This window comes from Lithobates pipiens, unplaced genomic scaffold (assembly GCF_037356315.1).
Source record: "Lithobates pipiens isolate NorthernLeopardFrog02 unplaced genomic scaffold, aLitPip1_a1.2 Scaffold_22, whole genome shotgun sequence".
Taxonomy (NCBI): Eukaryota; Metazoa; Chordata; class Amphibia; order Anura; family Ranidae; genus Lithobates; species Lithobates pipiens.
Genome location: NW_027507784.1, coordinates 36,589,405 through 36,660,193, shown reverse-complemented (window position 1 = coordinate 36,660,193; position 70,789 = coordinate 36,589,405). Strand labels below are relative to the sequence as shown.

Below are 70,789 nucleotides of genomic sequence, written 5' to 3'. Positions count from 1 at the left end.
ATTGGTTCTGAGCATGCCTGTTTGCACTTTGTACAAAAGTCCTATGGTTTTCTGTACACACGATCAGACTTTGCTCCATCGGACTTTTGCTGCCAGAAAGTTTGTCCGTTCGCACAGCCAACAAAAGTCTGATGAAAACCAAAAAAGTTTGTCCGATGGAGCGTACACACAGTCGGATGTTGCTTCAAAACAGCTAATTTGCATGTTTGTTGTCAAAAAGTCTGACCGTGTGTATGGGCCTTATGAGGCTTTACACTGTGCAATACTCTGTAAAGCCTCATACACACGATAGGACTTTGTACAAACTTTCCCTTGGATTTTTGTACAAAGGGCGTTGGCCGTGAACTTGTATTGCATACACACAGCAGGACTTTTTCAGCCAACTTTCACCAAATCACATGGTTTTTCTGCTCTTTACCGCCACCTTTGGTCAACTTCTCTATTGTTGTCTGATCTTTTGCATTGGTTCTGAGCATGCCTGTTTGTACTTTGTACAAAAGTCCTATGGTTTTCTGTACACACGATCAGACTTTGCTCCATCGGACTTTTGTTGCCAGAAAGTTTGTCCGTTCGCACAGCCAACAAAAGTCCGATGAAAACCAAAAAAGTTTGTCCGATGGAGCGTACACACGGTCGGATGTTGCTCCAAAACAGCTAATTTGCATGTTTGTTGTCAAAAAGTCTGATCGTGTGTATGGGCCTTTACACTATGCAATACTCTGCAACACTGTGCAATACTCTGCCAATACTCTGTAACACTGTGCAATACTCTGCCAATACTCTGTAACACTGTGCAATACTCTGCAACACTGTGCAATACTCTGCAATACTCTGTAACACTGTGCAATACTCTGCCAATACTCTGCAACACTGTGCAATACTCTGCCAATACTCTGTAACACTGTGCAATACTCTGCAACACTGTGCAATACTCTGCAATACTCTGCAACACTGTGCAATACTCTGCCAATACTCTGTAACACTGTGCAATACTCTGCAACACTGTGCAATACTCTGCAATACTCTGTAACACTGTGCAATACTCTGCCAATACTCTGCAACACTGTGCAATACTCTGCAATACTCTGTAATACTGTGCAATACTCTGCAATACTCTGTAACACTGTGCAATACTCTGTAACACTGTGCAATACTCTGCCAATACTCTGCAACACTGTGCAATACTCTGCAATACTCTGTAACACTGTGCAATACTCTGCAACACTGTGCAATACTCTGCCAATACTCTGTAACACTGCAATACTCTGCAATACTCTACCAATACTCTACCAATACTCTACCAGTACTCGCCAATACTCATCAATACTCATCAATACTGCAATAAATTTTAACAGAAACAAAGAATTTTTTTAAAACAAATTTTCAGTCTTTTTTGATTTATAGAGCAAAAAATAAAAAACCCGGCGGTGATTAAATACCACCAAAAGAAAGCTCCATTTGTGTGAAAAAAACAAACATTTAATATGGGTACAGTGTCGTATGACTGAGTAATTGTCATTCAAAGTGTGAGAGCACCGAAAGCTAAAAATTGGTCTGGTTAGGAAGGGGGATTAAGTGCCCAGTGGTCAAGTGGTTAAGTAATCGTGGCAGGGGGTGTGTCCTATTCCCACTAAGAAAAAATGCAGCGCTTATATAATAGAAAGTGATGGTATTTTAGTGTATGACCAATAATACCATAATAAAGAAACATCTATGAATCATATAAATAATGTCCACCACATGAATGTGTAATAATACACACCAGGAATCCAGGGGTTGAATCAACAAAGTTCTGGTATCAGTGGACAGTGTCAGTAAGTTAACATCTCAGAAGCATCAGTGGAGTGGATGACATCAATGGAAACATACTGAAAAGGAAATCTTGTGAAAAGAGCCGCTGCAACGACATATTCGGCGACCCATCGCAGTTTTCTACGGAAGTGATGTTCCGTCGCCGCCATCTTGCTACACCCCACACTCCTCCACAGTAAGGATACACTAATGCCCCGTAAACACGGTCGGACATTCCGACAACAAAATCCGCCTGATTTTTTCCGACGGATTTTGGCCAAAACTTGTCTTGCATACACACGGTCGCACAAAGTTGTCGGAAAATCCGATCTTTCTGAACGGGGTGACGTCAAACACGTACGTCGGGACTATAAACGGGCCAGTAGCCAATAGCTTTTGTCTCTTAGTTTATTCCGAGCATGCGTGGCATTTTGACCGTCGGAATTGTCTACACACGATCGGAATTTATGCGATCGGATTTTGTTGTCAGGAAATTTCAGATCCTGCTCTCAAACTTTGTGCGTCGGAAAATGCGATGGAAAAAGTCTGATGGAGCCCACACACGATCGGATTTTCCGACAACAAGATCCGATCGCACATTTTCTGTCGGAAAATCCGACCGTGTGTACGGGGCACTAGACATGCCAGATCAAGTTGGAGCCACACTAGCCATAAATGTGAACAGTATTATAAGTATATATAAGCGCTGCATTTTTGTCTCCGGCTGTGCTGGGTGTGTCCTATACCTACATCATTTTGCTAATACATGTCCCTCATTCCCATTTAAAAAAGTTGGGAGGTGTGGATATAAGAGCCACACAATAATCACTACAGTAGTATTAGCCCTTGCACACACACGGTCGGCCATTCCGATGGAAAATGTCTGATCGGATCGCATAATCCGACCGTGTGTGGGCTCCATCGGAATATCCGACCGACAAAGTTTTAGAGCTGGGCTATAAAATTTTCCGACAACATGATCCGATTGGACTTTGTCCGATCATGTGTAGAGAATTCCGATCAGACAAAGTGCCACGCATGCTCAGATCAAATTCCTAGACCAAAGCTATTGGCTACTAGCCTGAACGTAGTCCCGTCCTAACGAAATAACGTCATCACGTTATGTACAATCGGATTTTCCGACAACTTTGTCCGACCGTGTGTATGCAACACCAGCTTCGGACAAAATCCGACGGATTTTGTTGTCGGAATGTCCAACCGTGTGTACAAGGGCTCACAGTTAGGCCGCGTACACACGCGGGGACTGTTCGCTGAAACTTTGTTCATCAAACAGTTGCCGCAACAGTCCGCTCAAAATTTGCATGAGTGGACTTGCCCACACACGGCACTTTTTGAGCGGACTGTTTCAGCGAACTGTTTGCCAAACAGTTCGCTCAACTTTTGAAATGAACGGACTCGCCCACGTAAGGCGGAGGCAAGTCCGCCCATTTCGAGCGCGTGTACAGGTAGGCGGGGCCCGCGAAGGAGACGTCGCGGGCACCGCCGCCTGGAATGGACTTAAAGGGACACCCAACGCCGAAAAAAATCGGTGTGGGGGTTCCCCCAAAGTCCACAACAGACCCTTGTCCGAGCACGCTACCCGGCCGGCCAGGAAAGGGGGGGGCGAGCGAGCGCGCCCCCCCCCCCCTGAGCCGTACCAGGCCGCGTGCCCTCAACATGGGGGGTGCCTTGGGGAAGGGGGGGCCGCGCGGCCCCCCCACCCCAAAGCACCTTGTCCCCATGTTGATGAGGACAAGGGCCTCTTCCCGACAACCCTGGCCGTTGGTTGTCGAGGTCTGCGGGCGGGGGGCTTATCGGAATCCGGGAGCCCCCTTTAAGAAGGGGGCCCCCGGATACCGGCCCCCCACCCTATGTGAATGAGTATGGGGTACAATGTACCCCTACCCATTCATCTGTGAAAAAAAGTACAAAAAAAAACACAACACAGGGTTAAAATATTTTATTGCACAGCTCCGGGGGTCTTCCGTCTTCGGGGGTCTTCTCCGCTAGCAAAAGAGCTACAAGAAGATAGCGGAGGAGACCGGCTTTCTTCCTCCCCGCCGCCGGCCTCTTCTTCCGACTTCGGGGGTCTTGTCCCCCTCTTCGGTTCTTCTGCCGGGCCACCGCGCCTTCTTATAGCTCTTTTGCAGGCGGTGGCCCGGTCTTCTGTCGCCGCTGTCGCCGTCGCCGCCTTCCGTTCTTCTTCTTCTTCTTCTTCTCCAGGAGATGTTGACACGTCGCTCTCTCCGGCCGGAATGCCAGAGCCGCGCTGTGCGGCCACTTATATAGTGCCAATGGGGCGGTGTCACATGGTATAAGTCACATGGGTTGGTCACATGGGTTGATGTCACATGGGGACTATGACATCGTAAGGGGGCGGGGTCACCATGTGACATCAACCCATGTGACCAACCCATGTGACATATACCATGTGACACCGCCCCATTGTCACTATATAAGTGGCAGCGCAGGGCGGCTCTGGCATTCCGGCCGGAGAGAGCGACGTGTCAACATCTCCTGGAGAAGAAGAAGAAGAAGAAGAAGAACGGAAGGCGGCGACGGCGACAGCGGCGACAGAAGACCGGGCCACCGCCTGCAAAAGAGCTACAAGAAGGCGCGGTGGCCCGGCAGAAGAACCAAAGAGGGGGACAAGACCCCCGAAGTCGGGAGAAGAGGCCGGCGGCGGGGAGGAAGAAAGCCGGACTCCTCCGCTAGCAAAAGAGCTACACGAAGATAGCGGAGGAGTCCGGCGAGAAGACCCCCGAAGACGGAAGACCCCCGGAGCTGTGCAATAAAATATTTTTTCTCGTGTGTTGTGTTTTTTTTTTGGGTACTTTTATTTTACAGGTGAATGGGTAGGGGTACATTGTACCCCATACTCATTCACATAGGGTGGGGGGCCGGTATCCGGGGGCCCCCTTCTTAAAGGGGGCTCCCGGATTCCGATAAGCCCCCCGCCCGCAGACCCCGACAACCAACGGCCAGGGTTGTCGGGAAGAGGACCTTGTCCTCATCAACATGGGGACAAGGTGCTTTGGGGTGGGGGGGCCGCGCGCCCCCCCCTTCCCCAAGGCACCCCCCATGTTGAGGGCACGTGGCCTGGTACAACTCAGGAGGGGGGGCGCTCGCTCGCCCCCCTTTCCTGGCCGGCCAGGTAGCGTGCTCGGACAAGGGTCTGTTGTGGACTTTGGGGGGACCCCACGCCGATTTTTTTCGGCGTTGGGGTTCCCCTTTAAGTCCATTCCAGGCGGCCTACCTTCACACGCGCTCGAAATGAGCAGACTTTCCTCCGAGCGGGAACAGTTTGCTCATTTCGAAAGTAGCCTACACACGGGCGGACTGTTCGCTCAAACAAAGTTTCAGCGGACAGTTTTTCGGAATTTCCGAAAGACTTTGTCCGTCAAACTGTCCGCTGAAACTGTCCGCTGAAAGCCCACACACGGGCGGACTGTCCACTGAAACACTGTTCAGCGGACAAAGTTGAGCGAACAGTCCGCCCGTGTGTACGCGGCCTTAATGTAAACCTTCACTTTGTAAAACAACCCATTTCATTTCAAATATAAATGAAAGGCAAAACATTTGTGTATAGATATAAAAACATTATAAATGCCCCCCCCCCTTTTTTTTTATATAAGTGATTGCATCATTTCTATTCTCACATGCATAAGAAACTCAGAGAGCTGGGGAAGGAGAAAAAGCAGCACACTGATCTTCCCAGTGAATGGCTGTGCGGGGGGCAGGACTAAACTGATTATTGGAGGGGAGCAGGTTGTGCTCTTCTGCATAGTGTGGTCAGATTTTCATAGGAAAGCAGGGGTATTGGCAGAATCAGCAGGGATTTCACACAAAGGAAGCAAACCAGTGGGGTTGATTTACTAAAGGCAAATAGACTGTGAAAGTGCAGTTGCTCCAGAGCTTATTAAATGAGCAGAAGCTCTGATGACTTCCCTTAGCCAATCATGTGCAAGCAAAAATGTTATTTTTTTTTTCCTTGCACGTGATTGGGTATTCTTTGCAAAGTGAAGCTTAACCTCATTTGCTAAGCTCTGGAGCAACCGTACTTGCAAAGTGCACAGTCTATTTGCCTTTAATAAATCATCCCCAAAGAGAGAAGGATACTTTTTTTTTTTTGTCAATATTATTTTGAATATTATTTTCCTGCTTTTAAAAGGACACATTCAATAATGTATTAAAGACTTGCCGACCGTCTCGTGCCGATACACGTGGGCAAAGTGCCACGTTCCCGCAAAAACAACCTTATGGGTACGTCTTCCCCTTTAAGAGCCACAGCAGGCGCGCCCGCAGCATGGCGGGGGGGAGGGGACCCAATGCACGTGGCCGGCGGGCGCGATTGCCGCCAGCCACCCGCGGTTGTGGGAACGAGAGCCAGAACGGGGATTTATGTGTAAACACACAAATCCTTGTTCTGACAGAGGAGAGGAGACACATCTGCTGTTTGTAGCAATGTGCGCTTATTGTGATATTTTTTTTTTTTTTTTACCAAAAATATGTAGAAGAATATATATCCGCCTAAACCAATGAAGAAATTTGTTTTTTAAAAACATTTTGGGAATGTTTATTATAGCAAAAAGTTTTTTTTTTTTTTCAAAATTGTCACTCTTTATGTTTTTGGTTGTAACATGACAAAGTGTGGAAAATTGCAAGGGGTATGAATACTTTTCAAGCACTGTATATATTTCCATAGGCGTTCTATTTTTTTCATTGTGTTAAATAAATCCCGTTGCCGGACTTTACACAATTGCGATGCTCTCAGCCTTGTAACACTCTTTATACTGTATACTCCTCCTAGAAAGCCGGGGTGAAGTGTTAGCCCTTGTACACACGGTCGGACATTCCGACAACATAATCCGTTGGATTTTTTCAGACGGATTTTGTCCGAAACTGGTGTCGCACACACACGGTCGGACAAAGTTGTCGGAAAATCCGATCGTTCAGACGTTATTTCATTATGACGGGACTACGTTCAGGCTAGTAGCCAATAGCTTTGGTCTTGTAATTTGATCTGAGCATGCGTGGCACTTTGTCCGATCGGAATTCTCTACACATGATCGGATAAGGTCCGATCGGATCATGTTGTCGGAAAGTTTTATAGCCCAGCTCTAAAACTTTGTCGGTCGGATATTCCGACGGAAACAGTCCGATGGAGCCCACACACGGTCGGATTATCCGACAATACAGTCCGATAGGACATTTTTCGTCGGAATGTCTGACTGTGTGTACAAGGGATAAGATGTTCTTTGACTCCTCGGGGACGGGAACCACGGAAATAAAGGTGAGATTCTCCTTTAACGTCTTCTATAGATGGTCTCATTCTTCAGCCTGGAATTCTCCTCCTGGATGACACAAAGACCAACAATCTAAACGAAGTTAAAAATAAATCCCCAGATGTGCGTGCGAAGGAAGCTGTACACCCCTGACTGGGGTTTATGAGGTTTCTGCTTGAAATCAGGAGACTTTGACATTGGAGATGAGGGCTGGGAGAGGAGATCGGGGTATTAAAAGTCAGGGCATTGTAGTCATGTGAAGCAGCATGCTGGGAATCGCCAACATATATCCATGTCTTTACTTTGTTATGTATATTACTATTTATGTATTGATGTGATGTGCGGTGACACCGAAGTGCATCCTGTTCTGAAGGCCACTCAGATCATTTCCCTCTGGACGGATTCCAGGAGAGGACGAAACATAGAAAGCTGGCAGCAGAAAAATACCAACCGGCCATCATGACCTACTTGTTTCTTGTGTGTGTTTGCATTTTCATTTCCCATATTTTTGTCTGAGGATAGACATGTGTTTATCTCAAGTATGTTGCCCCCTTTATGTGTGTCCCCCTCTTTCATCTTAAGTGTGGTCCCCCTCTCCCTTCTTAAGTGTGGTCCTCCTCTCCCTTCTTAAGTGTGCCCCTCTCCCCTTTCTTAAGTGTGGTCCCCCTCTCCCTTCTTAAATGTGCCGCCCTCTCCCTTCTTAAGTGTGGTCCCCCTCTCCCTTCTTAAGTGTGGTCCCCCTCTCCCTTCTTAAGTGTGGTCCTCCTCTCCCTTCTTAAGTGTGGTCCTCCTCTCCCTTCTTAAGTGTGGTCCTCCTCTCCCTTCTTAAGTGTGGTCCTCCTCTCCCTTCTTAAGTGTGGTCCTCCTCTCCCTTCTTAAGTGTGGTCCCCATCTACCTTCTTAAGTGTGGTCCTCCACTCCCTTCTTAAGTGTGGTCCCCATCTACCTTCTTTAGTGTGGTCCCCCTCTCCATTCTTAAGTGTGGTCCTCCTCTCCCTTTTTAAGTGTGCCACCCTCTCCCTTCTTAAGTGTGGTCCCCATCTCCTTTCTTAAGTGTGCTCCCTCTTTGTTAGTGTGGTCCTCCTCTCCCTTCTTAAGAGTGCTCCCTCTTTGTTGGTGTGGTCCCCCTCTCCCTTCTTAAGTGTGGCCCCCCTCTCCCTTCTTAAGTGTGGTCCTCCTCTCCCTTTTTAAGTGTGCCACCCTCTCCCTTCTTAAGTGTGGTCCCCATCTCCTTTCTTAAGTGTGCTCCCTCTTTGTTAGTGTGGTCCTCCTCTCCCTTCTTAAGAGTGCTCCCTCTTTGTTAGTGTGGTCCCCCTCTCCCTTCTTAAGTGTGGCCCCCCTCTCCCTTCTTAAGTGTGGTCCTCCTCTCCCTTCTTTAGTGTGGTCCCCATCTCCCTTCTTTAGTGTGGTCCCCATCTCCCTTCTTTAGTGTGGTCCCCATCTCCCTTCTTTAGTGTGGTCCCCCTCTCCCTTCTTAAGTGTGGTACTCCTCTCCCTTCTTAAGCGTGTCACCCTCTCCCTTCTTAAGTGTGGTCCCCATCTCCTTTCTTAAGTGTGCTCCCTCTTCTTTAGTGTGGTCCTCCTCTCCCTTCTTAAGTGTGGTCCTCCTCTCCCTTCTTAAGTGTGGTCCCCATCTCCTTTCTTAAGTGTGCTTCCTCTTCTTTAGTGTGGTCCCCCTCTCCCTTCTTAAGTGTGGTCCCCCTCCTCTCCCTTCTTAAGTGTGCTTCCCCTCCTACTTTTTAAGTGTCTCCCCCTTTCCCTTTTTAAGTGTGGTCCCCTTGTCCAGTACCAGTCCAGGGATTTGAAATCCCTGCAGCTTTCTCTCCTCCTGCGGTGACAGGACGGGCTACGTGGGTTCTGATTAGAACCAATTAGAATGCTCCTTACGAGGTATAATTAGGAGATTAAAGAGGAAGTAAACCCTGATGGGTTTACTTCCTCTTTTTTTCCCTGCAAAGGTAAAGCATAATGGACTACTATGCATCGCATAGTAGCTCATTATGTGTCACTTACCTGACACAGGAGCCAGCGAAGTCGCCGCTGATCCCTGTAGTCCGCCGCGTCCATCTTGCTGGTGGCGTCTCGCAGCTCCGACCAATGACAGCGGCGAAGCCGCGATGACGTCACTCCCGCGCATGCGCACGGGAGTCGCGCCTCGCAGCTCCGCCGCTGTCATACGGCGAGGCCGCGATGACGTCACTCCCGCGCATGCGCACGGGAGTCGACAAATTTGGCAAATCCATTCTTGGACTTGCCGCATTTAGTGCGCATGCGCGCCGCTGTCTACGGCGCATGCGCCGTAGACAGCGGTGCCCATTTTCGGGCAAATATCTCCTAAACCATATAGGTTTAGGAGATATTTCTTGGACCTACAGGTAAGCCTTAATCTAGGCTTACCTATAGGTCCAAGTTGTTTGGAAGGGTTTACTTCCCTTTTAAGTGGAGGGGATTTCTAAGCCCCTGCGGCTATACGAGGTCTCCTAGTGGGTGATCGCTGGGCTCCAGGTCAGCAGGACCGGGGGGGGGGGGTGATGAGGAGGGGGTCCAGTGAAAGTTCTCCTTACAGATTTTTCTGTAAAGGTGAACTTACCCTTTAAAGAAAGATTGACAACAATAATGCAAACTAAATGTAAAGCAGAGAAAGTCCGATGCCAGGCAAAGGGGAATCAAAAACCGTCTAGCGGCAGTGGCAGCCCGCCCATAGGGGGCGCCCGGGCGCCGCCCCCCCTCCCCCTAGGTGTAAAAAAAAAAAAAGTTAAAAATAAATAAAAAAAAAAAAAACGGGCCCTTTAAGACATTGAAAAAAAAAAAATGTAATTTAACAATTTAACATAGTGTACTGTGGCGCCGGTCACAGTGCACTATGAGAAGCGCCACGTCGATGCAATCACAAGATTGCATCCATGGCGCTTCATTTGCGGCGCACTGCAGAACGCCGACTAGCTTCCGCCCGTAAAATCATTGTCATTCTTAGACAGGCAGGTCACTTCCGGCTTTCGGCTGCTTCACGAAACCCGGAAGTGACGTCGGCAGCTCCGTTCCTCAGCCCGAGCGGAGCTGCAAGACAGTGAGGCAGGAGGTGAGTCACCGCATAAAGGCTTTCTAGTTTCTTTTTGAGAATGTTCATGCATTTAGCTGAATGAATGGAAAAAAAGCTTTCACAGCCAGAAAGGTTTCCCCAGGCCAGGCGACTTTTGCCGTGGCCAATCAGAGAATGAGCTCTGAAGGGGGAACTCCACGCCAAATTTCTGAAAAAAAATTTGACATGGGTTCCCCCTCCGAGAGCATACCAGGCCCCCAGATCCACACCAGACCCTTATCCGAGCACGCTACCCGGCCGGCCAGGAAAGGGGGTGGGGACGAGCGGGCGCCCCCCCCTCCTGAGCCGTACCAGGCCGCGTGCCCTCAACATGGGGGGGTGCCTTGGGGGAGGGGGGGCGTGCGGCCCCCCCACCCCAAAGCACCTTGTCCCCATGTTGATGAGGACAAGGGCCTCTTCCCGACAACCCTGGCCGTTGGTTGTCGGTGTCTGCGGGCGGGGGGCTTATCGGAATCCGGGAGCCCCCTTTAATACGGGGGCCCCAGATACCGGCCCCCACCCTATGTGAATGAGTATGGGGTACAATGTACCCCTACCCATTCACCTGTGAAAAAAAGTACAAAAAAAACACAACACAGGGTTAAAATATTTTATTGCACAGCTCCGGGGGTCTTTCGTCTTCGGGGGTCTTCTCGCCGGACTCCTCCGCTATCTTCTTGTAGCTCTTTTGCTAGCGGAGGAGCCCGGCTTTCTTCCTCGCCGCCGGCCTCTTCTTCCGACTTCGGGGGTCTTGTCCCCCTCTTCGGTTCTTCTGCCGGGCCACCGCGCCTTCTTATAGCTCTTTTACAGGCGGTGGCCCGGTCTTCTGTCGCCGCCGCCGCCGCCCGTTCTTCTTCTTCTTCTTCTTCTTCTTCTCCAGGAGATGTTGACTCGACGCTCTCTCCGGCCGGGAATGCCAGGGACGCGCTGCGCTGCCACTTATATAGGGACAATGGGGTGGTGTCACATGGGTTGATGTCACATGGGTTGGTCACATGGGTTGATGTCACATGGCGACAGTCCCAGCATCCTCCGGGACTGTGACATCGTAAGGGGGCGGGGTCACCATGTGACATCAACCCATGTGACCAACCCATGTGACATCAACCCATGTGACACCGCCCCATTGTCCCTATATAAGTGGCAGCGCAGCGCGTCCCTGGCATTCCGGCCGGAGAGATCGTCGAGTCAAAATCTCCTGGAGAAGAAGAAGAAGAAGAACGGGCGGCGGCGGCGGCGACAGAAGACCGGGCCACCGCCCCCATGTTGAGGGCGCGCGGCCTGGTACGCCTGGTACGCCCGCTCGTCCCCAACCCCTTTCCTGGCCGGCCGGGTAGCGTGCTCGAATAAGGGTCTGGTGTGGATCTGGGGGGGACCCCCACGCCGTTTTTTCGGCGTAGGGGGTTCCCCTTGGAATCCATACCAGACCTAAGGGCCTGGTATGCTCTCGGAGGGGGGAACCCACGCCAATTTTTTTTTCAGATTACATAAGGGGCGTGGTTTATGAGAAGTGGGAGGGGCCAAAATGATGGGCGGGGTCATGATGGGCGGGGTCTGGCGCCCCTTCCATCCAAAAACTTCACCAGCCACCACTGTCTAGCGGTATCATAAACAGTACATGGCAGAGTCTGGAAAGCCTCATAATGGCTCTGCCATCCACCTTTTGTAAAACAATCTAGAAACAATCGGGTTTTACTTGCCCCAAAACTTACCTTTCATACATCTCCAGCTCTCATTTCTATTCAGAATCCATAATTCTGACTATCATTGAGATACATTCATGAAAGTGATTACACTATAGAAAGAGAATAACAATTAAACAGCCAACATTATTCAACCTGGAAGCAGGGCTGTTATTAGATATTGTGGGGCCCCATACAGCCTGCATGGCAGGGCCCCCTTTCCCCGGCTGAAACTGACTGAGGACATAGACTTATCAGTCCCTTTCTCTACTAACCTCAGCTGCAGAGTTAAATGAATAGGAATGAATAGAAAGCGCTCTGAGGCGCCCCATCATTGGTGTCAGTGGGAGGAATAGCGCCCCATCATTGGTGTCAGTGGGAGAAATAGCGCCCCATCATTGATGTCAGTGGGAGGAATAGTGCCCGCTCATCGATATTAATGGAAGGAGTAGTGCCCTATAATTGGTGTCAATGGGAGGAATAGTGCCCCATCATTGATGTCAATGGGAGGAATAGTGCCCCATCATTGATGTCAATGGGAAAAATAGCGCCCCATCATTAGTGACAATGGAAAGAATAGTGCCCCATAATTGATGTCAATGGGGGCGATAGTGCCCCATCATTGGTATCAGTGGGAGGAATAGTGCCCCATCTATGAATAAGCGTCATGATGGGGCGTGAAACGTGTTAGCTATTTGTCCTGTTTTCCCTATTTTTATGAGGTGACCGTACTTGGATTTTAATTGTTTGCCAATAAAGATGCCTTTTTTAATGTGCAGCCATCCAGGAATTCTTTTTCTCCTCAATAGTGCCCCATCGTTGGTGTCAGTGGGACATGTGGCACTCATGGGAAACACTGATTGGCACTGACAGGGGGCACTGATTGGAAACACTGATTGGCACTGACAGGTGGCACTGATTTGTACTGACAGGTGGCACTGGCAGATGGCACAGATTAGCAATGGCAGGTGGCACTGATTGGCACTGGCAGGTGGCACTGATTGGCACTGGTAGATGGCACTGATTGGCACTGACAAAAGAGAGGGAGTTTCACACTGAGCCAATATTGATGCTTAGTGAAACTGTGTGTGGCACTTTCATGTAATGTAACAGAGAGAGACCAGCTGTCAGAATTCAGCCGTGATGTCAGGGGTGGGTGGGACCCAGCAGCTATCAAACACCAGCCAATGATTGGGCTGCTTAAGGAAGGGAGTGGGGCCACATACACGTATCGGCCCGCCCAGACCCATCCCATTGGCTGGTGTTTGATAGGGGCTGGGTCCCGCCCACCCCGACATCACCACTGAATTCTGACAGCTGGTCTCTCATTGCATTCAGTTACATTACATGACAGTCGGTGCCACACACTCAGTGGCTCTTACAAGCAGAACAATCTGTTCAGCGTGAAACTGTCTCACAGACAACAGGGGCTGCACACTCATTGGACGCAACATGTTACAGCAGTCCCACAGACAGATCTCAGGAGACAGCCGGCATGGTTGATCATGCGGGTACAACTTGTGCCGCCCCTCTTAAAATGGCGCCTGGCACCATGGGCCCACTGGGTCCCATGGTAGGGCCGGCCTTGGTGGGAGGAATAGTGCCCCATCATTGGGGTCAATGGGAGGAATAGTGCCCCATCATTGGTGTCAATGGGAGGAATAGTGCCCTATCATTGGGGTCAATGGGAGGAATAGTGCCCCATCATTGGTGTCAACGGGAGGAATAGTGCCCTATCATTGGGGTCAATGGGAGGAATAGTGCCCCATCATTGGTGTCAACGGGAGCAATAGTGCCCCATCATTGGGGTCAATGGGAAAAATAGTGCCCCATCATTGGGGTCAATGGGAGGAATAGTTCCCACATTGTTGGTGTCAGTGGCAGGAACTATGCCATCCTGTTGCTGAGAGTGGGGAGAATAATGTCCCAAGGGCCGGATAAAAGCAAGCATAGGGCCCCAGGGACAGAGGTTGGAGACCACTGCTGTATACAGAGAAAAATAGATTTAAGATATACACACACTTTATAATTCCCCAATCAATGTTCTTCTTTATTAAACTTCTTTCCATATTCATTTTTTTTGGAAGAGTTATTAGTATTTAACAAACCATCTTCCCATTCACTCAGCACGTTCTTTTTACCTTTCATTTCTCAATCTTTCCTTCCTTTGCTGGGCTCCTCGCCTGTATCACCTCAATGCAATTACTGAATCAGTGAGACTCTCCTCTCCTATAAATAGTTCTCATTTATTATCTGCAGCCTTCTACCTCCCGGGGAAATCCCCACACTGCTTCCTGTATAAACCACTGTGTCTTGTATCTCTAGGACAGGAAATTAAGGAAATCTCTCCAATAGGACAGAGGCAGCAAAAAAAAAAAAAACCCTGATGGGCATTTTCTCTTCTCTAGTCCATCCACCCCTGAGGATAGACTTACCCTATATTGTCAAAAGTATTGGGACACCTGCCTGAACTTTAATAGCATCCAAGTCTGAAGGCCAAACCAGTTTCTCCACCCCAAGCTCGCTCATCCATGTCTTTATGGACCTTGCTTTATGCACTGGTGGGCAGTCATGTTGGAACAGGAAGGGGCCATCCCCAAACTGTTCCCACAAAGTTGGGAACATGAAATTGTCCAAAATGTCTTGGTATGCTGACGCCTTAAGAGTTTCTTTCACTGGTACTAAGGGGCCAAACCCAACCCCTGAAAAACAACCCCCACACCATAATTCCCCCCTCCACCAAATGATTTGGTGCAGTGCACAAAGCAAGGTCCATAAAGACATTGATGAGTGAGTTTGGGGTGGAGGAACTTGATTGGCCTGCACAGAGTCCTGACCTAAATCCGATAGAACACCTTTGGAATGAATTGGAGCAGCGACTGCAAGCCAGGCCTTCTCATCCAACATCAGTGCCTGACCTCACAAATGCGCTTCTGGAAGAATGGTCAAACATTCCCATAGACTCGCTCCTAAACCTTGTGGACGGCCTTCCCGGAAGAGTTGAAGCCGTTATAGCTGTAAAGGGTGGGCCAACTCAATATTGAACCCTACGGACTAAGACTGTGATACCCATTAATGTTCATGTGCTTGTAAAGTCAAGCGTCACAATACTTTTGAACGAAATAGTGTATGTTTATCCCAAGCATGTTGCACTACATGGAAGGCCCACCTTTTACGTGTGCCTCCCTCCCCTTCTTAAGTGTGCCCTTCCCTCATTTTAAGTGTACCCCTCCCCCCCTTTGCTGAAACGCCATAAATAATCTTACAGGCCACTAGAGGAAAAAAAGTTAATATACTGACTTTTCCCTTGACTATTGTGCAGAGGGGTGACATAATCCCCACACGATCCTGGGGAGCAATCCAAATCTTGCAAGAAGACCTGAAGTTCTAGATTTTCTTCTCATAGGATTTGGACTACTCAACATTCCCAAGAACCTCGCTGTGTAAGGAGGACAACGTCGTCCTCCACTAGGCTCCTGGGGAAAGGTGACTATATCATCGATCTTTTACCCCCCACAGGGGAAAATTGACTCCAGTAGAGTCAATTGCCTAGCACAACTCCTCCCTCCTGGCTCATCATAGTCCTAATGATGTATAATGAACCCCAAACTGAGAATGGAGAATGGGTAAGTTACAGGAGCGGACTGACAACTCATGGGCCCCCCGGGCAATAGGGGTTATGGGGCCCCCATGCAATCAGACATTATGGGGCCACACAGTATGCACAAACACACACAGTATACACAGACACGTTTCTATTGGCTGAGAAGGTACTGGAGAGGTGGGGCGGCTATAATCTCAGGATTTTTAGACTAAAAGGATGTCGGTAAGGGACATTTCAGAGGCAGATGTAAAAAAAAAAAAACACAGATTTGTTACATACTGTCCCTGGTTTTACTGAGGCTGGCAACCCTGATGGGGCCCCCTAGTGGCACGGGGCCCTCAGGCAGTGCCCGAGTGGCCCAATGGTCAGTCCGCCCCTGGCAAGTTATACCAAACACAGTCCCACCCTCATTCCTCCAAAATCCGCAAGTCAGTGACAAATAAGGTCAGAATAAATTCTCACGAGGGACAAGGGAGAAAATAGAAGAAGTATAAGGTTAAGAGGGTGTATGTATGTATAAATTAAGAAGATATGTTTGTAAACATGAAATATGCGTTCTCCTCTTCCTTTAAATTTGTTTTCTCTTTTTGTATTTTGTGTAAAAAATAAATAAATAAAGATTAAAAAAAAAAAAAAAAAAAAAAAAAGAATAAATTCTCACGTCTGTGCTAGGCATTCATGGGCTTTATAAAACTGAAAGAACTGCGCTAACTCATAGTGAAGTGATAGTATGTAATAACCTCACCAATCGGGGCCACCCTCCCCTTAACCCTCCGTGCTTGTTCTGAACAAACCTCAGTGCTAATTGACAAAGGAAATAAATATCATTAATGAAAATTAATCACCAATGAAATGGCTCAAAATTTAAAAAAAATTAGTGACTAAACACAATACTACAAACCTAAGCCCTTGTACACACGGTCGGACATTCCGACAACCAAGTCCGATGGATTTTGTCCGAAACTGTTGCATACACACAGTCGGACAAAGTTGTGAGAAAATCCGATCGTACATAACGTGATGACGTTATTTCGTTAGGACGGGACTACGTTCAGGCTAGTAGCCAATAGCTTTGGTCTAGGAATTTGATCTGAGCATGCGTGGCACTTTGTCCGATCGGAATTCTCTACACATGATCGGACAAAGTCCGATCGGATTATGTTGTCGGAAAATTTTATAGCCCAGCTGGAAAACTTGGTCCGTCGGATACTACGACGGAAACAGTCCGATTGAACCCACACACTGTCTGATTATGCGACAACACGGTCCTATTGGACATTGTCCATTGGAATGTCCGACCGTGTGTACAAGGGCTAATACTAAATGTGTATGGATAACTCCAAATATATAAAGCAAAGCACGTGACTAATGGTATATACTCAAATTCTCTAAAAGAATGCAGCATCAAACTTGTGACCATGAACGTGACTAATAAAAATTATATAAATAAATATGTGCAAAAAAAGTCCATCCATAAATCTTCTGTTGTGAGCCGTGTAGAATCCACCACCAACTATGTGTAAAATGGCTTCTTACCAGAACCTTCAGACACCAAAGCGTCAACAATAGCTCATCAAGGTTGTGGCAGCTTCTCCAACCATCACATTCCTCAGCCGTTTAGGATAATCTCCAATGTGTACGCCAGCTGTAACTGGGTCCCAAAATGGCTCTCCTGTAAACACTGACTCATAGGTGGGCATCCATGCATTAAAAACAAAATGGCTCCAAATAGTGTAAAATCCCAATTTATTGCAGTGAAAATTATAAAATGAACACTTACAAGCTCGAAGAAAACAGTAGGCCTTAAGTGGGGTGCGCTGGCTGGACGTACACCAACACAAGACTGTCCTCCCCAGATCGCAAACACAAGCCACGAGGTGACCTCAGCGCGTCGCTCTGCCCTACACGTTTCGTAAAATATGTTACGTCGTCCTGTGGCACGGGCGGCGCGCCACGTCACCTCCTATTTATACCCATATATTTGGACCAAGCCTCGATCTGCCGCCTGCCCATGGGCTTTAATTAACTTGACAAAATAAAACACTCCGGTTTAAAGCACAATTGACAGAAACAGCCCAAGCTAGTTGTAAAACAGAGAAACTGATGGTAGGTTGGTGGGGTTGGAAAACTTTCAACAGCCCCATAATCATGGTCTGGAAAGCTCATAATGGCCCTGTTATCAATCTTTTGTAAAACAGTCTAGAAGAAATCCCCATTCGTAAGTCTGGTTTTACTAGAACTGAAACTGATCTTTCATATATCTCTAGCTCTGAACTCTATATACCAGGGATATGCAATTAGCAGACCTCCAGCTGTCTGTTGACGTTCTTGAGCTCCATGACACGATCGCGGGTATCCCAGCGGCGATCGGGTCCACAGGACCCGCGACCATGGTCACGGAGCTTTTGGCAGGCGCGTGTGTGCGCACGGCGGGGAATTCAAAGTAACGTTACTTTGCCCAGCCGTGCCATTCTACCGACATATATGTGCAGGAGCCGGTTGGGAACCGGTTAATGGAAAACACCTGTTCCACTGACCGCTCTCCTAGAAGAGAACTCCGCCCACTTTTAGGAGCTTTCCTCTTGCCTTTTGTGTTGCCTCTCTGGGACAGGAAGTTAAAAGAAATCTTATTGAGATACTCATACAGCAAAAAAGTGACCTTACTTTATCCAAAACCTAAAGTGATTGTAATCCCTCATATACAGGCGCATCTCAAAAAATTTAAATATCATCAAAAAGTTCATTTATTTCAGTAATTCAATTCAAGAAGTGAAATTCCTATATTATATAGATTCATTACACACAGAGTGATCCATTTCAAGCATTTCTTTCTTTTAATTTAGATGATTATGGCTTACACCTAGTGAAAACCTTACATTCAGTATCTCAGAAAATTTGAATATTGTTAAAAAGTTGAATATTGTAAACTAATGGTGTCACACTTTAATCAGCTAATTAACTCAAAACACCTGTAGAGGTTTTCTGAGCCCTTAAAGCGGGAGTCCGCCGGGACTCCGCGTTTTTTATTTTTTTTTAAAAGCCAGCAGCTACAAATACTGCAGCTGCTGACTTTTAAAATAGTGACACTTACCTGCCCAGCGCGCCCGCGATGTCGGCACCCGAAGCCGATCTCTCGATCGTCTCTCGGGTGCTGCCGCCGCCATCTTGGGTATGGGAATCAGGAAATGGAGCCTTTCGGCTTCATTTCCCGGTTCCCTACTGCGCATGCGCGAGTCGCGCTGCGCAATAAGGACGGTCCCCGCTGCCTCTGGGATCTGTGTGTTTCCCAGCAGGCAGCGGGGCACTTGCGGAAAGAGGCGGGCACTTGCGGAAAGGGGCGTAATCTACACCCCTTTCCGCAGAGAGCTATCCCGGAAGTGGGTGCAGATACCTGTACTGTACAGGTATCTGCACCCCCCTCCCCCCTGAAAGGTGCCAATTGTGGCGCCGGAGGGGGGGAGGGTTCCGATGAGCGGAAGGTCCACTTTAGGGTGGACCTCCGCTTTAAATAGTGTCTCGGTCTGGTTCAGTAGGTTACACTTTCATGTTCAAGATTGTTGACTTGACAGTTGTCCAGAAGACAGTCATTGACACCCTCCACAAGAAGGATAAGTCAAAAAGGGTCATTGCTAAAGAAGTTGGCTGTTCACAGAGTGCTGTATCCATGCATATTAGTGGAAAGTTGAGTGGAAGGAAAAAGAGTGGGATAAAAAGGTGCACAAGCAACAGGGATAACGGCAGCCTTGAAAAGATTGTAAAGCAAAGACCATTCGAAAATTTGAGGGAGATTTACAAGGAGTGAACTACGTCAGTGCTTCAAGAGCCACCACACACAGACTTATTCAGGACATGGGCTATAACTGTCATATTACTTGTGTCGAGCCCCTCCTGAGACAGAGATAACACCAGAAGCATCTTAAATGGGCTAAGGAGAAAAAGGAATGGACTGTTGCTCTGTGGTCAAAAGTCCTCCTTGCATATCATTTGGAAATCAAGGTCCCGGAGTCTGGAGGAAGAGTGGAGAGGCACAGAATCCAAGTTGCATGAGGTCCAGAGTGAAGTTTTCACAGTCAGTAATGATTAGCGGAGCCGTGTCCTCTGCTGGTGTTGGTCCACTGTGTTTTATCAAGTCCAAAGTCAGCACAGCCCTCTACCAGGAGATTCTAGAGCACTTCATGCTTGTCTCTGCTGACCAGCTTTATGGAGATGCTGATTTCATTTTCCAGCAGGACTGGAATATAATATATGAGTTTCACTTTTTGAATTTAATTACTGAAATAAATAAACTTTTTGATGATATTCAAATTTTTTGAGATTCACCTGTATACCCAGTGAAGTGACCGGCCTCAGATGATACACAGAGTTGACACAAATCCTCCTACGTAGGTTTTAATTGTTTATCTGCAGTCCTCTCCTCTCTACCCCCCTTCAAAAGGGCAGATCCTGTTAAAATTCTTTTTTTCATCAGGAGCACAGAGAAAGGGGTGGGGAGAGTGCAGTAACAGTGTGTAGGAGCTGATTGGAGGAAAGGCACCCCCCCCCCTTCACACAACAAAAGAACTGTGTTCTGAATACACAAGCTGTCTGCAGAGCTCTCCTCCCCTCCCTCCAGACACAAATTTATCTCATGTGTTGGGAGAACTTCTCAGAAGTGACTCATGCTGATAACAGAGGAATGAAGCACCAGAGAGAAGACACTTAAAGCTTTGGAGAGAGATAAGTAAACACTGCAGATATATGTGCTTTGCTCAGATTCCATGACTTAGGTTTACAACCACTTTAAGGAGGAATTAAACCCAAAATGTAATATATTGCAGCTTACCAATCTTTAGATGTGGTGGCTGCATTAGTTTTCTTTCCCCTCTGTTTTCACCTGGTGATCTGGCCAGTAACACACCTCCTATATTAGAGCGCCCTGACTCTGGATGAAGCAGCAACAGAGACCCCTCAGGACAGCAGAATTGTCAGTCATAATAAAATGCTAATTTTCATAACATTGCCTAGACCCCTCCCCCATCACAAATCTAATTTTACTAGTAAGTTTAAACGCTTGCCGACCAGTGCACGACGATGTACGTCGGCACAATGGCACGGCTGGGCAAATGAGCGTACCTGTACGTCCCCTTTAAAATGCGGCTTAATTTCACTGCAAGGTCCACTTTAACCACTTGCCGACCGCCGCACGCTGATGTACGTCCTATTTTTGAAGAGGGATATCTCGGTAACGGCAGCAGCTGCTGCCACAACCGAGATATCCATCTCTTCAGTCGGCGGTCGGCTGTACGATAACGATGGTCTCCGCAGCGGATTCGCCGCGAGATCACCGCTATCGGCGGCGGGAGAGGTGCCACCCCCCCTCCCGCCGCCCTCCCGCACCTTCCGCCGCTTACCGGAGCCGTCGGTAGCGGCGGAGGCGATCGGGTCCTCTTCCTAGCTGGGCATAGAGACGAGTGAGGCTAAGATGGCCCCCGCTCGTCTCTATACCATAGGAGGGCGGAAGTGACATTTTGACCTCTTAAATGTATATTTTTTTTAAATGTCATTTTTTTCTTTTTTTTTTTTTTTTTGTTGCATTTTAGCCCAAATATGAGATCTGAGGACTTTTTGACCCCAGATCTCATATTTAAGAGGACCTGTCATGCTTTTTTTCTATTACAACGGATGTTTACGCTCCTTGTAATAGGAATAAAAGTGATCCATTTTTTTTTTAAAAACAGTGTAAAAATAAATAAAATCAATTAAAATAAATAATAATAAAAAAAAGTTTTTTAAAAACACCCCGTCACGACGAGCTTGCGCACAGAAGTGAGCACATACGTGAGTAGCGCCCGCATATGAAAACAGTGGTCAAACCACACATGTGAGGTATCGCCACGATCGGTAGAGCGAGAGCAATAATTCTAGCCCTAGACCTCCTCTGTAACACAAAAAATGCAACCTGTAGAATTTTTTAAATGTCGCTTATAGAGATTTTTGAGGCTAAAAGTTTGACGCCATTCCACGAGCGAGCGCAATTTTGAAGCGTGACATGTTGGGTATCAATTTACTCGGCGTACCATTATCTTTCACAATATAAAAAAAAATTGGGCTAATTTTACTGTTGTCTTATTTTTTTATTCAAAAAAGTGAATTTTTTCCCAAAAAAGTGCGCTTGTAAGACCGCTGCGCAAATACGGTGTGAAAAAAAGTATTTAAATGACCGCCATTTTATTCTCTAGGGTGTTAGAAAAAAAACAATATAAAATGTTTGGGGGTTCTAAGTAATTTTCTAGCAAAAAAACAGAAAATTGTATACTCACCTTTCCGTAATTTTCCTTTCGTGACGCATCTTCATGGCACCACACACTGGTTGTGACTCCGCCCCCACAACCTGACAGGATTGGTTAACTATAAATTTGAAGGGTAGACCTCCTGCTGCATTCTCTGTAAATATCATCATAAACAAAATAAAACGGGAGGGCATTGTGTGGTGCCGTGAAGATGCGTCAGGAAAGGAAAATTACGGAAAGGTGAGTATACAATTTTCCGTTTTCCTGACGCCTTCATGGCAGCACACACTGGGAAATAACTCGCCAGACGGGTGGGTAAATGCAAAAAATATTTAATTCCTACAATGCCGAAGAATTGGCTCTAATAACAGATCTACCAAAATCTGCCAAGGGCAAATGGGCAGAGTTCACTCTATAGTGAGAAATGAAAGTATGTTCAGAAGACCAGGTTGCTGCTCTACAAATCGTCTCTGGAGAAACTCTGCAATATGCTGCCCAGGAGGTAGCCACTGCCCTAGTAGAATGAGCCCTGATGTCTTCTGGAATCACCAAATGTTGCGTGGAATATGCCTTTCTAATGGCTCTCACCAACCAGGATGCAATAGTGCGTGAGGAAGCTGGCAGTCCGCGTCTGGTTCCATGAGGAATAATCAAGAGAGAGTCCGTTTTCCTAAAGGAGATAGTAGCTGACAAGTAGTTGGTGATGGTGGTTTTAATGTCCAGCGGATGAGGCTCTCCCTAATCATCAGTGAAGGATGGAAGGACAATATCTTGGTTATAGTGAAAGGAAGAAGCCACTTTGGGTATGAAACGATCTGAGGGTCTAAGAACTACCCTGTCTGGAAAGAAAACCAGATAAGGCTCTGAAATAACCAGAGCTTGAATTTCCGACACTCTCTTGGCTGATGTTATGGCAATTAGAAAAGCAAGCTTCAAAGTCAAGTCCCATAGTGAAATAGATTCCACATGAATAAACGGTGGACTAGAAAAGGCATGGAGAACTACCGACAGATCCCACGATGGAAACATAGGCTTCCTAGGAGGCTTTATCTTCAGACTAGCCTTAAGAAATTGGATGACCAGGGGATGAAAAGCCCATTTTGTGCCTGTTTTAGCAGAGAGAGCCGAAACCTGCACCTTGAGGGTGCTTGAACTGAGGCCTTTGTTAATTCCCGACTGAAGGAACTCCAGAATTTGAGGCGGTCCCGGAGCAAGAGGATTCCAATCTCTTTCTCGGGCCATAAGGCAGAACTTTTCCCAAATCCTAGCATAGATGGAATTCGTGGAAACCTTCCTAGCCTGCATTAAGGTAGAAATGACCTCCTGAGAACAGCCTTGCGCCTTCAGCCTAGACCTTTCAACTTCCAGGCCATCAGATGTAACCTCTCGGGAGCAGGATGAAGGAACTGTCCCTGTGAGAGAAGGTCTGGTTCTAGTGGAAGAAGAATTGGTGGATGGATACTGAGCTGTAGAAGGGTTGTAAACCACGGCCTCCTCGGCCAGAATGGAATTACTGCGATTATCATTACTGAGGACCTCCGAAGTCTGGATAGGAACCTCGCAATTAGAGGAGTAGGCGGGAATATGTACCCCAACTTGAAATTCCATGGATGTATCAGGCAGTCTATTCCCTCGGCTGATGGAAACGGATTCCTCGACAGGAACCTGTGACATTTGGTGTTTAAAGGTGTGGCTGCTAGATCTATCTCCGGCGTCCCCCAGGTATCCGTCAGGAGAGAAAAAATTTGAGGACTCAAAGACCACTCGTTGTTGGACAACGACCTCCGACTCAGATAGTCGGCCAATACATTCTGCGTTGCTGGGACATATACTGCTCTCAAGTCCATTAGGTGAACCTGGGCCCATTCTAAAATGGGACGAACTTCCTTCATCAAGGTAAAACTTCTTGTACCTCCCTGTCTCTGCACATAAAATACTGCCACCTTGTTGTCCATCCTGATAAGCACACTCTTCCCCAAGAGCAGAGACGTGAATGCCGTCAGGGCATGAAAGGCCTCCCTGAGCTCCAATATATTGGAAACCACTCCTAGGGCTTGGAACTGCCACTGGCCTTGGACTGCTAGATCCTGGTAGTGTCCTCCCCAGCCGCTCTGGCAAGCATCCGAAGTCACCACTTCTGGATCTGGAGGGACTATTGGCTTGTATTTCTCTAAATTGTTTTGGTGTGTCCACCACCATACTGATCGCTTCACCGACTTGGAGATGACAATGGTCTGATGCATGGACACTCCATTCCACTGCTTGAGAAAGGAGTTTTGCAGGGTCCTCATGTGCCATTGGGACCATTGCACCATGGGTATGGTAGCTGACATGGATCCCAGCATGCTTAGACAGACCCTGGCTGACAGATGACTTGCTGACAGCAGTCTCCGCATCTTCTGAATTAGGAGCTGAATCTTTGCCTGTGGGAGCTGAACTCTGTTCAGTTCGGTGTCCAGATGTGCTCCTAGAAACACCATCTTCTGAGTGGGTTGTAAACTGCTTTTTTTCAAATTGACGATCCATCAGAAGTTGTGGAGAGTTGAAAGAAGAATTTCCCGATGCTGAAGCAATAACTCTTGACTTTTTGCTAACAGTAGGATGTCGTCTAAATAATGGTGAATTCGAAGACCTTTTCCCCTGAGGAATGCTACTAACGGTAGGAGAACTTTGGTAAATGTCCTGGGAGCTGACGAAATGCCGAATGGAAGGCACCGAAACTGGAAATGGCAATGATTGATGGCGAATCGAAGACATTTCTGAAAGGCCGGATGTATTGGGATGTGAAGATAGGCGTCCGATAAATCTACTGACAGCATCCAATCGCCCAGACTTATTGCTAAGATTATGGATTGGAGACTCTCCATCTTGAAGGCTTCTACTTTGATGTTCTTGTTGAGCCTCTTGAGATCCAGTACTGGACCAAAAATAAAGGAGAGTAGAAGCCTCTCCCTCTTTGAGTTGATGGAACCTCCACAATAGCCCCCTTCTGCTTTAAATCTGCTACATATTCTATCAGGAGATTTTTCCTGAATAGTGTGGATGGTAGTCTGGTAGGCTGAAAGTGGTTTCCTGGAAGCCTGTTCACGAACTCCCACTTGTGCCCATACTTGATTGTGGACAGTGCCCAAATGTCCTGTATATGTCTTGTCCAGATCTGAAGAAACCCTCTTAGCCTGGCGCCCACCTGGGCTGGGTGAGCGGGCAAACCTTCAAAAGGACTTTGGATGCTCCCCTGCGGGTGTAGCCTTGGTCTTCTGCATTCTTAGGAAGGAAGGCTTAGTATTCTTCCAATCCCTCCTGAATTCTCTGCCGGGACGGTAGGATCTGGACTCCCTATACTTATCCGGGAGATTTCGCCTAAAAGAAGGCCCTTTCTGAGCCTTGGGTCTTCTATCGGAGGGAATCAGTCCAGATTTCCCTCCTGTGACTTTGGAAATGGCCGAGTCCAGTTTGGCCCCAAAGAGATTAGAACCATCATAAGGGATTTTGCACCAATTAATTTTGGAAGCTGTATCGGCCATCCATGGTTTCAGCCATAAGGCCCTCCTTGCTGTCACTGATGCCAACATTGTTCTGGCCGAAGGACCTTATGATGTCCACTGAGGCCTCTGCTACAAAGTCACCTGCCAATCTAATCTCTTGCAAAGAAGAAACTAATTTCTCCATTTCTTCCCTCTAGAAGATCCTTCTCTAACTTAGTAGCCCATCCCGAAATTGCTCTTGCCACCGCTGCCGTGGTAATAGCCGGCCTGCAGGAACCCCCTGCCATAGAATACGCCTTCTTTAATTCTAAGTCCATTTTACGGTCTAGTACGTCTATAAAAGAGACCGCATCCTCAATGGGTAAGGTGACATGACGGGCCAGACGCATCAGGGAGGAATCCACTATGGGAGCATTAACTAAAGGTTTAACCTTTGATTCGTCCAGAGGATACATTTTCGCTAATCTGTTAGCAATGCTTGGTCGTTTGTCTGATTCCCACTCGTCTTTAATAAGATCTCCGAGTTCCTCAATAAATGGAAAGGACTCTGGTCGTCTCTTTAAATTGGGAAAATATTTGCGGGTTTTCTGAGGCTCAGAAATAATGTCTTCCCAGCCGATAGCCTCTTTGACTGATCTTGCAAATGGCTCCACCAAAGAAAAATCAAATCCTGCAGACATCTCCTGGCCGTCATTATCCGAAGATGATTCTGAAGCCTGGGAGTGATACGGGTGTGCAGTGGATGTACTAGGGACTGTCACCTCCATAGCGGGTGCTGTTGCCAAAATAGATTCCCGTACTGATTCCCTTATAAGGTCAGTAGCAATTCTAGCGTCTGCTTCCTTCTCTTTAGTTGCTTCATTGAAGCAAGAGCGGCAGGCAAGCTTCTCCGGAAGGGCCGGTGCGCCACATATCCAGCAGGCGTTGGCTGCGGGCCTGGCGTGATGGCTGTGATGAGAGGAAGGAGACCTCCTGTGGTCCGACCGGCTATGCCGAGGGTGACCGTGGTGGGAGCGACCATGTCTCTGACGAGATGAGGACCTGGAGCGACTTCTGTGCGATCTCCTACTGGAAGTGCGACTTGAGCCTCTTCCATGCCTGGAACTTGCTCCTCTTGATCTGGTAGGGCTGCCAAAAAAAGCAGCATCTTTAGCAGTCGGCACTCTTTTGTCTCCCCTTCTTCAATACTCACCTACGACGTGTAGAGCCTCTTACCTTTCTAGCTGTCGATGGTCTGCGTGGGCAGTGGACTCCATGAAAAAAGTAGACAGAGTAGACTGAAGGGAAGAAAAAAGAATTTTCCTTGCAATACCGATAACAGACAGATAATCAATAAAACACTTTTTTTTTTTTTTTTTTTAAAACCTGCACCTTTAAGAACTAGAACCTGAACAAAAGGCCTGCATAAGCTAAAACAAAAAGACTATGCAGATATAGTAGAAAGAAAAAATATTCTTACCTTATCCAGCAGAATAACAGAAATACAGGGCAGTGTTTGGTAAACAGCAGCATGCAGAAGCACACAGCTGTCATTTTAAAAACGGCGCCATAGCGGCGGCCGAATGACGCTCCGCGCATGCGCAGAACGACTCGAGGAGACCGGCACCATCTTGGAAGAGGGAAAAACCTCTCTCAGGGAAGAAAAAAAAATGATCCAGCTGCAAACGGACATGCGCAGAGCGACGAGGACACTGGAGGACAGCAAGACTCAGCAACTCCTGACTAGGAGAAAAAAGGTACAATTAAATAAAGAAAAAATAGGATATAGAAAGGAGAGTCCACTGCAAAATAAAAGCTTATTTAAAGCTTATAGAAACTTCGTTAGATGTCCCCTGAGACCACCAGAACGGGGATTCCCTCCATAAAGCTAATTTAGAGACTGTACAGGAGGGACTTCCAAACAGGAGAGGCTTGAACCTGCTGGGGTGAGGCGGTAAGAGGCTTATTCATCTGTAGGTATTTTGAAACTCGAACGATCCAACCTGTCAGGTGAAGATAAAAAAGAGAATGCAGCAGGAGGTCTCCCCTTCAAATTTATAGTTAACCAATCCTGTCAGGTTGTGGGGGCGGAGTCACAACCAGTGTGTGCTGCCATGAAGGCGTCAGGAAAAACTGTTTTAAACATGTAAACACCAAGTCTGAAAAAGAGGCCTGGTCGTTAGGTGGTTAAGATTAGCCACTTCCCTTGATCAAATTACCAATGACCCCATTATTATTAGCCATGAGCATTGTTAAAATTATCTATGCCTACTTTTTTTATGGCAGCATTCTATACATGCCACTACAATATCCCTTGGTAAACTTCTCCTCATGTTGACATCTCTGCTATACAAGAACCCCAAATCTACTTTTATTGGGCATTGTGTCAGACTGTATAATGATTTCTTATACAAAAACAAAAATTTGTGAATTCATTGCAAAGTTTCTTACCTGGAAATCCAGACAGTATTAGCACTTCCTGTTTCAGGATGAATGCTAAGTCATGACCTATGCATTCGGTAATTACCCCTTCCGTAAGTTTTCTTACCCATAACTGTATCAATACCATTTTACCTTTTCCCATTCCCAATAAATAGACCACACCGGAGTTTGGAGTATAAATTGGCCATAGCAGCCTTTTATTTAACCAGAACTTTAACCAAAATAAAATAAATAACTTTAATGTTATAATAGAAACATACTTATATACATATTGCAACAGCAATTACAACTCCCAGTCGTTTGGTCTTTGACGGTACCTCGGTTCCATTTAACGTTACTATTTTCCAAAACCAAAAACCCACTGCGGGACCAAATTTGTACCATACAAGGCCTCCGGTCGTTTAACAGCCCGGAGACAACCCCACCTTCCCGCAGTGTAACCAAACCCGTATCCCAGCCTACCCTTCCGCTGGGATACACCAAAAGGGGCACATACGACCTATGAGCCCCCCACACCGTTCCATCACCTAATTTGTTTTACCCCGTCAAAGACCAAAGACACCGCCTTCCACTGCTATGACGACCTCCACCACCGAACCTGCAAGAAAAATGAGAAACCCGACAGCAATCGGAAAACAACAGTACAATAACTCAAAATAAAGGGGCGGGTGGGTGGGCAACTTCCACACTTGTGACCCACGCTTCCTGTTTCAGCTCCTCCCCCTCCTTATATGGCGCTCCGCCCTCTCCTCTCTCTCTCCTGCCGCTCCACCCCTCCCTCTTTCTACTCTGCAGTTTAACCCTATAAGGGGCTACCTAGCATTTGTCATGCCAGCCCTGCACCTACGTCTAGCCTGCGTTTCCGGGCTTCCCTTTACCTTCCATTAGCAGCATCAATTACAAAGATTGCTACAAATGTGAAAAATCATCTAAATAGATGCCTGTGTGATATCACTCAACATACACAAAATTCGTACTCATATAATTGCAGCAAAATAAATTGAAACATAATCTTAGCAAAAAGTCCCATGTACTGCTCTTTTATGCAGAAATAAATGGTAGAATATTGAAAGATGTCTAATACATATCACGATGTCCCATATAGAAAGACTAGCTTCTTACCGTATAGGATGCATCCCTACCACAGAGATCAAACTCGCTTTGTGGATATGACCATTGACATGTGAGAAGGTTCTCCTGATTAGCCAAGATCCAAATACTTCAGAACTCAAGTGTTGCAAGAACCAAAGAGTAGGATTACTCCCATGAGCATGCAGCTCATTCGTATCACGGTAATTGCAGGCTTGGATGTCTCAGGTGTATAAATGAAAAAAACACTACAATTGCTGTATCTTTGAAATGGGATTCCAATGTTGGGAAATCATATAGATAGGGGGAAAAAAGAGCCTCATAGTTTAAAACCAAACAAAAATGTATTAAAGAGGAAGTAAAGGCACTTAAAAAAAAAAAAAATGCAACCTGCAAGGCAAAGGCATAATGAGCTAGTATGCATAGCATACTAGCTCATTTTGAATAACTTACCTGAGAACAAAGCCCCCGAAGCAGTCCTCCTTCTTCATGTTCGCCGCTGCCATGTATCCCGGAGTGACTTCCAGGTCTCGCTGCTCCGGCGCTGTGATTCGCCGGAGCCGCGATGACGTCACTCCCGCGCATGCGCTGCGATATCGCTGCGATCTGTGGACTGAAAATTTGTTTAAAAAAAATTCTTTGTTTCTGTTAAAATTTATTGCAGAGTATTGATAAGTATTGGCGAGTACTGGTAGAGTATTGCGAAGTATTGCATGCAGTGTTGCAGAGTATTGGTAGAGTGTTGCAGAGTATTGCAGTGTTGCAGAGTATCGCATAGTGTTACAGAGTATTGGCAGAGTATTGCACAGTGTTGCAGAGTATTGCACGGTGTTGCAGAGTATTGCACAGTGTTGCAGAGTATTGCACGGTGTTGCAGAGTATTGCAGAGTATTGCACTGTGTTGCAGAGTATTGCACAGTGTTGCAGAGTATTGGCAGAGTATTGCACAGTGTTGCAGAGTATTGGCAGAGTATTGCAGCATTGCAGAGTATTGCACGGTGTTGCAGAGTATTACACAGTGTTGCAGAGTACTGGCAGAGCATTGCAGCATTGCAAAGTATTGGCAGAGTATTGCACAGTGTTGCAGAGTATTGGCAGAGTATTGCAGTGTTGCAGAGTATTGCAGCGTTGCAGAGTATTGCACAATGTTACAGAGTATTGGCAGAGTATTGCACAGTGTTGCAGAGTACTGCTGAGCATTGTCACAGAGCAGCGCTGTGGGCACTATACATCCAGCCCACACCGCTGCTGCCATCTCTCCCCTTCCAGAGTTGCCAACATTGTAAAAAAAAAAATTGGGAAATTTTTTTTGTCAGTAGGCGGAGTTGTATTATAATTAGGGTGCGGGGCATGCGGTTATAGGTGTGGCATAGAAAAAGGGGAAAATGCGTCGCGCTGAGCGCGCCGTACCAAAATATGGGCGTGGTTTACGTAAAATGGTGGGTGTGGCTTACATGGGGCGTGGCTCAGAGGGGTGTGGTTAGAGTCTGAGATGAATGCGGGATGGAGAGAGGGAAAGGGGGGGGGGGAGAGGGAAAGGAGAGACAGCAGCCCCCCGATCCTACACCACAATAGCAATGTGTTTTCCAGAGTTTGACAATCAGCAGATAAAGATACTCCAAATACCTGGTGTTGGAGCTTCAATCATCCCGGCGCCACGATTGTTATGATGTCAGGATGATTGAAGCGCATTATTTCTATTATTACATTGTAATATAAAATTAAATCATTTAACTGACCATAATGCAGAATCAGTGGGAGCCCTGAGCGTGTCACTAGCCACGTTGCCTGCCACCAGATTCCATCAGGTGTCCCAAACGGAGTCTGTACTTACATCAGGTGCCCCATCAGAGGTACCTTCCTCACATCTGTGTCCATCAGCGGAGCCCCTCCTTACATCTGGTGCCCCTCTGACATCCAGACTGGCTCCCCCCACATCCACAGACCGGCCCCCACAGACTGGCCCCCACATACTACTCAGACTGGCCCCAACATACTCACTGCACGGACTGGCCCCGACAGGACATATGATCTCCTGTCCTCCAAGTGGCAGCTGTCGTTGCCGCGCTGACTTTGAACTGTGGCACCGCCCACTGCTCTTCACACACACTGGCAGTGATCGGCGCCACAGGTTCTCTATTAAAGACCAGCTTCTGGTCTTCTTAAAAACGGCGGACCTCTAGCGGCTGGCGGCAAAAAACTGGAAATTTGAATTTCCCGGGACAAACCGAATTTCCCGGGACATTTCCCGGGACAAAATTAATTCGGGACAAATGTCCTAATCCCGGGAATGTCCCGGGAAATTCGGGACAGTTGGCAACTATGCCCGTCTCCCCTCACACGTTACTGATCGTTACAGAGAGGGGAGGGAGGAACCGGCGTCATGTTTGTTTACAAGTGATCGTTCCGTCATTTGACGGAGCGATCACGTGGTTAACGGGCGCTAGCAGTGGCCGTTTACCGCGTTCCTTTATACGCCGGATCTTCCGGACCTGGCGGTCATGGATGTTTGCGTGAGTGCGCCACAGGGGGGGCACAAGAGCAACATTCTGGGAGGACGTCCATGGACGCCCTCCCAGAAAAACCTGACCGCGCTGTACGCGTCTTTCGGCTATGGCCCGGTCGGCAAGTGGTTAAAGGAGAACTATACAAAAAAATGATTGGTTAAACCCAAAAGTGCTTTTTTTTTAACCACTACTATTGCTTTATATTGGCCTTCGAAATGTACAAATGCAGCAATTTAGAAATCAGATGAAAGGTTTATCACTGGGAAACACTTTTTGAAAGATAAAAAGTGCATTTTATATACATATATATACTATATAGATCAGACCAAAATGAGGGACAAATGAGGAGGAATGAGGGACAGAGGGACATTGCTCCAAATCAGGGACAGTCCCTCGAAATCCGGGACAGTTGGGAGCTATGATATCTCTGCCTGGAGTTCAGCTTTAAATATGTTGCAATGTCCCCCCTCCCCCCCCAATCCAGTTCCATTGTATGTGCAGATGTGCATGTTTAACCCGTCTTGTACTGTATGTTGTAGTATCCTTATCGGCACGGGGGACGCGGTGCACCACAGCTGTGCCTGGAATAGAACTAGGGGCCAAAAAACTGTGAGATCTGATCGATCGGTTGTCAGTCTAGCAGTCCTGCAAGTCTCATCAGGTAGCTCATATAGCTGCAGGCTGTTTGCTGACAAGGAAGTTGCAACACCAGCAGTGTAAAGGTTAACAGTAAGGGTTACTAAACCTTCCCGTCACTACAATGTTCCTTTCAGTTTCCTATTCCTATATAATATTTTCATTTCCTCGCACTGACATATTCTTCCTCACACGGAGAGATCCTGGTCACAGAAGGAGAACTCCCCGGTCATGGCTGGTAAGTACAAAGGACGCTTGCTTCAAGGGATTCCCCTTTAATTCCTAGATTTCAACTAGAGGATTCAATCCTTTAGTTAGGTAAACATGGTTTTGTCCCCGTCCCCACCCACTACTTACACTTCCCAGCAGGGTGTATGTACAGAACCGTATGAGGAAGTGAAACATATTAGTGATCGCCTGCCGTCAGTTCTTAAAGTGATTGTAAAGATTAAAAAAAGGTTAAAAAATAAAAAATAACAAACATGTTATGGAATTGCACAGAGCAGCCATGTACATCCACTTCTTGGGTCCCCCGCTGGCGCTCCTGTCCCCTCTCCTCTCTTCCCATTGGGGTACCTGTGCGGGGCTCGCTCCTGAGCCCTGCTGCTGCGTCCATTGACACAGAAAGTGGGGCTAGGCCCCGCCCCCTCATTACTGGCTTTGATTGACAGCACTGGAAGCCAATGGGCCCCAGCAAAGCCAGTGAGACCCAGAATTGAGGGAAGAGAAGAGCTGCAGACGTGTACAGTGCTGGATCGAATGAGGGCTCAGGTAAGTAAAACGGGGAGGGGGGATGCTGATGTCTAAACATTTTTTTTTATCTTAAAGTGGGTTCCCCTCCTACAAATAATGTGGCTGCTGACTTTTATTATTAGGGCACTGTCCAGACATCCAGCGGTGTTCTCACCTGAGCTGATTCTTGAATCGGCTCTCAGATGCTGGCGCCGCCATCCTGGCTACGGGAACCAGCACTGAAGCCTTGTGGCTTGGCAGCCAGTTTCCTAATGCGCACTGCACGAATCGCGCTGCGCTCTGTCAATGGGCCGGCTGTGGGGGCCGAACTTCTGGCTCACCTGGCTGCGGCAATCTGAGCCGGAGGTGGGAGTGGGTACCTGTCAAAAACAGGTACCCACTCCAGCCTTTCCCCAAAAGGTGCTAAATGTGGCAGCGGAGGGGGAAAGGAGGCAGACAAGCGGAGCTTCCACCATTTTGGTTAGGTCCCATTTACACTTGGTCTTTTTTCAGGCATTTATTTTTTTTGCACATTTCAGTTGCAAGAATATTTTTTTTAGACAATGGAAATCTAGTTACTAGGCAATAAAACATGCAAAAAATGTGTTTTTTAGGCTCTCCCATTGTGAGCTAACAGGACAATGATATCACAATCTTCACAATGAAAATTAGAGAAAATTCTGGACAGCCGCACGCCAAGAAAACTTTGCCTTTGTCTGTCAAATGAAGTCAAAAGATGCAAGCCACAGCAGAATGGACAGAGGAACTGACGCATTTCACACTATAAAATAGTGCTTAATCATAGCTATGATTAAGCATTGTTTTATAGTGTGAAACGCGTCAGTTCCTCTATCCATTCTGCTGTGGCTTGTATCTTTTGACTTCATTTGACAAATAAAGGCAAAGTTTTTTTGGAGTGCGGCTGTCCAGAATTTTCCCTAATTTTCATCGCTATTTGCATTGCCAGCACCTGTGGCTTCCCAACCAAAGGAGAGAACTATTCCACATTGATCTGCCTGGAGCAGTAACATCTCTATCACAATCTTCACCTCGTCCAATCGCATTTTAACCCCTTTGATCGCTTTGGTAAATGTTTGAACATTATTTTGTAGATCCAGGGTGTGCTGGCGATATATGCTTTGACGCGGGACTTCTAAAGTTGAACTTTAAGCACAAAGATTTTCACTTAACTATATCTCGCCATAGCCACAAAGAATATAAAATCACTTTGTATAAACCCAGATATTACATTGTAAATGTTGCGGTGACATCATCGCTGTGCTGTACATTGAAGGGCAGAGCTGTGGGAGTACACTACAGGCTGCCTGCGTAAAACTAAAGAAGGGGGCGGAGACAAGACCGGTCACCCTGCACAAGAAGAGAGAGCAGCAGTGAGCGGTCTTTATTACAGGAAGTCTCACACTGGACAGATCTGGAAGGAATACAGAACATTTCCCTAAGGGGTCTATTTATACAATTGCTGTGAAAATGTCTCAAGCATCTTCACAGTTGTCAAAAATAAATAAAAAATCTGCAAAATTTGTGTCATATGTTTAATTCCTACGATCATCAGCTCCACCTACTGGACATAATGTGGTATTTTTCTGAAATACTCCAATTAGGAAAATACTGCATTATATAGAGCTGATGATCACAGGAAGTAAACATAACACAAATGATGCTTTTTTTTTTTTTGTTTGATGACTGTGAAGATGCTTGAGACATTTTCACACTGAATTTGTTACTGTTTTACAACACCCCTATGCAGTAATCATGTATTCCCGTAATAGGTTGTCACCTCATCCCTTTAAGGCTATGGTTACACTAATCCGACACATAACTAGTACGACTTCTGATCTGACTTCGCCCTGTGACTTCATGTCCAACTTTCATGCGGCTTCGGTTAACAGGATCTGACCATACCAGGCCCTTTGAGTCTGGTATAAATCATGAGGGGGGACCTCATGCCAAAACTGAAAACAATGGTGTGGGGTCCCCCCAAAATCCATAGCAGACCCTTATCCAAGCATGCCACCCGGCAGGTCAGGAAAAAAGGGAAGACGAGTGATAACCCCCCCTTGACAATACCAGGCACATGCCCTCAACATGGGGGGGGGGGGGGGTTTGCATGTTGATGGGGACAAGGGCCTCTTCCTGACAACCATGGGCAGTGGTTGTGGGGGTCTGCAGGCAGGGGCTTATCGGAATCTGGAAGCCCCCCCTATATGAATGAGTATGGGGTACATACCCCTACCCATTTACCAAAAAGAAGACGTGTAGTGTTATAAAAAAAAACAAGAGAGCTGGTTTTAGATAAGTTCTTTATTAGTTAAATGAATGTCCCCTGAAATAGCTCCAAGGTGTCTTGTTATTCCTCTGGTCTTCTCCCCCACTATATTCTCTCTCAGATCTTTTCCCTGCTATAGTCTCCCTCAGATCTTCTTCCTGATGAGCTGTAATAGATTTGAAAAAAACAGCACAAAAAAATTGATCTAAAAAAATTGCAACTACCTTTAAAAAAAAAATGTATTTAAATAAATATATATACATTGTACTGTATATATATATATATATATATATATATATATATATATATATATATACACATACACACTGTATATATATATATATATATATATATACACACACACACACACACACAGGTCTTTTTTTCTCAGAGAATAGGTGCAGACACTCCCCCCTTCTGAGTCACCCCTTGTCTCCGCCCCCTATCCACATCCGAGCAACGTTCCTTGGTACCACTCCCTACCCACCTCCAAGCTACGTTCCTTGGTTCCACCTGCTACCCACCTCCAAGAAATGTTCCTTGGTTCCACCTGCTACCCACCTCCGAGCAACGTTGCTTGGTTCCACCCGCTTCCCACCTCCGAGCAACGTTGCTTGGTTCCACCCGCTTCCCACTTCCAAGCAAAGTTCCTTGGTTCCACCCGCTACCCACCTCCAAGAAATGTTCCTTGGTTCCACCTGCTACCCACCTCCAAGAAACTTTCCTCGATTCCACCCCCTGCCCACCTCCAAAACCAAGCATCATTTTGTGGTGCTTAGTAATTAGTATAGAATTTGTTAACGATAACAAGAAAAGCAGTAAAATAGTTCCCCCGCAGCCAGCAACAATATCTCCTCTCTCCCCTAGCAACAATAGATCCCCCTGCAACAAAATACCCCTCCAGCAACAATAGACCCCCCCCCCCCCCCAGGAGTTAGAAGCAATGGATCCCCTTCTCAACAGTAAATACCTCCCATCACCAATTGAAGAACATAACACTCCCCAGAAACAATAGACTTCCCCAGCAACAATAAAGCCACTCGCAACAATAGATCCCCAACAGTGACAATAGACCCCAAGAAGCCAGCATCAATAGATCCTCCAGCACACCCCAGCCCTTACATATATTCAGTGCTGAAAATGCCAGAACTGCGTTCCCCCGCATTCCCATAAAAAAGCCATATATACATACTGTACACACACACACACACACAGGGCTTTTTTCTCAGAGAATAGGCGCAGGCACTCCTCCCTTCTGAGCCTCCCTTTGTCTCCGTCCCCTACCCACCTTTCGAGTAACGTTCCTTGGTTCCACCTGCTACCCACCTCCAATCAAAACATCCCTCGGTTCCATCCCCTACCCACCTCCGAGCAACGTTCCTTGGTTCCACCCGCCACCCACTTCCGTGCAACATCCCTTGGCTCCACCCCCTACCCACCTCAGAGCAACATTCCTTGGTTCCACCCTTTGCCCACCTCAGAGCAACATTCCTTGGTTCCACGCTTTGCCCACCTCAGAGCAACGTTCCTTGGTTCCACCTGCTAAGTAATAAGTATAGAATGCGTTAATGATACCAAGAAAAGCAGTAAAATAGATCCCCAGAAGGAGAAGAGTTAAAGGAAGCATGGATGCTGCAGATTGAAATAGAAAGGTATGGTTGGTGTAGCTGCTATCAATGTCCTATAAATAGTTTAACAACAGCGGAGTTCTCCTTTAATATATCAATACTGCCACTTTTCCTTTATTCGCAGACGGCAGGCACTTTGTGGACAGGCATCGGGAGAATCTGATAAGTCGGATGTATGTAGTAGATGGTGTCTTAGATGGTCTTCTGCAAGAGAATCTGCTGAACGATGAACAGTATGACCGAGTGCGGTGCCAGGGCACGTCGCAGGACAAGATGAGAGAGCTGTACAGTTATATGCGAGGCTGGGGAAACGACCACAAGGACAAATTCTACAAAATTCTACTAAACAAAAACAGGCCGCTCATCCAAGACCTGCTGAACCAAGACAAAGCGCCGAAAAAATAGCACCGGGTCTGTTTGTATAGATGTGTTCCTGGGACCAAGGTCTGAGTGGGAAGAGTCCATTACATGGGACCGTCGGTGACACAGAACCGTCTCTCTGATTACCTTTCTGTCACTTTTTAAATGACAATTGCGCGGTCATGCTACACTGTACCCAAACTACATTTTTTATCATTTTGTTCCCACAAATAGAGCTTTCTTTTGGTGGTATTTGATCACCTCTGCGGTTTTAATTTTTTGCTAAACGAATAAAAAAAGATGAGAAATTTTTGAAAAAAATAAGGCTTTCTTTGTTTTTGTTATAAAATTTTGTAAATAAGTACGTTTTCTCCTTCACTGATGGGCACTGATGAGATGGCACTGACGATGGTCACTGATATGCGTCACTGATATGGGCCACTGATGGGCATTTATAGGCAGCATTGATGGGCACTCATAGGTGGCATTGATGGGCACTGATGGCTGACACTGATAGATTTCCCTGATAGGCATCACTGGTGGCACTGTCAGGCATTTTTCATTGGCACTGATTGACAGCTGCCTTGTGGTCTAGGATGGCATACCTGGTGGTCCAGTGTGGTGGTCATCCCTGGTGATCCCAGCAGCATCCTGGGAGGGCATCTGAGGAGGGGCTGCACTGATAAACAATCAGCACAGACCCCACCGTCAGTAGAGCAGCCAATCGGCTCTCCTCTACTCGCGTTCTGTAAGACACGAGTGAGGAAAAGACAATCAATGGCTCTTCCTGTTTACGTTGTGATCAGCCGTGATTGGACACGGCTGATCACGTGGTAAAGAGTCTCCGTCAGACAGGAGAGAGGACAGGAGTTGCGGTGTGTCAGAGTAACACGCCGCAACAACGAGCGCCGCCCGCGATGGGAGCGCCCGGGGGTACGCAGCGGCTTGTTATCCTCATCATGTCATATGACATCCGATCAGAATAACACAACCACTTTGCTGACGTCATTTTGCTATATGGCGGGCGGCAAGTGGTTAATATATGACAAAAAATTTGAAAAGGGGTAAAAAAGGTAAATTTGTGGTTAATTAGAAGTTATAAAGGAACTACAGTAAAACCTTGGATTGAGAGCAACTTGTTCTGAGAGCGTTTTGCAAGATAAGCACTTTCTTTTATTTTTTTTTAAAGGTTTGACTTGATAAATGAGCGATGTCTTGATATACAAGTAGTGTTACGTCACAACTGAGTATAAAAGATAAGAGAGGCGCCTCTAAGCCCCCTTCACACTGCCACGACTTCAAAGTCCGCAATTTCAGGGAATGCCTGTGTAAACTTGAGGTCTATGAACCTCAACTTGCATCAAAGTCACACCAAAGTAGTACAGGGACTACTTTGAAGTCGGTGCGACTTGAAGTCACACAGATATAAATGGTACTCATTGGAAATCTTGACTTGTAATGCGACTTTGCAGTTCCAAGTCACACAAGTGTGAATGGGGCCTTAGTGTAGCAATATGGTTACATTTAATGAAAGTACAACATTTAGCAACTCACATGGTTGATGATTAAAAGAGGCAGATTTAAGTATGCAGGTATCCGGGGTAAAGTTGTCCACATAGACCAGTGATGGTGAACCTTGGCACCCCAGATGTTTTAGAACTACATTTCCCATGATGCTCATGCACTCTGCAGTGTAGTTGAGCATCATGGGAAATGTAGTTCCAAAACATCTGGGGTGCCAAGGTTCGCCATCACTGGTATAGACCATCCTCCGCACCGCAATCGATGACATCTCTTACACGCTGCGCTCCATGAGCCCTTCAAGCCTCACTTTCAGATTGCTCTACTGCACGGTAGTCTTCCCGGCCACGATTGCAGACTGACAGCGGTGAGAGCTGGCGCTCTAACATGCGTTGCAGCGCACCACAATGTACTATTTATCTGCTGTGCTGTGTCAGGGTGGGTTCACACTATCTTCGCACGCAGCTCAGAGCAGGGGTCCGGTGCGTCTCCTAAGGCGGGAACCCACATCCAATTCGCAATAGTGTGAAAACAGCCTTAGGGGAAAAAAAAAACACTATATTATTAGATTACCAAAAGTATTGGGACACCTGCCTTTACATGCACAGGACCGAGCCTATTTCTGACACTTGCTGTTTATAAGTTAAAGTGGAGGGCCACCCAAAAAAAAAAAAAAAAAATGCATTAATAAAATAAAAAAAATGTTTTTTTTCACTCACCTGAAACGCTGTTGGTAGGCAGTCTTCCTAATCTGCCTTTTCCTATTCCGCGGCGCTTCCTCCTCTTCGGTGAGCGGCCCCGTTGCCTTCTGAGACATGTGTGTGTCCCAGAAAACAATGGGGCCATTCACACAGAGCTGCATGACTCGCGCATGCGCAGTAGGAAACGGGAAGTGAAGCCGCAAGGCTCCACTGCCTGTTTTCCTTCGTTAGGATGGAGGCACCGGCACCCGATCCGATGGACGGATCGGCCTCGGGGTGGCCAACATCGCGGGATCGTTGGACAGGTAAATGTCCTTATTAAAAGTCAGCAGCTACAGTGTGTGTACAGTGCAGTGCTGACTTTAAAAAAAAAAAATTACTGGCCGGAACGCCCCTTTAAAATCACTTTTTTCTTTTTGATAGAAAATTACTTAGAACCCCAAACCTTATATATTTTAGCAGGCACCCTAGAGAATAATATGGAGATCGTTGCAATACTTTATGTCACACCGTATTTGCGCAGTGACTTGACAAACGCAATTTTTTGGGGAAAAAATACACTTTTTTTGAATGACAAAATAAGAAAACAGTAAAGTTAGCCCAATTTTTTTCTATTAAATGTTCTATGATGTTACGCCAAGTAAATTGATACCTAACATGCCACGCTTCAGAATTGCGTGCGCTCGTGGAATGGCGACAAACTTGGCACTTAAAAATCTCCATAGGCGACTTTTAAAAATGTCTACAGGGTACCAGTTTTGAGTTACAGAGGAGGTCTTGGGCTAGAATTATTGCTCTCGCTCTGATGATCGCGGCAATACTGCACATGTGGCTTTAACACTGTTTACATATGTAAATGGAGAAGGCCTGGCTTGCTTCTGCGTGTGAGCTCGGAGGGACGGGACACTTTAAAAAAATATATATTTTTGTCCCTTATTTATTTTACTTTTTTTTTTTTGCACTGTCCCTTTAAAAAAAAAAAAAAGTTTGAATCACTTTTATTCCTATTACAAGGAATTTAAACATCCCTTATATTAGAAAAAAAGCATGACAGGGCCTCTTCAGTGAGAGATCTGGAGTCAAATAGACCTCAGATCTCACATTTACAGTTAAAAGCAATAAAAAAAAAAAAAAAAAAATCCCTTTAAGTTAAGTTTGATGTTATTCTGGCCCTCCAAGGGCATAGAGTCGAGTGGGGGCCATCTTGCCCTCACTTGACTTCCAGCCTATCCATCCCGGGGATCGGATCGTTTCCGCGGCTTCCAACAGCTCCGGTAAGCAGCGGAGATGCCTGGGGGGGGAGAGCCTCTCCCTCCTCCCTTAAAAGTGATCTTGTGGCGATTCCGCCACTGAGACCACTTTTATGTGAAAGAGGATCGCCGGCCGTGAATAAAAATACCGGGGTTATGGCAGCTATCTGCTGCCATAACAACGGTATTTAATGTCAAAATATAGATGTATATCCACGGTGGGTGGTCTGAGCTGAGTTTAGGAGTGTGTCTATGGGAATGTTTGATCATTCTTCCAGAAGAGCATTTGTGAGGTCAGGCACTGATGTGGATGAGAAGGCCTGGCTTGCATGTCTCCACTCTAATTCATCCCAAAGGTGTTCTATCGGGTTGAGGTCAGGACTCTGTGCAGGCCAGTCAAGTTCCTCCACCGCAAACTCGCTCATCCATGTCTATATGGACCTTGCTTTGTGCACTGGTCCACATCATTTGGTGGAGGGGGGATTATGGTGTGGTGTTGTTTTTCAGGGTTTGGGCTTGGCCCCTTAGTTCCAGTGAAGGGAACTCTTAGAGTCGGTTCACACAGGGGCGACTCGTCAGGCGACTTAGCCGCCTGACAAGTTGCGTCCCGTTCTGTGCAATGGAACCGTTCTAATCGGAGCGTCTCAAGTCGCTCTGACTTAGAAAAAGGTTCCTGTACGACTTTTGGGGCGACTTGCATTGACTTCTATACAGAAGTCATTTTGCAAACCGCCGCTGAAGTCTGATCCCGGTCGCCTGAGGCAGTCGCGCTGCAAGTCGTGCTGCCTCAGTGTGAACTGGGTCTTAAGGCGTCATCATACCAAGACATTTTGGACAATTTCATGCTCCCAACTTTGTGGGAACAGTTTGGGGATGGTCCCTTCCTGTTCCATGACTGCCCACCAGAGCACAAGGCAAGGTCCATGAAGACATGGATAAGGGAGTTTGGGGTGGAGGAACTTGACTGGCCTGCGCAGAGTCCCGACCTCAACCCGATAGAGTGGAGACTGCGAGCCAGGCCTTCTTATCCAACATCAGTGCCTGACCTCATAAATGCTCTTCTGGAAGAATGGTCAAACATTCCCATAGACACACTCCTAAACCTTGTGGACGGCCTTCCCAGAGGAGTTGAAGCTGCAAAGGGTGGGCCAACTCAATATTGAGCCCTACAGACTAAGACTGGGATGCCAGTAAAATTAATTTGCATGTAAAGGCAGGCGTCCCAATACTTTTGGTAATGTTGTGTATGTTTGTATTTGTTCCAGTGCATTGGCAGCTTATTTCAGGGTTCCAACAACACACTAGAAGACTGGGCCCTAAGACCAGACGGTGGCTTTATAACTGGGGCCCCATAGACATGCAGTTGTAGTGTTATCTCACTGTTATGTTCTCAGGTCATATAAAGCAGAGGTCCCCAACCCCCGACTCATGGCCACAAAGGAGACTCTGTCCGCGGTCGTGCAGAGAGATGACATCATCACTCATTGCCCGCACCTCTGTTCCAAGACCGCTCTACATAAGAGGTGCAGAATATCCAAACAAGAAGACTCGCTGCTGACATAGGAAGCTCTGTATGCAATCAATAACAGAAGAAATGACCGCACTCCGTCATCGATCGAAATGCTTTTATTCAGAACATTCCAAGTGTTGACAAAAAAAGAAAGCCGGTAGACGGGTTTCACACACTTCAGGTGCGCTTAGTCATGAAACGCGTCTGACAGCTCTCTTTTTTTGTAAACATTTGGGATGTTCGTAAATAAAAACATTTCGATCGATGACGGAGTGCGGCCATTTCTTCTATTATTGATTACATAGGAGGTGCAGCTGCGGCCAAGCAGGTGGCAGGTGACGTGGCAAGTTGTATCTGATGACAAGTGACACGATCGGGACTTCCTCTGATTCTACATTATGGTGAGTTGAACTATTTCATTTCTATATTACAATGTAATAATAGAAATAATGTACTTCAATCATCCTGACACCATAACAACCATGGTGCCGGTGTTCTGCCGTATAGTGACCGGCCATCAAATAGTGTCCGTCCCGTACTGCGCAGTACGGAGCAGACGAAGCTTCGGAAAATCTCCGAAGCTGAGCGGCGCCTGCGCCGTGAGTGGAGGTGGTAGCCCCACCATCCAAGCGGACATAGGGTTGTGAATATTAGAGGGCCCCTCGCGGGCGAGCTTCGCTCGCCACGATTCGGGCTCGCTGCGCTCGGCTCTTTTTTATTCCTACTCTATGTCCACTTGGATAGTGGGGATAGAACCTGGACTCACGGCGCAGGCGCCGTTCATCCTCTGCAATTTTCGGAATCTGTGTTGCTGTGTACTGCGCACGTGCAGTACGCAGCGGACACTATCGGATGGAGGACGTTATATGACAAGACACCGGGATGACTGAAGTACCAAGACCTACAATTGCCCTGTGAAATCCCCCATCAACCCCCCCTTGGCATAATTTCGTTCTCCCAAAATGGTTGGGGACCCCTGAAAGACTTTATTCATCATTGTGTACACACTGTGCTGAGTCACTATGGTAACTAGGGGGTGGTCACGTGATCACCTCCCGCCAAAATGCGCGACGCAAGGCCCTGACATTTCCTGCCACGCTCTGATTGGTCGCTTCGCTTGTGTCACATGCCCCCACTCTGATTGGCCGTTTCCCCCGGGCGCGCTCCTTGAAGCTCAGCGCTCCCCGGTGGGGTGACAGGACCGGAAATGCAGCGACAATCCCGCCTGAAGCGGGAGCTCCAGCTCCTCAGTACCGAGCCGCCCTTCGGGGTCAGCTGCTGGCAGTCCGGGGAGCGGATAGACGAGCTCCGGGCTCAGGTGGTGGGATCCGCCGGGTCCCCGTACGAGGGCGGCGTGTTCAGCCTGGAAATCGCCGTGCCGGAGCGCTACCCGTTCGAGCCGCCGCGGGTGCAGTTCATCACCCCCATCTACCACCCGAACATCGACTCCGCCGGCCGCATCTGTCTGGACATCCTGAAGCCGCCGCCGAAGGGAGCCTGGAGACCGGCGCTGAGCCTCTCCTCCGTCCTCACCTCCATACAGCTACTGATGAGCGAGCCCAACCCCGAGGACCCGCTCATGGCCGACATCGCCCGGGAGTACAAGTATCACCGAGCCGCCTACACTGCCACCGCCCGGGGCTGGACCCAGAGACACGCCGGGGCCCCGGGGGCCACACACAAGAGGGCGGGGCCGGAGAGGGAGGAGCCGAGCAAGAGGCCCTGCCGGGGGGAGGAGCAGGGTGACGTCAAAGAGCGGGCTGAGTGACCGGCCAGGGGAGGAGTCTGCCTGATGTAACGTGTGTGCTGCAGAGGAGTCACATGACTTTGTTGTCCCCACGTGACTCCAGAACCAAACAACCCCGCCCACTAATAATGCTCCGCCCAGCCTGCTCCACCCTGAGTGAAAGACATGATATCAAAGGAGGGTTTGCCCCATCCAGCTCTCCCCTCTGATCCTGCCCCGCCCTGACTGATGATGTCACAAGAGGGTCTGCCCAATCCAGCTCTCCCCTCTGATCCTGTCCCGCCCTGACTGATGATGTCACAAGAGGGTCTGCCCAATCCAGCTCTCCCCTCTGATCCTGTCCCGCCCTGACTGATGATGTCACAAGAGGGTCTGCCCAATCCAGCTCTCCCCTCTGATCCTGTCCCGCCCTGACTGATGATGTCACAAGAGGGTCTGCCCAATCCAGCTCTCCCCTCTGATCCTGTCCCGCCCTGACTGATGATGTCACAAGAGGGTCTGCCCAATCCAGCTCTCCCCTCTGATCCTGTCCCGCCCTGACTGATGATGTCACAAGAGGGTCTGCCCAATCCAGCTCTCACCACTGATCCTGTCCCGCCCTGACTGATGATGTCACAAGAGGGTCTGCCCAATCCAGCTCTCCCCTCTGATCCTGTCCCGCCCTGACTGATGATGTCACAAGAGGGTCTGCCCAATCCAGCTCTCCCCTCTGATCCTGTCCCGCCCTGACTGATGATGTCACAAGAGGGTCTGCCCAATCCAGCTCTCACCACTGATCCTGTCCCGCCCTGACTGATGATGTCACAAGAGGGTCTGCCCAATCCAGCTCTCACCACTGATCCTGCCCCACCCTGTCTGATGATGTCACAGGAGGGTCTGCCCAATCCAGCTCTTCCCACTGATCCTGTCCCACCCTGACTGATGATGTCATAGGAGGGTCTGCCCAATCCAGCTCTCCCCTCTGATCCTGTCCCAGCCTGCCTAAATGGAAGGCTTCTCCCTGTTGGTGTCACAGGCTGCTCCACCATAAAGACTGCCTGTGCTATGGAAGGAATAAATGGCCGCCCCGTGTGACTTGAGAAGAACCAATTTTTGGCTCGTATACCTGATGGTTGCCTGGCCCTTGTCTACTCCACCCTCAATGACGGCCTGTCTTATGTATCAGGAGGGTGTGAATGGTGGCCGCTGTCCCTTTGTGACTCCAGAACCAGCTGATCTAGCTTACCCCTCTGATAGTGTCCCAGCCTGCTCCACACTGAATTGCAGCCTGGGTTCTGGATAATCTACATAACAATCTCTGTACCCCCCCCCCCCATGTGACTTCTGAACCAATCTGCCTTCTCCCTGGTGGTGACCCAATGTCGCACATGTCCCAATGTCTCCACCTTGACTGGCAGCTGCTCTTCCCATGTGACTTCAGAACCCATCTTGGTTGTTCCTGATGGTGTCTCAGGCTGCTCTGCCTTTTAATGAGAACACCTGTTATGGATGGGCTAATGGCCGCCCGTGTCCCCATGTGACTTTAGAACTAAACGTAGATCATACCTGATGGTGTTCCAGCACACCGCACCTTTAATGACAGCCTGTTTTCTGTTGTATCGGGAGGGTATGGGTGGCAGCAGCCTCCCCCATGTGATGTTTTAACCAACCAATTCTGCTTACCCCTCTGATAGTTTCCCAATACAGTATTATTATTTTACAGGATTTATATACCTTGGATTACAAGCATAGTTCGTTCCAGAAGCATACTTGTAATCCAAAGCATTTGTATATCAAAGCGAGTTTCCCTAGAGCAGTGATGGTGAACCTTGACACCCCAGATGTTTTGGAATTACATTTCCCATGATGCTCAACTACACTGCAGAGTGCAGGAGCATCATGGGAAATGTAGTTCTAAAACTTCTGGGTTGCCAAGGTTCGCCATCGCTGACCTATAGGAATTAATGGAAATTTAGATAATGTGTTCCAGTGTCACTGCTGGTGTATGCAGTACAGCATGTGGCCAGAGATGTAAGGGTGCCAGTGACGCTTGGAGATGCTCCACTCCCTAGTGTCACTGGCGCCCCCCCTGCACCTCTGGCCACATGTAGTACTGCACACCCCAGAGGCTGGATTCCTGCTTGTCTTACGAAACAACGCTCACAAATTGAGTCACCGTTTACAAAAAAAAAAAAGCTTGTATTGCGAAACGCTTGTAAACCACGCTACTCGGAGTCCAAGGTATTACTGTATGTTCCACACAGAATCACAGCCTGTTATGGATAGTATAAATGGCAGTCGGTGTCTCTGTGACTTCAGAAACAATTTAGCTCCTTCCCCGAAGACCTAATATTCAATATAGTGGATGATCACACTCCAGGAAAATTAACCGCTGTAAATTTAAAGGTACAACTGGAGAAGTGAGACTTCTACCATGCTTCACGCTAGAATGCGTATTAGTAGAAATGTTTTGGTGATGAGCATTAGAAGTTTTATATATATATATATATATATATATATATATATATATATATAATATATTTTTATTTATTGGAGTGTGGCCATCCTCTCTATTGAATATTGCCATCCCTGGTAATGTACCAGGATGTTTCTGGATGACAGCCTGCCCCCACGATCTCCCAGAGTGGTGGCTGAACATCAGCTGACGTCCCCCATGGGACTCTAGTACCAAAAATCTTTTCCTTCATGTCCCAGCATACTTTGCCTTGTGAAGTTGCAGGATGTTCTGGCTGCTGCTGACTCTTAACCATCCCAGTCTTGATGTCCCAGCATGCACTGCGCTGAATGGTTCTCTATACCTTTTATGACCTCACAAGAACAACTTTATCGGTGTTGGTGACTGCATCACCAATCATCCTATAGTCGGGGGGGGGGGTCACAGAATTTCCTTTATAACTTCTTAGAAATATAGAGGTTGTTATTGCTGATGTTCCTTTTGCAAATGCTAGTTGCCTGGCTGTTATGCAGATTTTTCTTGCTTCATCACATTGAATTAATTATTAAAGTTTGGAACCTGTACTGGTGACGCTGCTAGAGTTAAGAATGTGACACTACAGAAAGGCTTTTCTCTGAAAGGATGGCTGGAGGTTGAGTGTATATAGATAATAAAAAATGTTTTATTGATGGTTTATAAAATGTTAATTTATGTCCATGCACGGTTTGCAGTGGAGAGCAATTGTGTAAATATTGTGAACAAAAACCTTTCAAGATTAAAGTTTCCTTAATGATATTGTTCTTATAAATGGACCTCCTGAGTGTTTTGCTACCATTTCTTTCATCTCCTCTTCCCGTTGTCTGTCTGCTTTTAAGTCCTGCTTTTGAGTTTGTTTTTCTCTTTGTATAGTTGTCACCCACCCCATTGTTTCTTTGCAGGGCCAGGACTGACCATTCGGGCTCTCGGGCACTGCCTGAGGGCTCCATGCCACTGAGGGGCCCCATCAGGGTTGCCAGCCTCGATTAAAACCAGGGACAGTATGTAAAAAAAAAAAAAAAAAAATCTTTTTTTTTTAATCCCAAGATTATAGCTGCCCCACCTCTCCAGTACCTTTTCTGTGTGTGTGTGTGTGTGTGTGTGTGTATATATATATATATATATATAATTAAATATTTCACACACACTGTGTAGCCCCAGTTGTCAGTCCACCCCCGTTTCTTTGTAAGTTACAAAATAGAGGGGGGAGGGGGGGGGGGGGGGAGAGAGAATCACAAGAGGTCACAAATGTATTTTTCTTTTTGTTATATTTTTGGCCCATCTGTGTCCTATTGGGGAGATTTCCCTTCACGTCCTGGCCCGCTGCTTAAACAGTCAGAGGAAATACCTGCAAATTTAAAGGTCACCAGTATACCCATGAATTTGGGGTTTACTTTCAGTTTCGATGACACTGGTAATGAGGACAGATAGATTGGATCTCCCTAATTGGGGCACAGCCAGCAATAAAATCTCAGGGATTCTAATCCCTCTCCACTCTATTCAAAACCTAAAAAAACTTTTACTTTTTTTTTGTTTGGGATTTTTTTATTTTTTTGCAGGTGAAAATTGTGCATTTAAAGCCTGTTGGTATGTGTAGTGCATTCATTTTATAGAACTCTGTGACTGAATGATTTGGCCGGGTGGGTGGAGCCCTATGCAGGCGCACTCTTCAAATTGGGAGAAGATCCCAGTCCGTCGTCACTGTTACAAGGGGGGTGGGGGGGGGGGTGCAGGAGTGAGAAAATATTAAGTTTCCCCCTAAAAACAGATGGAATATTTTCCCAAATGTGAAGTTTTACATTTAACCGCTTTCCGTAAAGTGAAAGCAGCACACATACATGGCTAGGCACACGGTTAACTCTTTGTTGCCCATAGGTAATAACTCCTTCCCAGCCAGTGTCAGTTCAGTATTATCACTGATCGCCGTATTAAGGCTGAATATCCGCTTGTTCAACAGAACCTGTCCGACATTCAGCCAGTGTGTAAAGCAGCCTGTCCAACAGAAGCTGGTCTAACATCTGGCTTCTGTCATATGGGCATGCTGGAAAAGCAGTAGCCAATCGCCGTTTGATCAGCGCGCGCCCCCCCCCCCCAAATCAGAACACTTTCTCATTGGGGAGATTGCGCTACTAATATTGCAAAATTAGTACAGCAGCTGAGTTCCCTAGTGTGTGTGTGTGTGTGTGTGTGTGTGTGTGTGTGTTTGTTTTTTTTTTTTTTTTTTTTTTTTTTTTCCCTCCCCCCCCCCCTCTCCTCTTCTCCTTTCTCTTCTCTCATTCAGCCTGCTGTGTTGAGCTAAAAAAAACAAAAAAACTGCTTGTGTGTACCAGGCATTAGTATCACCAGCAGTGTCAGTTAGGGCCAGATTGCATGCCACACCTATTACAGTCACATTATAAGTCGCTGATCACCTCTGTTAACAGTTTAGCGTCTAAAGCTGTGACAATTCCAGTATATGCTATAACTTTCACACAAATAAGCACCAATTAATATATACTTTAATGTTTTTTTTGAAAGACAGGTAGCAGAGTACATTTTGATCTAAATTTTATGAAGACGTTCCCCATTTTTATGAAGATCCCACGGATTCCAGAGACAGCGGGGACCATCCTCATTGCGCAGCGCGACTCGCGCATGCGCAGTAGGGAACCGGGAAATGAAGCTGCAAGGCTCCATTTCCTGATTCCCATATCCAAGATGGCGGTGGCAGCACCTGAGAGACGATTGAGAGATCGGCTTCGGGTGCCGACATCGCGGGCGCGCTGGGCGGGTAAGTGTCATTATTTTAAAAGTCAGCAGCTGCAGTATTTGTAGCTTCTGGCTTTTTCAAAAAAAAAAAAAACGGCGGACTCCTGCTTTAAAAATTTTCATTTTTTTTTTTTTTTTTTTTTTTATAATAAAAAAATGAAAACCCCCGGAGGTGAATAAACACCACCAAAAGAAATCTATTTATTTGTGTGAAAAAAACAATATAAATGTAATTTGGGTACAGTGTTGTATGACCGTACAATTACCAGCTGAATAGAAAAAAATGGCCTGGAGATCGAGTGATTAACCACTTCAGCCCTGGACTATTTTGCTGGTCAAAGACCAGACCACTTTTTGTGATTTGGCACTGTGTCGCTTTAACTGACAATTGCGCGGTCGTACGACGTGGCTCCCAAACAAAATTGGCGTCCTTTTTTTCGAGCTTTCTTTTGGTGGTATTTGATCACCTCCTGCGGTTTTTATTTTTTGCGCTATAAACAAAAATAGAGCGACAATTTTGAAAAAAACGCATTATTTGTTTACTTTTTGTTATAATAAATACCCCCCAAAAATATATAAAAAAAAAAACATTTATTTTTCCCTCAGTTTAGGCCGTTACGTATTCTTCTACATATTTTTGGTAAAAAAAAAATCGCAATAAGCGATTATTGATTGGTTTGCGTAAAAGTTATAGCGTTTACTAAATAGGGGATAGTTTTATGGCATTTTTATTAATAATTTTTTTTTTTTTTTTACTAGTAATGGCGGCGATCAGAGTTTTTTTTTTGTTTTTGTTTTTTTAATTGTGACTGCGACATTACGGCGGACACATCAGACATTTTTGACGCATTTTTGGGACCATTGTCATTTATACAGCAATCACTGCTATATAAATGCACTGGTTCCTGTGTAAATGACACTGGCAGTGAAGGGGTTAACCAGTGGGTAACAGTTTAGGGGTGTGTTACTAACTGTGGGGGGCTGGGCTTTCATTTAGTGAACACTGATCTCTGCTCCAATCACATGGAGCAGAGATCAGCGTCACCAGTTGCTAGGCAGAACTGGGAGATGCTGTTTACAACGGCATTTCTCTGTTCAGCCGCCCCGTGAGACGATCGTGGGTATGCCCGCGACGATCCAGTCAGCGGGACCCGCGACCAGACTCACGGGGGTCCCGACCGGCATGCTTGCGATGGTAGGGCGGCATTAAAGGTTGGACGTACCTGTATGCCAATATGCCTGCCCGTGCCATTCTGCCGACGTACATCGGCGTGCGCCGGTCGGCAACCGGTTAAGCAATGTCCCAAATACATGTCTGAAATACTCCTTGTGTCAGTAAAATGGTGTCAATTATTGGAGTTAATAACAGGGTTACATGGATTAAAGAACGCCTGTTTGGTTGCTGTAATGCTGCAGCTTTGTTTTGAATTTCAATGAAGTTGTCCTAAAAATGTATATGGTGGTGGTTTTGTTTGTTTCTTCCCATTTTAAAGCGCTGAACGAGTTCTGACCTGTCCCTGCCCCCACCCCCACCACTTATAAGTAGGGGGTATAGCTCAGTGGTAGAGCATTCGACTGCAGATCGAGAGGTCCCTGGTTCAAATCCGGGTGCCCCCTTCAAGATTTTCGACCTTTCCTCTTTATTTAATAGCACAGGATCGGAGAACTTAGTTAACTAAAAGTTTTAACTGCTTTAAGACCGCCCACAGCACCTTTACGGTTGGCGGGACAGGCGAGCTGGATCAGGTACCTCTATGTCATCCAGCCTCTTCCAGGTCAGGGGCACATTGCTCCCGTGACTGCTGTTTCCAGCAGATTGCGACTCCTGATACCCGGCCGCCTTGATCAGCTGGGGGATCGTGTGATCATTATGTCGTCAAAGCTTTTGTGCATGATCTTCATTTATAACAGCTGTAATTCCTATAGTGGTGCTCTGATTGGACCACAGCTATCACATGTTGCTTAGGCCAATCATAGGACCCTCTACCACGTGATAGCTGTGGGCTAATTACATAATGGTAAATCACAGCTGTTATGAATGTAACCTGTTCGTGACTATGACTTTATCCTACGCATTAAGATGAAAAAAAAAACACCTGGCAGTGACCGGCCCCCCGTTTTAGTTACCTGAGCCCTGGAACTTCACCCGGCGGGAACGCGCTGTCCCTCTGCCCGGGGTTCTCGGCTCTTGAGTGGATAGATTGAAAGCGCAGCCATTGGCTCCCGCTGCTGTCATTTAAATCCAATGACCCGGAGGGGTGGGGCCAAGTCATACATTCGGTGGCCATGGACGCTGAATGATGGACTCGGGGGCGTGCCCGCAAGGTAACGCCCTCAGGAGAAGGCTTCTCCTAGTGAGTTATCTGATGTGGGGAGGAGCCGTGGCGGGACCCCCAGAACATGGTGTTTTTTTAAATAATCAAAGCTTTACAATCACGTTAAAGAGTGGTGACCTATACCTGTATATTACCATGGAACTAGAAGGAGGGGGTATAGCTCAGTGGTAGAGCATTCGACTGCAGATCGAGAGGTCCCTGGTTCAAATCCGGGTGCCCCCTTCAACCTTTTTGACTTTTTTTCCTAATATAAATGTACAGATGGCAACCTCTCTCCCTCCTGGAAGACCCCAGGACCGCCTCCATACAAGGCTGAGTTTATGCAAATTGCATGCATCCAATTCACATGACAGGCAGGTGTGACTGACTCTCAATGGAGCTGGTTTACACAGCTCCGGGGCGGATGCACCCAAAAAGGGTCCTGTGTGTCTTTATCGATTTCAGGTGTGAATTTAGGCAAAAACTCTGTCCTGATTTGCACATAAATTGGTGAACGCGGATGCATTGGACTCTGTGCTGTGAACCGCAGCTCATGTGAACAGAGCCAAAAAATCATCCGAACCCATTTTTGAAAAACAAACATTCGGCAGCAAGAGCAAACAATTGTGCCATCATTTTTTTTTTCCTAGTGCAAACAGTTTTTGGACAGGAAACACATTAACCTTTCAATTTATTGTTTGGCAGAAAGTTTCCAAACTTGTTCTTCGTTTTTTTTGCAGCTTAAATATCCCAACAGCTACTGATTTTGTGCCCATTAACTGATGTACAGATTGTAACCCCTCTCCCTTCTGGAAGATTTTAGACCCTTTCCATCCAAGGCTTTTCAACCTTTTGCCACATTTCAGGCTTCAAACATAAAGATATAACATTTTTATATTTTGTGAAGAATCACCAACAAGTGGGACACAATTGTGAAGTGGAACGAAATCTATTGGATATTTGAAACTTTTTTAACTAATAAAAAAATGAAAAGTGGGGCGTGCAAAATTATTCGGCCCCCTTGCGTTAATACTTTGTAGAGCCACCTTTTGCTGCGATTACAGCTGCAAGTCGCTTGGGGTATGTCTCTATCAGTTTTGCACATCGAGAGACTGAAATTCTTGCCCATTCTTCCTTGCAAAACAGCTCGAGCTCAGTGAGGTTGGATGGAGAGCGTTTGTGAACAGCAGTTTTCAGCTCTTTCCACAGATTCTCGATTGGATTCAGGTCTGGACTTGGCCATTCTAACACCTGGATACGTTTATTTGTGAACCATTCCTTTGTAGATTTTGCTGTATGTTTGGGATCATTGTCTTGTTGGAAGATAAATCTCCGTCCCAGTTTCAGGTCTTTTGCAGACTCCAACAGGTTTTCATCCAGAATGGTCCTGTATTTGGCTGCATCCAAATACTTTCGCAAGGACTGTATGTGAATTGGATGCACCCAATTCGCAGTAGGGAGGACAAGGAGATGCTAAAGGTCTCCGAAGATGAACGGCGTCTGAGTCCAGGTTCAAGCCCCACCATCCAAGTGGACATAGAGCTAGAATAAAAAGTAGCCAAGCGCAGCGAGGCCATGCCCGAAGCATGGCAAGCGAGCCCGCAAGGGGACCTGTCACCATGTGCTGCCGTATGCCCACTTGGATGGTGGGGCCTCAACCTGTGCTATGAACCGTGGCTGCAGCTCATGTGAACAGAGCCTAAGTGTGAAGAGTGTAACCTTTCTAAGAGCTCAGGATCACACAGCTTAAATGGCAATACAGATTTGGAATCACAAGCAGAACTGCTGCTATTCAAAATTATGGCAAAATGCGTGAAGTTCGGCCCCCCAAATGCAGCATAATTTTGCCACGTATCAAAACTAGCAAGAATCACAGCAAAAAACGCAAGTGTTAAATCGCTTTACGCTTTTTTTCCCTGAGTTTCTTCGGAGCCACAATCACACATATAGCAGTCCATTGAAGTGAATGGCCTGACTTATGTAGGACACGCCTCTCCGAGTGAGAATAACATAAACAGAAAAGTTCCTGCTATGCGTAGTGTGACCGGGCCTTAAAGAATAGGAGAAAATCCCAAAAAGTAATGCTGAAAATTAGGGGGGGGGGGGTGAGCATTTGAATCTAAATTCAAGAAAATACCTTTATTATGAATACATGAATAGAAAAAAGGAAGCAGGAAAAAAAAAGAACATGACACAGCTCTGTAGCTGAATATGTATAGCTCAGTGGTAGAGCATTCGACTGCCCATCAAGAGGTCCTTCGCTCAAATCCAGTGCCCCCTAGTCAACCCCAGATACCCCTCCATCCAAATACCCTCGCCAATAACACCTGTAATCCAAGAAAAGATCTCAACAGCAGTTTATGTGGTTCAACAATTGGATCTGAATGCAAACACTATTATCTGAAGTGCATTATAAATGAGAGGGGCAAAGTTCAGTGGCAGAGATGTAAGCATTTAAAGAGTTGCTTTTCAGTAGAAAAGATGTGGGCAGCTGAACTATGTAAACAAATGTGTGCCCCCCACTCACCCATATCCTGGGCTCATTTTGGTTCTGTGGTATCCTGGGACATTCACTGCAATCTTCAGGATGCTCAGTGGAGGTGACATAGAAACTTCTGTTCCTCAAACTCCCCTGTGAGCCACAATCTTTTATTTTTTTGGTGGTGGGGGCAGGGCTGGTGCAGGGACTTTTGACACCGTAGGCGAAACATAATTTTGCCACCCCCTGGCTCCACCCCTTTGCCCTGCCCATACCCTACCTTTTTAATGAAGCTCCTATCAAATGCGGCCTCACTAGCTCCCATGAAATGCGGCCTCACCAGCGCCCATCAAATGAACCCTACCAGCGCACATTGAATGCAACCTACCAGTGCCCATTGAATGAAGCCTCACCAGTGCCCATCAAATGCCGCCTCACCAGCGCCCATCGAATGCCGCCTCACCAGGGCCCATCGAATGCCGCCTCACCAGGGCCCATCGAATTCCGCCTCACCAGCGCCCATCGAATTCCGCCTCACCAGCGCCCATCGAATTCCGCCTCACCAGCGCCCATCGAATGCCGCCTCACCAGCGCCCATCGAATGCCGCCTCACCAGCGCCCATCGAATGCAGCCTCACCAGCGCCCATCGAATGCAGTCTACTGGTGCCCATCAAATGCAGCATCAACATCGCCCATCGATGTAGCCTACCAGCTCCCATCAATTCAGCCTCACCAGTGCCCATTGAATGCAGCCTCCACAGCGCCCATCAATGCAGCCTACCGGCTCCCATCAAATGCAGCCTCACCAGTGCCCATGCTGCCAAACAATAGCCATCAGACCTATATGGCAGCCCGCATTACACTGTGGCTGATTGATAAAATTTTGTGAACGTATGCACTGAAGACCAGGTGGCAGCCTTACAAATTGGAGCCACAGATACCTGATGGCAAAAAGCCCAGGAAGTTCCTACGCCTCTGGTAGAATGAGCTCTCACCCTGAAGGGAGGAGCTTTACCCATAGGCTGTACCCATAGGCTGTACCCATAGGCTGTACCCATAGGCTGTACCCATAGGCTGTACCCATAGGCTGTACATGGAGGGGGTATAGCTCAGTGGTAGAGCATTCGACTGCAGATCGAGAGGTCCCTGGTTCAAATCCGGGTGCCCCCTTCTAATTTTTTTTCTAATATAAATGTACATGTCTCTCCCTCCTGAAACACTTGAGACCCCTTCCATCTAAGGCCGGGGGTCATACATATGTGAATTGGATGCATCCAATTCGTGTGACGGACTCGTAATTGAGCCGGCTCACCCAGCTCCGGAGCCGTCGTGGTCCGCACTTAAAAAGGGTCCTGTGAGTCTGATTCCGATTCAGGTTTGAATTTAGGCAACAATTCAGACCAGATTCACACCTGAATTGGTGAACAGGAACGCCCTGGACCCTGTGCTGTGAACCGCGGCTACAGCTTATGTGATCAGAGCCTAAGTGTATATCTCTATATAAGAGCTCAGGATCACACAGGTTCATTGGAAATAAAGATTTGGAATCACGAGCAGAACTGCCGCTATTCCAAATTACGGCAAAATGCGCGACGCCTGGCATCCCAAACGCAGAACGATTTTGCCACGTGACAAAACGAGCAAGAATCACAGCAAAAACGCAAGTGTAAAAACGCTCCCGGCCAAAATTTGGTCCCTGAGTTTCTTCGGAGCCACAATCACACATATAGCAGTCCATTGAAGTGAATGTAGGCCACGCCTCTCCATGTGAGAATCGCATAAACAGAAAAGTTCCCGCTATGTGTAGTGTGACCGGGGCCTTAAAGAATAGGAGAAAAAAAAACCCAAAAAGTAAAGCTGAAAATGAGAAGGGGGGGGGGGGTGTATAACACAGGCTGAGAGGTCTCGGGTGCCCTCTGGAAGATTTTGGAAACACTTGAATCTAAATTCAAGGAAAGACCTTTATTATAAATACATAGAAAAGGAAGCAGAAAAAATAAAACGTAACACAACGTTTCTACTGAAGGGGGTATAGCTCAGTGGTAGAGCATTTGACTGCAGATCAAGAGGTCCCTGGTTCAATTCCGGGTGCCCCCTGGTGGGTTTTGGATTCCTTTGCATCTAAATGCCAATATTAACACTATAACCCAAGAAGAGATCACAACAGCAGCCCAATGCGGTTCATCAATTGTATCTAACTAAATGTAACTATGATTTGAGGTTCATTATAAATGAGAGGGGCAAAGTTCAGTGGCAGAGATGTAAGCATTTGAAGAGCCAGTTTTGAGTTTTCCAGTAGAAAAGATGTGGGCAGCTGAACTATGTAAACAAATGGGTGCCCCCCACCCACCCATATCCTGGGCTCTGTGGGACATTCACCGTCTCCCCCCACAGCCCCTCGGCTGGCACCCATTGGGATCGTAAACAGCAGGAGCCTCTCTGCAAGTCCCAGCCGATGATTCATGTCTGGATCCTGCTGATCGACTGTGTGCAGCCATAGCCCAGAACTCTAATAGCTCGGTGCTAGAGCATTTGACTGCAGTTTGTGAGATCCCTGGATTAAATCCCGGTGTCTGCTGGTAGATTTTGGACTTTTCCATAGTATACATGTAAGGACTTTAATCTCTCTCCCCTGGAAGACTTTAGACCCCTTCCATCTAAGAGTGAAGATTTCCCTTCTCTATATAATAGCACAGGATCACAAAGCTTAGTTAAATATAAGTTCTTAAGGGCTATTTGGAATCACAAGCAGAATTGTCACAAATTGTGGTAAGACGTGCAGCATTTGGCACCCCAAACACAGCACAACACAGCTTCCCCTGCATCTCTTCGCATTTCCTTCTCCTCCTCCCGTCTGCCAGCAAAGTTTCTCCTCGAGCTTCTCTCCAGGTGACGGACAAGCGGCCGGCTAGCTTCCCTCGTATCTCCTCTCCTCGTGTCTCCTCTCCTCGTGTCTCCTCCCTTCACCTCCCGGCTGCCAGCGCACCGTCTCCTTTCAGTTAATTGGGAAATGGGTCTCAGATCCGCTTCCTGATTTGTCAGGAGGGGAATTCGTGTGACACTAGAGCAGTGATGGCAAACCTTGGCACCCCAGATGTTTTGGAGCTACATTTCCCATAAAGCTCATGCACTCTGCAGAGTAGATGATTATAATGGGATATGTAGTCACTGCACTAGAGACTACTCATTGCTCTGCGCCCCAAGCCCACCCTATTTCGAAGTCTATTAGAGCCTCTGGCTCTAATCACTTTCTTCAACCCCCCCCCCCCCAACTGCATCCAGAGTCCTGCATGTATATTACGAACCATATGCATGGATGGGGGGGGCAGCGCCCATGCGCCCCTTATGGACGGGCCACCACTGGTACTAACGTCTCTTCTGGACACCCTCTTCAGCACAACAACCTTGTCTACATCTGATTTATTGAAAAATGTTTCTTCAGACCTTCTTCTAGGCATTATCTTTTGCCCTTAATGAGTTTTGTTTTTTTCTCTTGCTCTGATTATCCTGAAGACCACAAGGGGTAGCTCATTTCTCTTGGACAAGCAGTTCTTAATCCCTTCAACTCAAGCTGGTTATTTGCACAACCTGGAACCTGGCTACCCTGTATATCCACAACATGACCTCTGTAGTGTAACCCTCAGGCCTTGTCCTGAGCCCACAGGAGATTGACACTTCAGACATGAGGCTTTCTGAAGGAACTTCAGATCTTGAGTTCTGAGCCTTTTCTGTGCTTGGCTTCCATTCAGCAGACCTCATATACAGTCACCTTTCAACCTGCCAGGGAAGATAAAGACATCAATCTAACCACATCCCAATGACAGGCACTATGTGGGGCCCTATGAAGAGGTTTTTTTGAGTTCCTGGAGGGAAACCCGATCATGTGCTGCATCTTAGCCCTTGTACACACGGTCGGAGATTCCGACGGAATGTGTCCGATCCAGCCGTTTTGTCGGATATTCCGACTGTGTGTGGTCTACATCGGACTGTTTCCATTGGAGTATCCGACGGACCAAGTTTTCCAACTTTTTGGTAAAATTTTCCGACAAAATGCTCCGATCAGACATACTCCGATCATGTGTACAGAATTCCGATCGGACAAAGTGCCACGCATGCTCAGATCAAATTCCTACACCAAAGCTATTGGCTACTAGCGTGAACGTAGTCCCGTCGTAACGAAATAACGTCATCACGTCGGATTTTCTGACAACTTTGTCCTGCCGTGTGTATACAACAGTTTCGGACGAAATCCGTTGGACAAAATCCGACGGATTTGGTTGTCGGAATCTCCGACCGTGTGTACAAGGGCTTAGACTTAAGCTGTGTCCCAAATACCTACCCAAAGTACCATTTGGTGTGAGTGAAATGGTACAAGTTATTTCATGTAATAACAGGTTAGCGTGTATTGGTGTGGTTATACAGAACTGTTGAAAGAACATCTGCTTGGCTGCTCTAACATGTTACACCTTTGCTCATTGCACTTGTGTTTGTTTTTCAATAAGGTCTGCTGAGCTTGTTCTGGCTAATTTCCTCTGTAAATAGAAACCTGACATGGTAGGTTTTTGAAAACATTAATAACAGGTTTTGACCTTTACCTATTACCTGTTGGCTCACCTGTAGGCTCACCTGTAGGCTCACCTGTTGGCTCACCTGTTGGCAGGTAGGGGGTATAGCTCAGTGGTAGAGCATTCGACTGCAGATCGAGAGGTCCCTGGTTCAAATCCGGGTGCCCCCTAGAAGCTTTTTTTTTTTTATATTATCAAAGGGTTCAAGGAAGCAAATGTGTGGAATCTTCACAAAGCAAGTTCACAAACTTCAACATTGTTTGGATTATTAGGATGGTGGAGATACAATGTGGATATGAATGAATGATTTTAAATTTTGACAATAGATACTCTTTAAATGGAGCTCTGCAGGGCTACCGGAGCAGAGGGTGCAACAAAGTTAGGTGACCCCACCACCTAATTCTCTGCACACAACTCCTTCATTACAGTTGGGTGAAGGGACCAGAGAGAGTGGTGCTCAGTGGATGATAAAGTTTTCTAGTAAGTAAACCCTGATCCAAATTCTCATTCATTACCTCTAAGAGAGGGCACTTTACTGACCATCAGTATGGGGAGAACTTCCCTGACCATCAGTATGGGGGGCACTTCACTGACCATCAGTATGGGGGGAACTTCACTGACCATCAGTATGGGGGGCACACCACTGACCATCAGTATGGGGGGTATGCCACTGACCATCAGTATGGGGGACACACCACTGACCATCAGTATGGGGGGCACACCACTGACCATCAGTATGGGGAGAACTTCACTGACCATCTGTATGGGGAGAACTTCACTGACCATCTGTATGGGGAGAACTTCAATGACCATCAGTATGGGGAGAACTTCACTGACCATCAGTATGGGGGGCACACCACTGACCATCAGTATGGGGGGCACTTCACTGACCATCAGTGTGGGGAGCACTTCACTGACCATCAGCATGGGGAGAACTTCACTGCCCATCAGTATGGGGGGGCACTTCACTGTGACCATCAGTATGGGGGGGGCACTTCACTGTGACCATCAGTATGGGGGGGCACTTCACTGACCATCAGTATGGGGGGACACTTCACTATCAGTATAGGGGGACACTTCACTGACCATCAGTATGGGGAGAACTTCATTGACCATCAGTATGGGGGGGACACTTCACTGACCATCAGTATGGGGAGAACTTCACTGACCATCTGTATGGGGGGGCACTTCACTGACCATCAGTATGGGGGGACACTTCACTATCAGTATGGGGGGACACTTCACTATCAGTATGGGGGGACACTTCACTGACCATCAGTATGGGGGGGACACTTCACTGACCATCAGTATGGGGAGCACTTCCCTGACCATCAGTATGGGGAGCACTTCACTGACCATCAGTATGGGGGGGCACTTCACTGACCATCAGTATGGGGAGCACTTCACTGACCATCAGTATGGGGAGAACTTCACTGACCATCAGTATGGGGAGAACTTCACTGACCATCAGTATGGGGGGCACACCACTGACCATCAGTATGGGGGGCACTTCACTGATCATCAGTATGGGGAGAACTTCACTGACCATCAGTGTGGGGAGCACTTCACTGACCATCAGCATGGGGAGAACTTCACTGCCCATCAGTATGGGGAGAACTTCACTGACCATCAGTATGGGGGGCACACCACTGACCATCAGTATGGGGGGCACTTCACTGATCATCAGTATGGGGAGAACTTCACTGACCATCAGTGTGGGGAGCACTTCACTGACCATCAGCATGGGGAGAACTTCACTGCCCATCAGTATGGGGGGGGGGCACTTCACTGTGACCATCAGTATGGGGGGGCACTTCACTGACCATCAGTATGGGGAGAACTTCACTGGCCATCAATATGGGGGGCACACCACTGACCATCAGTATGGGGGGCACTTCACTGATCATCAGTATGGGGAGAACTTCACTGACCATCAGTATGGGGAGCACTTCACTGACCATCAGTATGGGGAGAACTTCGCTGACCATCAGTATGGGGGGGCACTTCACTATCAGTATAAGGGGACACTTCACTGACCATCAGTATGGGGAGAACTTCGCTGACCATCAGTATGGGGGGGCACTTCACTATCAGTATAAGGGGACACTTCACTGACCATCAGTATGGGGAGAACTTCACTGACCATCAGTATGGGGGGATTGCTTTTTAAGAAGTTTGTATATGATGGGGGGACACTTCACTGATCATCAGTATGGGGAGCACCTCACTGACCATCAGTATGGGGGGGCAGTTCACTGACCATCAGTATGGGGAGAACTTCGCTGACCATCAGTATGGGGGGGCACTTCACTATCAGTATGGGGGGGATTGCTTTTTAAGAAGTTTGTATCTGATTTTATAATGTGACTGCTATTTACATGAGATTAATGTTTGAAAAAGTGCAAGCACAAGCCAATTTTGTTGTATAAAAACATTCTTAATCCCAGGAGTTCAGAGCCGGAGTCTCAGGAAGGAGATATGGACAGCAATCTACATATTTTATTACAAGTGCTGTATATAAATGGGAGATGTATAACTAAAGGATATAATAAGAGGAGGTCGGAGGGGATGGTTCCGTGGCAGAACATTCGATGACAAGAAACGAGCTCAGGGATACAACATCTGGACGCTGCTCAGTGGCGCCCCCTAGAATGTTTGGGATACTATTGTACATAAATGTAAAAGTTGCAACTATTCTCTTTTAAGGAAACAAAAAAAAAAAAAGAAAAAAATATGCAGCCGGATGGTTAAATTGCACTATGGAGTAGAACAGGACAGAATCAAATCATCATCACTCTTTGTGCAAGGGGGTATAGCTCAGTGGTAGAGCATTCGACTGCAGATCGAGAGGTCCCTGGTTCAAATCCGGGTGCCCCCTGCCAGATTTTGGATAACTTTGTATTTAAATAAAAAGCAGGAAATACAAATAAAGGAAAAGAACAAAACAAAACGTCAAGGGAGGACACCGATAGAGCGTTTAACCATGAAACCTCTGGATACAATTAGGCTGAACAGAAAGATTGTAGCTGGGAAATATCCCTGGGGATCGCTGACTTGTGATGCATTTATTATGCAGTTTTTATGCTTTTTTAAATGAAGTTTTCTTTTAATAACAATTTCGATTTGTCTTAAAGGGGAAGTGATGATGAGGAAGTCACCAGATCTGAAATGTGGTTAGGTGTTGGTGTGATATTTATTTTTCTTTGGTGCTCTTATTGGTTCAGTCAGTGGCGGAACTTTCAGGGTCACAGCAGTCGCACTTGCGACTAGGGCCTGCCATTCTGTCGCTGTGGGGGGGGGGGGGGGCAAGATCGGGCATCTCCCCCTGCACCTCCAGCTGTCTGTTTTAGTATGCAGTGGGGGAGGTGCCGATTGGCAGTTCTATGGTGCAGACGAGCCACAAGATCTCCTTGGGGCTTGTAGTTCTCTCTCTGAATGTATACAGCGGAGAGGGGAGGGGCCTGTGACCCACGCATGTATCGGCTTCACTCATTAGTGAGTCGCTTCTACATTCTTGCAGATACAAGCCCGGGTCAGAGGCCCCTCCCCTCTCCACTGGACACAATAGAGCTTCCGATCACCGCTTCCTGGGCCTGGGGGTTACCCTGAACTAAGGGGGGGGGGCTCTCTGCAGACCCTGATTACCCTGATGTAAGGAAGGGGCTCTCTGGGGACCATGATGTAAGGAGGGATCCTGATGTAAAGGGGAGGCTCTCTGTGGACCCTGATGTAAGGGGGTCCCTCTGGGGACCCTGGTGTAAGGAGGGGCTCTCTGGGGACCCTGATGTAAGGAGGGGGCTCTCTGGGGACCCTGATGTAAGGAAGGGGCTTTCTGGGGACCATGATGTAAGGAGGGACTGAAATGTAAAGGGGAGGCTCTCTGTGGACCCTGATGTAAGGGGAGCCCTTTGATGTAAAGAGGGACCTTGATGTAAAAGGAAGGCTCTCTATGGACCCTGATGTGAGTGGGGGAGCTGTCTGGGGACATTGATGTAAGGAGGGGCTCTCTAAGGACCCTGATGTAAGGAAGGGGCTTTCTGGGGATCATGATGTAAGGAGGGACTGAAATGTAAAGGGGAGGCTCTCTGTGGACCCTGATGTAAGGGGAGCCCTTTGATGTAAAGAGGGACCTTGATGTAAAAAGGAAGGCTCTCTATGGACCCTGATGTAAGTGGGGGAGCTGTCTGGGGACATTGATGTAAGGAAGGGGCTCTCTGTGGACCCTGATGTAAAGAGGAGGCTCTCTGTGGACCCTGAAGTAAGGGGGGCCCTTTGGGGACCCTGATGTAAGGGGAAGGCTCTCTGTGGACCCTGATGTAAGGGGGGGCTCTCTGGGGACCCTGAGGTAAAGGGGAGGCTCTCTGGGGACCCTGATGTGAGGGCGACTCTCTGGGGACCCCGATGTATGTGGGTTATGGATATATGGGGTTTCTCAGCCTATGGGTAGGGGTTTTCTTGAATCCCTTGGCCTGCTGGGAGAACCTATATATTCTAGTGAGGTCAAGTGATCTATGGTCTGTGCCACCTGGTCCGCTGTCTGGGTGGACGTGTGTCATATGCCCCGGGCTGCTAGGCTGGTGATTGGGCCTATCCCGGGGGCATAGGGCTGCCAAGCTGTGTGAGGGCCTATCCAGAAGTAAAAGGGCAGCGTAGGGTTAGGGCTTGGGTTTGCAGTCCAACCAAATGTGACGGTTCTGCCAGGTGGAGAACCTGTTGTGGTTGGTCCCATTAAGGGACCATCCACCTTTACCAGGAACCACAGTGAGTAACTGAAGCAAGTCCCAAAGCAACATTCTCACCGAATGTCCACTTTACTGCAGGCTTCCTTTCAGCGTAGGGGGTATAGCTCAGTGGTAGAGCATTCGACTGCAGATCGAGAGGTCCCTGGGTCAAATCCGGGTGCCCCCTTGAGTGTTTTGTGCATCTAAATGTGAAGGTTTCTATGCTGTAATTTTAAAGAGCAGTGGGTCAGGAGTGCGTTTACTTGGGTGACCCCATTGCAGGCTGAATCTGCTGGGGGCACTTGGCAGGAAGGAGGAGGGGTGGTTTTCTGAGAAGAGATTTATAAAATTTTTGTTATTTTTTTTTTTACTTCCTTTGGAGCAGTGCTTCTCAACTGGGGTTCTACAAGAAGTCCCCAGGGGTTCCGCCGCAATTCAACATTGGGGCGGATATATACATATATATATATATATATATATATATATATATATATATATATATATATATATAGGTTTCAATTGTGGATGTGGAATGGTATCTCCCATCGAGAGGTGCCTCCTACGATGTGTGCTTGCTCCCTGGTTACGTCAAGGGGGAAAGACAATGCATAAATATTAAAACAGATGACTATATGGTTTCATTTTGTCGTGGAGTGAAATGTTCACCAAAAAAAAAAAAACATGTTTCATCAGGTCTACCAGCAGAGGGGGGTATAGCTCAGTGGTAGAGCATTCGACTGCAGATCGAGAGGTCCCTGGTTCAAATCCGGGTGCCCCCTGGATTCCTTTAGATTCCCTTGTATGTAAATGTAGACGTTCTCTGCATGCAGCATTGCATTAACCACTTGCTTACAGGGCACTTAAACACCTTCCTGCCCAGACCAATTTTCAGCTTTCGGTGCTCTCACAATTTGAATGACAATTACTCAGTCATGCAACACTGTACCCAAATGAATTTTTTGTCCTTTTTTTCCCACAAATAGAGCTTTCTTTTGGTGGTATTTGATCACCTCTGGGGTTTTTATTTTTTGCGCTATAAATGAAAAAAGACTGAAAATTTTGAAAAAAAACGCATATTTCTTTGTTTCTGTGACAGAATTATGCAAATTATTAATTTTTCTTCATAAATTTTGGTCACAATTTATACTGCTACATATCTTTGGTAAAAATAACCCAAATTAGTGGATATTATTTGGTCTTTGTGAAAGTTAGAGAGTCTACAAGCTGTGGTGCGAATCGCACAAAATTGATCACATCTGATGTACTGGTGGCCAATCTCGCTTCTTGTGACCCGAACAAGTCAGGAAAGTACAAATACCCCCCAAATGACCCCTTTTTGGAAAGTAGACATTCCAAGGTATTTAGTAAGAGGTATAGTGAGCTTTTTGATGTTGTCATTTTTTTCCCACAATTCTTTGCAAAATTAAGATTTTTCATTTTTTTTTTTTCTCCACAAAATTGTCATTGTAATAGGTTATTTCTCTCACGTGGCATGTGTATACCACAAATGACACCCCCCAAAAAATTCTGCTACTCCTCCTGAGTATTACAATACCACATGTGTGGGACTTTTTCACAGCCTGGCCACATAGAGAGGCCCAACATGCAGGTAGCGCCATCATGTGTTCTAGGAACATAAGTTACACATCTAACTTGTTGACTACTTATTACACTTTTGAAGCACCAGAACAATGACACGTGACACTGATGACAGATGGCACTGATACGTGGCAATGATGACAGGTGGCACTGATGACAGATGGCACTAATATGTGGCACTGATGACAGATGGCACTAATATGTGGCACTGATGACGCGTGGCACTTATACGTGGCACTGATGACACGTGGCACTAATACGTGGTACTGATGACACGTGGCACTGAAACGTGGCACCGATGACAGATGGCACTAATACGTGGCACTAATATGTGCCACCGATGACAGATGGCACTAATACATGGCACCGATGACGCGTGACACTGATGACAGATGGCACTGATAAGTGGCATTGATGACACGTGACACTGACAACAGATGGCACGTGACACTGACAGGTGGCACTGATGACAAATGGCACTGATACGTGGCACTGATGACAGATGGCACTATGTGGCACTGATGACACGTGGCACTGACGGCAGGTGGCACTGACGGCAGGTGGCACTGGGGGCAGGTGGCACTGGGGGCAGGTGGCACTGGGGGCAGGTGGCACTGACGGCAGGTGGCACTGGGGTGGATGGCACTGGGGGCAGGTAGCACTGGGGTGGATGGCACTGGGGGCAGGTAGCACTGGGGTGGATGGCACTGGGGGCAGGTAGCACTGGGGTGGATGGCACTAGGGGCAGGTAGCACTGGGGTGGATGGCACTGGGGGCAGGTAGCACTGGGGTGGATGGCACTGGGGGCAGGTAGCACTGGGGTGGATGGCACTGGGGGCAGGTAGCACTGGGGTGGATGGCACTGGGGCAGATAGCACTGCTGGGGGCGGATGGCACTGCTGGGGGCGGATGGCACTTTTTATTTCATTTTTTTAATTTTTTTTTTTTCCAGAATCAGAACGGCTGCCGCTGCAGCCGTTCATCTCTCCCCTCTCGCACTGTCTGTGCGAGGAAGGAGAGCGGCGCTGCGAGATGATCTCATATGTTTACATATGAGATCATCTCCCATTGGACACGCCGATCACGCTGTAAACGGCCGCTGTGATTGGCCGTTTACAGCGATCTGTGTTTGCCTGTCCCCGGGGGACACGGCGAACACAGAACTTCCGCGATGCGCGCCCGCGGCGGCGCGCATTGCGGAAGTAAACATCAGGCCGTCCAGGGACGACCGCCCGAACGAACGCGCCTGCTCTACGGCCGTAATTCGGCTATAGGGCGGGCGCGAGGAGGTTAAGCAAAAACAACAACAAAATTACAAAAACAAAATACTTCAAGGAGGAGACGGAGTAGGTGGAACATTTAATTGCAGATACAGATATCCTGCCCTGAACAGAATGAAGCCATAGGACACCCTGATGTGAACACCTGATGTAAGGGAGCACTATGATAGGGACACCTTATATAAGGGAATACTGTGAGTCGGGCAACTGATTGATGGGGACACCTGATATAAGGGGGGGGGGGGTAACCCTGGTGGGGGCAATTAGATCTATAGGAAAACTCTGGTCAGGACATCTGATGAAAGAGGGACATCAAATGTAAGGGGATACTTTGATGGGGACATCAGGTGTAAGGGGATACTCTGATGGGGACATCCGAGGTAAAGGGTGACTCTGATGGGAACATCAGATGTAAGGAGATACTCTGATGGGGGACATCTGAGGTAAAGGGGGACTCTCTGATGGGGACTTCAGATGTAAGGGGGACTCTAGTGCCTTGTACACACGACCAGACTTTCCGTCAGAAAAGGTCAGACGGTCTTCCCGGTGGACTTTCGATGTAGTTCCGCTGGATTTCCAAATGAACGGACTTTCCCACACACGAACAGACTAAGTCTGTTCATTTTGAACGTGATGATGTAAGACAGGACTAGAAAAGGAAGTTCAGTAGCCAATAGCTGCCCTTGCGTCGTATTTGGTCCGTCGGACCAGCATACAGACTAACGGTTTTCCCGACAGGAATTGAGTCTGTCGGAAAGATTTGAAACATGTTCTATTTCTAGGTCCGGTCGGATTTTTTAAAAGAAAAACAATCAGATTAGCCCACACACGATTGGGATGTCCGACGGACTGATTCCATCAGACCTAGTCTGCCGAAAAGTCCGGTCGTGTGTACGCAGCGTTATGGGGACACCTGATGTAAGGGGATACTCTGATGGCAACATATGATGTAAGGGGATACTCTGATGGGGACACCTGATGTAAGGGGATACTCTGATGGGGGCATCTGATGTAAGGGGATACTCTGATGGGGGCATCTGATGTAAGGGGATACTCTGATGGGGGCATCTGATGTAAGGGGATACTCTGATGGGGGCATCTGATGTAAGGGGATACTCTGATGGGGGCATCTGATGTAAGGGGATACTCTGATGGGAACATATGATGTAAGGGGATACTCTGATGGGGACACCTGATGTAAGGGGATACTCTGATGAGAACATATGATGTAAGGGGATACTCTGATGGGAACATATGATGTAAGGGGATACTCTGATGGGGACACCTGATGTAAGGGGATACTCTGATGGGGACACCTGATGTAAGGGGATACTCTGATGGGAACATATGATGTAAGGGGATACTCTGATGGGAACATATGATGTAAGGGGATACTCTGATGGGGGCATCTGATGTAAGGGGAAACTCTGATGGGGGCATCTGATGTAAGGGGAAACTCTGATGGGGGCATCTGATGTAAGGGGATACTCTGATGGGGGCATCTGATGTAAGGGGATACTCTGATGGGGGCATCTAATGTAAGGAGATACTCTGATGGGGACATATGATGTAAGGGGATACTCTGCTGGGGACATATGATGTAAGGGGATACTCTGCTGGGGACATATGATGTAAGGGGATACTCTGCTGGGGACATATGATGTAAGGGGATACTCTGATGGGAACATATGATGTAAGGGGATACTCTGATGGGAACATATGATGTAAGGGGATACTCTGATGGGAACATAGGATGTAAGGGGATACTCTGATGGGGACATATGATGTAAGGGGATACTCTGATGGGGACATAGGATGTAAGGGGATACTCTGATGGGGACATATGATGTAAGGGGATACTCTGATGGGAACACCTGATGTAAGGGGGACTCTGATTGGGCATCTGATGTAAGGGGGACCTTACATAAGGTCGTTTTATTTTCTTTTACTTCAAATGTGGATGTGATTGACCTGCTGTTACATTTAAATTAAAGAGAGATTTGGATCTCGGCTGGAAGAAATTTTTAGTGACGGGACCTCCTTGAATTTTAATGAATTGCCCCTGCTCCAAAGCTCCAAAGTATGTTTTAAGCAGAAAAGCAGAAATTCTGCATCATTTTGCTAAAGTACATTTAAAGGGGGAAAAAAAATGCATAAATATAAAAGGCTGAATTGTTCAACCTTATAATAGTCTAGCTGCCTACAGAGTGAAGTACTCACAAAACAACACACAACAAGAAGTAACCAGCAGAGGGGGTATAGCTCAGTGGTAGATCGAGAGGTCCCTGGTTCAAATCCGGGTGCCCCCTGCCAGATTTTAGATATCTTTGTATCCAAATGTAGAAGATTCACAGTACATTTTAAGCAGAAACATACACAAAAATAAATAGTTGAAGGGATACACTGGGGGTTATTTAGGAAAGGCAAATCACTTTGCACTTTGCACTTTGCACTTGGAAGTGCAGTTACTCTAAATCCAAGGGATAGGTCTCAAATCAGGGGAAGCTCTGCTGATTTTATCATCCAATCATGTGCAAGTTAACCACTTAAGCCCCAGACCATTTTGCTTGCTTAAAACCAGACCACTTTTTGCGATTCGGCACTGCGTCGCTTTAACTGACAATTGCGCGGTCGTGCGACGTGGCTCCCAAACAAAATTGACGTCCTTTTTTTCCCACAAATAGAGCTTTCTTTTGGTGGTATTTGATCACCTCTGCGGTTTTTATTTTTTGTGCTATAAACAAAAAAAAGCTGCAATTTTGAAAAAAAATCATAATTTTTTAACTTTTTGCTATAATAAATATCCCCCAAAAATATATAAAAAAATGTTTTTTCCACAGTTTAGGCCGATACGTATTCTTCTACATATTTTTGGTAAAAAAAAAAAAAAAATCGCAATAAGCGTTTATTGATTGGTTGGCGCAAAAGTTACAGGGTTTAAAAAATATGCATCCGGATGGTTAAATTGCACTATGGAATAGAACAGGACAGAATCATCCACACTCTTTGTGCAAGGGGGTATAGCTCAGTGGTAGAGCATTCGACTGCAGATCGAGAGGTCCCTGGTTCAAATCCGGGTGCTCCCTGCCAGATTTTGGATAACTTTGTATTTAAATAAAAAGCAGGAAATACAAATAAAAAACAAAACAAAACGTCAAGGGAGGACACCGATAGAGCGTTTAACCATGAAACCTCTGGATACAATTAGGCTGAACCGAGAGATTGTTGCTGGGAAATATCCCTGGGGATCGCTGACTTGTGATGATTAGTAATACTCATTAGCAGCGCCTGTTGTATTTATTATGCAGTTTTTATGCTTTTTTAAATGACGTTTTCTTTTAATAACGGTCTGTTTTAGTATGCAGTGTGGGGAGGTGACGATTGGCAGTTCTATGGTGCAGACGAGCCACGGGATCTCCTTGGGGCTTGTAGTTCTCTCTCTGAATGTATAGAGCAGAGAGGGGAGGGGCCTGTGACCCACGCATGTATCGGCTTCACTCATTAGTGAGTCGCTTCTATATTCTTGCAGATACAAGCCCGGGTCAGAGGCCCCTCCCCTCTCCACTGGACACAATAGAGCTGCCGATCACCGCTTCCTGGGCCTGGGGGTTACCCTGAACTAAGGGGGGGGGGGCTCTCTGCAGACCCTGATTACCCTGATGTAAGGAAGGGGCTCTCTGGGGACCATGATGTAAGGAGGGATCCTGATGTAAAGGGGAGGCTCTCTGTGGACCCTGATGTAAGGGGGTCCCTCTGGGGACCCTGGTGTAAGGAGGGGCCCTCTGGGGACCCTGATGTAAGGAAGGGGCTCTCTGGGGACCCTGATGTAAGGAGGGATCCTGATGTAAAGGGAAGGCTCTCTGTGGACCCTGATGTAAGGGGAGCCCTTTGGGGACCCTGATGTAAGGGGAAGGCTCTCTGTGGACCCTGATGTAAGGGGGGCTCTCTGGGGACCCTGATGTAAGGGGAAGGCTCTCTGTGGACCCTGATGTAAGGGGGGCTCTCTGGGGACCCTGATGTAAGGGGAAGGCTCTCTGTGGACCCTGATGTAAGGGGGGCTCTCTGGGGACCCTGATGTAAGGGGAAGGCTCTCTGTGGACCCTGATGTAAGGGGGGCTCTCTGGGGACCCTGATGTAAGGGGAAGGCTCTCTGTGGACCCTGATGTAAGGGGAAGGCTCTCTGTGGACCCTGATGTAAGGGGGGCTCTCTGGGGACCCTGAGGTAAAGGGGAGGCTCTATGGGGACCCTGATGTAAGGGCAACTCTCTGGGGACCCCGATGTAAGTGGGTTATGGATATATGTATCTCAGCCAATGGGCAGGGGTTTTCTTCCTATCCAGAAGTAAAAGGGCAGCGCAGGGTTAGGGCTTTGGCTTGCAGTCCAACCAAATGTGACGGTTCTGCCAGGCGGAGAACCTGTTGTGGTCAGAGGTAGAAGGGAAGCTGTCGCCAATAAGGGACCAACCACCTTTACCAGGAACCACAGTGAGCAACTGAAGCAAGTCCCGAAGCAACATTGTCACCGAATGTCCACTTTACTGCAGGGCTCCTTTCAGCATGAGGGGGTATAGCTCAGTGGTAGAGCATTCGACTGCAGATCGAGAGGTCCCTGGTTCAAATCCGGGTGCCCCCTTGAGTGTTTTGTGCATCTAAATGTGAAGGTTTCTATGCTGTAATTTTAAAGAGCAGTGGGTCAGGAGTGCGTTTACTTGGGTGACCCCATTGCAGGCTGACTCCGCTGGGGGCACTCGGCAGGAAGGAGGAGGGGCGGTCCTGAGAAGAGGAGTTTTAGGGCTGCTCTGTGTAACTCCATTGCACAGAGCAGGTAAATATAACATTCTTGTCATTTTTTTTTTTTTACTTCCTTTAGAGCAGAGTTTCTCAACTGGGGTTCTACGAGAAGTCCCCAGGGGTTCCGCCGCAATTCAACATATATGCCCCATTGTTGTTTCCATTGTTCCGAATGCGTGCTGACAGTGAGTACTGTCACTGTACATTGCTATCCAATGACTTCTCTGTAGTTGTGG

General features: G+C 47.2%; 1 protein-coding gene and 9 non-coding genes across 10 annotated transcripts; all 10 read left to right on the top strand.

Annotated features, from left to right (window-relative positions):
* Positions 1 to 42,953: 42,953 nt before the first annotated feature.
* UBE2T (ubiquitin conjugating enzyme E2 T) lies at positions 42,954 to 46,084 on the top strand. Its single transcript, XM_077447329.1, has one exon. It carries the CDS (start codon positions 43,045 to 43,047, stop codon positions 43,603 to 43,605), a length of 561 nt encoding a protein of 186 aa, XP_077303455.1. The 5' UTR covers positions 42,954 to 43,044; the 3' UTR covers positions 43,606 to 46,084.
* A 4,263-nt stretch (positions 46,085 to 50,347) lies between these two features.
* TRNAC-GCA (transfer RNA cysteine (anticodon GCA)) lies at positions 50,348 to 50,419 on the top strand. The gene has a single exon. It is a non-coding gene; the product is annotated as a tRNA-Cys (tRNA).
* Positions 50,420 to 51,288: 869 nt separating this feature from the next.
* On the top strand, positions 51,289 to 51,360 carry TRNAC-GCA (transfer RNA cysteine (anticodon GCA)). The gene has a single exon. It is a non-coding gene; the product is annotated as a tRNA-Cys (tRNA).
* A 3,335-nt stretch (positions 51,361 to 54,695) lies between these two features.
* Positions 54,696 to 54,767, top strand: TRNAC-GCA (transfer RNA cysteine (anticodon GCA)). Its single transcript has one exon. It is a non-coding gene; the product is annotated as a tRNA-Cys (tRNA).
* Positions 54,768 to 55,622: 855 nt separating this feature from the next.
* On the top strand, positions 55,623 to 55,694 carry TRNAC-GCA (transfer RNA cysteine (anticodon GCA)). The gene has a single exon. It is a non-coding gene; the product is annotated as a tRNA-Cys (tRNA).
* A 2,566-nt stretch (positions 55,695 to 58,260) lies between these two features.
* On the top strand, positions 58,261 to 58,332 carry TRNAC-GCA (transfer RNA cysteine (anticodon GCA)). The gene has a single exon. It is a non-coding gene; the product is annotated as a tRNA-Cys (tRNA).
* A 2,636-nt stretch (positions 58,333 to 60,968) lies between these two features.
* Positions 60,969 to 61,040, top strand: TRNAC-GCA (transfer RNA cysteine (anticodon GCA)). The gene has a single exon. It is a non-coding gene; the product is annotated as a tRNA-Cys (tRNA).
* Positions 61,041 to 63,590: 2,550 nt separating this feature from the next.
* On the top strand, positions 63,591 to 63,662 carry TRNAC-GCA (transfer RNA cysteine (anticodon GCA)). Its single transcript has one exon. It is a non-coding gene; the product is annotated as a tRNA-Cys (tRNA).
* Positions 63,663 to 68,776: 5,114 nt separating this feature from the next.
* On the top strand, positions 68,777 to 68,848 carry TRNAC-GCA (transfer RNA cysteine (anticodon GCA)). The gene has a single exon. It is a non-coding gene; the product is annotated as a tRNA-Cys (tRNA).
* Positions 68,849 to 70,323: 1,475 nt separating this feature from the next.
* TRNAC-GCA (transfer RNA cysteine (anticodon GCA)) lies at positions 70,324 to 70,395 on the top strand. Its single transcript has one exon. It is a non-coding gene; the product is annotated as a tRNA-Cys (tRNA).
* Positions 70,396 to 70,789: the final 394 nt, after the last annotated feature.

Bases quoted from the DNA above. Each gene is read 5' to 3' on its own strand.
- UBE2T (XM_077447329.1), top strand. From the start codon at position 43,045: ATGCAGCGACAATCCCGCCTGAAGCGGGAGCTCCAGCTCCTCAGTACC.